This window comes from Oncorhynchus clarkii, chromosome 6 (assembly GCF_045791955.1).
Source record: "Oncorhynchus clarkii lewisi isolate Uvic-CL-2024 chromosome 6, UVic_Ocla_1.0, whole genome shotgun sequence".
Lineage (NCBI taxonomy): Eukaryota > Metazoa > Chordata > Actinopteri > Salmoniformes > Salmonidae > Oncorhynchus > Oncorhynchus clarkii.
The window spans coordinates 62,825,470-62,897,558 of record NC_092152.1 but is presented as its reverse complement, the minus strand read 5'-3'; the positions used below and the strand labels follow the sequence as shown (position 1 = coordinate 62,897,558).

The 72,089-nt window shown below is 43.8% G+C and overlaps 1 protein-coding gene across 1 annotated transcript; it reads right to left on the bottom strand.

Annotated features, from left to right (window-relative positions):
- Positions 1-16,219: 16,219 nt before the first annotated feature.
- LOC139412168 (inhibitory synaptic factor 1-like) lies at positions 16,220-69,864 on the bottom strand. The gene is made up of 2 exons (XM_071158986.1): positions 69,272-69,864; positions 16,220-17,112 (listed from the first exon to the last, which is right to left on the bottom strand). The coding sequence occupies exons 1-2, from the start codon at positions 69,419-69,421 to the stop codon at positions 16,261-16,263; spliced, it is 1,002 nt and encodes a 333-aa protein (XP_071015087.1). The 5' UTR covers positions 69,422-69,864; the 3' UTR covers positions 16,220-16,260.
- Positions 69,865-72,089: the final 2,225 nt, after the last annotated feature.

Here is a 72,089-nt window from a genome sequence, read left to right as displayed (position 1 = left end):
TGTGACCGTTGTTCTCTGAGGAACAACCTGACCCTGGGCCTGTGTGGAGTCACAATGCTGGCGGTGTAGATGAACAGCTGTGCTTGTTCAGAGAACAGAGAGCGTTATCAAAATCCTATATACACCTGGGCAGTGGGTGGCCCTCTCCATTTAAGTGGTCTTAATTTCCCTACGATTTGAATGAATGTCAGAAAAGCTTGCTGCATGACACTACTCTCCAGGAATGGAATGTCTGCCTAGCTGGAACAGCTGGCACAGAGTGCTTATCAATGTGCCACAGCTGATTACGCCGGGGCCTCCGTCGAGCTCCTCTTGCCTTTTTCAAAATTTTTGGAATGGACGATAGGCGGATGGTTCCCCCAACATCCTATCTCTGAAATATGCAGCACATTTGTCTCCCCAACATGCTATCAAATCAGGCAGCTAGCCTAGGTTGGGAGGCTGAGAGAAGAGGGCTATCAGGGAGTGTGTATCTGATCATGGAGCATGACATGGTGGTGGGGGGGGGGGGGGGGGGGGGGGTTAAGGGGGTTAGGGGGACTAAAGTCAGATTGTCAGTAGTGAGATGCCCCTCCAGGGAGCACCCCCCGCCCTGGACATATCCATAAAATGTATGAAAAATTATTGGGCTATGACTAATTGCCCATTTAGTGTCGCGGAAAGTTGTTAAACAGACCATTGGCTTTTAATACCTAAAATAAGGAATGGGATTAATTAAGCAGAAGTGTATTCTTCTAGCCTGCCAAGTACCTTTCTCTACACTCTCTAAAAACACTGTGCGATGGGACTCGGACCTTGGGGAAATAGCTGGAAATGTTCTGAGAATGGATTTCCACTCTCAATTCACCAGTCCAGTCAGAGTGAGGGGATGAATGAGGGCAATAAGTACATGAGCCACTGACACTAAAAAAGGTAGAGGAAGCAGAAAATGAAAGTGGAAGCAAAGGATGAAGGATATATTACAATCCAGTTCCTGTTCCTGTTCCCTGTAATCATAATCCATTCATTTTGATAGGAGACAAAAGAGACCATGCTACACAGAACTGCTTCAAAGAGACAGGCCTGAAATGAACAGTGACTTCTTAGAATAGCTTTTTTTACAGCATGTAAAAATGAACACTGGACAGCTAGGCTATTGTAGAGTATATGAGTGTTTTGAGGAAACAGATTAGTTGGCATTAAACCCAGGTCAGAACATAATGGTTAGAATTTTTCTTGGTGGGTATTTCAATACTTCAGCATAACGTTTTCTACAGGTTTCCTCATGGTTTTATTTCAAGTCATGTTCTCAGAACGTTCAGAGAACGTGAAGAAACAATGTTCCTGTGGGAATTTTAGTACTTCAGCATAATAAATTCTTCAGGTTTCCTCATGAAGGAGTGGGTATCTGATCATGAGGGAGTGGATATCTATTTAAAGTCATGTTCTCAGAACATTAAGAAAAATATCCTTAAAAACCACAAGAAAAAGTGTGTAACATTCAAAGAGTTATATTTTTTTTAAATAACATTCTTAGAACTATAAATTACATTCTCAGTATTAACAAAACTCTCTATCCTCTATCTTGTTAAGTGTGATCTTAATGAGTGCTTGTTCTTTGAAATCGGGTCTATTTGAATGGCCAAAAATTAATAGCTTTTTATGAGTTAAAAAAAATGACATGCTAGCACATTTCTTGTGACGTCGTGGACTAATTACATTATTAGGGACCAGAAAATCACAGGTTCGACTCTCACTTATGCTGTAAAAAGAAATATGCTTGCATGATTAATGACTAAGCAAACTAATTTCCATGTGTCCTATCTGTGCTTGGAGTGCAAAACAGTTATCGTAAGCTAGCAGTCTTATTGAAACATGTTCTCAGAAGGTTATTTAATTACGGTCACACTGGTATAAAGGATTTGGAGACAGGCGCAGGAATACACAATAAGTGTTTTTAATACTCCCAAAACAAACACGTATACAAAATCACTGGGCTGTACACAGACAAAAGAGCGAGGGTAAACCTCATTGAATGACACGGGACGAGACTCGTAATACACAATACATAAAGCACTCAGCGTAACAGCTGCACCAACGCGTAGGTACTCACATGACCAACGGACATGGGAACAATAACCGACAAAGACAGAGGGAACATGTACAGTATAACATACTAATCAGGGAAAATGGGAACCAGGTGTGTGTAATCAGACAAGACAGTCAGGGGTGATAATAATGAATCCCGTTCAGTGAAGCCTAGAAAGCTGGTGACGTAGACCTCCGGAACTAGTGAACAGAACAAGCAGCAGGTGGAGTGTGGAGAGCCAGACCCGGTCACCTGGGGAGAAAACTCCTCATCGCAGTTGCGGTCGGCCTGTTCCTTGTGCCGACGCAAGGCGCGCTGGAGACAAGTGTGCGCATTCGTTCGATGATGGTTGGGATGAGGGGTAAAGGATAGCTGAACTTGATGGTGGTCTTGTTCAGTGTTCGATAATCAATGCAGGGGCGCAGTCTTTATTGGACCCCATCTTTATTCTTGACAAAAAAAAAGCGGAGGCTGGTGACAGGAGACTCTCCTGTACTTAGGTCTCCATGGCCTCTGTCTCCACAGTGGAGAGGAGATAGACATGTCCTCTCGGGAGGGCTGTGTCAGACAACAGGTCAATGGCACAGTCCCAGGGGTGATGGGGAGGCAGGCGTGTAGCCTGGGTCTTTGAGAAAACCTGGTGCAGATCCTTATACTCCTCTGATAAATCCATTTGAGGAGCACAGTCCGGACTTTCCACCATAGTGGTGTTGACAGACACCGCGAGACACCTCCCCTGACACTCCTGCGACCAACCCAGCAGTCTCCTCTTGGACCAGGAAATAACCGGATTATGCAAACTCAACCAGGGGCGACCTAAAACAATGAGGTGCGTGGGGGTGTCTATAATCAAGAAAGTGATCTGTTCTGAATGAGAAACAGGAACAGTAATGTGATGTATGAACCCTGTCCCTACTGGACGATTATCCAGGGCTCGAACTGGAATGGGTGACTGTAGGGGAACCAAAGGAATGCGTAATGCAGTGGCCAGTGTGCTAAGAGATTCCCGGCAGCTCCAGAGTCAATCAGAGCTAATTGGAGTGAAGAGCTAGGATACTCAGGGAATTTAACGGGAAAACACACTGGTTGATTTGACAGACAAGGAGACCTTGCCTCCTACCTGGGTTGGCGCAGGGGAATTCCCTGGCTTGTCACCTCCTCGCCTCCTATTGGATAGAGAGCAAGTCGGGGAGAAATGACCCCTTTCTCTACAATAGAAGCAGAGGCTCAGATTCCTCCTTCTCCTATGCTCTGCCTCGGGCAAATGTGCCGAGCCCACCTCCATCGGCTTTGGCCACGGAGCAGGGATAGCCATGGGCTCCGAATTCCGCGCAGCTCTTCTTTGGGACTGCAGGAGGTTGTCCAACCAGATCACCATCGAATGTCAGATTATCATCACGACAGGCTAACTCCAGCTGTACCTCCTCCCGCAGTCCGCTGCGGAAAACGATGACCATTGCCAACTCGTTCCATCCGGTGGAGGCCGCAACGCAGAGGTGGTCCTAGATCCCTGGCGTAGTTGGAGTAGAGGCTCCCCTTTCTCTTGGCCCTCCACAGGATGATCAAACACTGAGCGGAAGAGGAGGGTGAAGCGCACATAGGACTCGATCTCAGGTCCTGTCCGGTCAGTGCCAAGATGACGGTGGCAACCTTGTCTCTTCAGGAAACAGCACCGGCGTAGCGAGTGAGGTATAGGTCGTATTGTAGAAGGAACCCCTTGCATCTTGCTGGTGCGCCGACAGGGGTATTCCATGGACCGGCTCGAATGGAATGGAGGTAGGTCAAGTCAAATCAATTTTATTTAGAATGCCCTTCTTACATCAGCGGATTTCACAAAGTGCTGTACAGAAACCCAGCCTAAAACCCCAAACAGCAAGCAATGCAGGAGTAGAAGCACGGTGGCTAGGAAAAACTCCCTAGAAAGGCCAGAACCTAGGATGAAACCTAGAGAGGAACCAGGCTATGAGGGTTGGCCAGTCCTCTTCGGGACGGGTGGAGATTATAACAGAACATGGCCAAGATGTTCAAATGTTCATAGATGACCAGCAGTGTAAAATAATAATAATCACAGTGGTTTTCGAGGGTGCAACAGGTCAGCACCTCAGGAGTAAATGTCAGTTGGTACTACTGTTCTATCTCTACTGCTCCTGCTGTCTCTAGAGAGTTGGAAACAACAGGTTTGGGACAGGTAGCACGTCCGGTGAACAGGTCAGGGTTCCATAGCCGCAGGCAGAACAGTTGAAACTGGAGCAGCAGCAAGGCCAGGTGGACTGGGGACAGCAAGGGGTCATCAGGCCAGTTAGCCCTGAGGCATGGTCCTAGGGCTTAGGTCCGAGAGAGAGAGAGAAAGAAAGAGAGAAAGAAAGAAAGAAAGAGAGAAAGAAAGAAAGAAATAGAGAACGAGAGAAAGAAAGAAAGAAATAGAGAACGAGAGAAAGAAAGAGAGAAAAAGAGAGAAAGAGAAAGAAAGAGGTCGTGGCGTGGGAGCTGGTACCGGGCTCGGTGCAGGAGACTGGAGGGACTGCACACTCCCCAACAAGCGCAGGATGGTTGCCAGCACACTGTCCATGGCGATACCGAGTCTGGAGAGACAGTCCTCGTGGTGCTGTACTGTCCCTACACTGGTCGCCAGCTCGGCCTTTCCTGCTGTTCTCTCACATTAACATCATTACATCATTTCCCAATACTTTCATCTTTACTTGTTCATTTTATACAGTAATTAGACGCAAACCTCATACTGGAGACACCTGTATAAACATAGTTATGGTAATGTTGCTGTATTGTCTTTCATGAGGTCACAAACATGAAACAAAACGGACCGGGTCGTAGCTGGCTTCTGTTGGAACTGTTTACACATTCTCCAAAACATGGATATTGTTCAGATCTCAAGTTATGTGATGTAGAAGAAGTTCCTTTGTTCTACTGTGAAAATCTCTCTCTATGCTACATGGCCAGGAGGAGAGAGTCTCCTCCAGGAATTTACAACCTGAGATAACAGAACCTGGGTTTAGGAGGGAGAGAGAGGGGGATGCCATGCTCTATACCCAGAAAGAGCCACGTCATGACAGTTCCCAGAACCAATGAGAAACCAAAAACGTGCGTTCCCACAACTTCCAAGGAACCAAATGTCCTTGCTGGGGAGAAAAAAAAGGACAGGGTCTGGACAGCACTTGTGCCAGTTGATTTAAATTGGGTATTTGTCATTACTCAAACTCAGAACTTCTTGCTAAAAGGCTAATTAAATTTTACTCTGCCTAAAGTTGCTGCCAGTCTTTCTTTCGTTTTGTGATTTGATTTTAGTCTATAGTCTTTATCCTTGCAGTGAAGCACTTTAGGAGAATTGTAGTGCAAGCTCTGTTTTTGTTCTTGTGGTGTTGTTGTTGACCTTGCAGTTTCTTCAGCCTCACACTCCTCGCCTTTGGTCTTTTTTCATACTTTATTTGTATATGTGGTAAACTCTGCCTTAAATATTCCCTTTTCTTCCCACAAACTGCCAGTGACAGTTTTGTGACACATTCACAGAGGAATAAAGCTTTAAATGGCACAGTAAACCATTACCAAAAGTGAATGTTCCCGTCGGTTTTCAAACCACTATATACAGACTTATGTAGAATTTGAAGGATTTGTAAGTCTTGTTTGAATGATCAATGCTTGATTGTTAAGTGTCTATTGCACGTAAAACAATTATTGATCTAATCACTCCGTGTTGCTTGGCATCTAGCGAGGTTGGCCTCTCACTGCTTCTCTCTGTGCAGCTGGTAAATCCTAGCTGGAGACATGGGAGATCAGTCAGCCTGGAGATTTACACCTGACATGCTCTTAAACCCCCTGGCCTAACACTGAGGGTGGCAGAGGGCTTGATGCCAAACACCAGGCCTACCCAGACCCACAGAGCAATTTAACTGCTGTGTTTGATAGGTTTTATAGGTGCATCAGGCTCAGGCTGAGACTGATGCTGGGACGCCGCACTGAGCGAGGACACAAGCAAAAGAGAGCATTGATTGACCAATTCACTAGAACACACTTTTGAAAGGGTGCCAAAACGCCATAACTTACAGCTGCTCTCTGAATGCCTTTCCCTAAGGTGACATTCAGGCTAAAGCACTATAGTACAGTGCTGGGAGTGGAGACCATGTTGATCGTATTAAAACCAGGGGCATTTCATAGTGTATTTTATGATACGATTAGCATGTCACTACTACTCTGAACTAGACGGGTATATGGCGGTATCAGTATTGTCTGGCTGCTGACTCAGGATAGGTCGATGCCTCTGAGTGTTCAAATGCCACTGGTGCTCAGTGGCTAATTATGAAAGAAACGTAGGAAATATTATCTATTTGTTTATTCGTTCCGTTCTATTGAAGCAAGATGACTTAATGACATCCCACAGCTATTCATCTTTAGACATACAGGGTACCTCTGAGCGACTTTGTCAGCAAGCCACCCAGAGAGTGCGAGCCGGAACCTGACATTTGACTAATTGCTCTCATTTGAGAATAATCACTGCTCTGATATATTGGTGATGCACAGCAGCGACAACACAACACACAGGATCCCCTGTCAGGCTTGTGACCTGCTTCACTCCCTGAATCCAGGAGAAATGACTAAAACCACCAAATTACACCAATAAAGAACTGCGCTAATTAGATAGGAAAAGAGCAGAAGAGGTTAATAGAATGGAAGGGGGCCCTGCTGGTGGCCCCCCAGGTTGGCAGTAATTATTGCAATCATTGGTTATTTCAGGGAGATTCTCATTGGAGCCCTGCATTGTCTCTATGTGTATCAATGAAGGGTGAGGCTAATCCATACAACAATCATTCATCTCCCTGTAACATCTGCTATTGCAGAATACTCAGCTATACCATCACCCTTCTTTCTCTCTCATTCTCTCCTCCTCTGTCCTACCCCTGTCCTAGCCCTGTTGCCCTGAGTGACTCTTACCTGTCCTTGGCCCCCTGTCGATCACTTTATGTTTGATGAAGACCTCAATGATGGGCCTCCAGAACTGGAATGGAGGACACATTAAAGTTAGAGGAGGCAATAAAATAAATGATGTACTACAGAGAAGGGTGTAGAGGAAAACATTTCAAGTAAGAGATGGGGAAAGCCCTCTCCTTGAAGGTGAACATAAGGGCAACTTGGGGAGTGCCTTGTACATAGCATCTGTCTTCATCATCACTTAACTGTTGTTTGCTGGTTTTACAAAACTGTCAACAACACTCTGGCCTCCTGGCCTTTACCTGTAAATGCCATGAAAATGCTGACAATCTGCCAAAGCAGAGCTCCCAGGAAAGAACTGCTGCCTGCGTCTTCTTAGAATTCTACAGTGCTTTGTCAGAATTAGAGTTGCCTACCTGCACTTACTATAGCTGCTGCAGCACTTAGCTGTTCTGGGCATTTATATTCTGGAGTCATCTATAACCATGGGCCTATTGAAAATTAATTTAGTAGTGGTTTTCTGTTAGTGAAATTGACTGTGTATTTAGGTCATCCAGGTTCCACTCTTTCTCATTCAAGCCTAATACAGGAAGTTACTGGAACACATTACCAGACCACCATATAGTTGTTTGAGTGTCATCCATTTCTCCATCTCCTTCAGTATGTTATTTAAAGTCAAGGACGTTCCATGGGGACTGTGTCTGTTCTTTGTTGCAGTTGTACAGTTTTTTTATGATGTCATCATGAAACTGTCGCCCGGCTGCTAAATATAACCTTATGCCTGATTTCTGAGCAATTTCATGCAATATATAACTTGTATGCATCTGTATGGCTGGATCATTTGAGCAGGTGCTGGGTTTTCATCAGTTGCAATCGTCTTTCTCCCACTACAGGAAATGGCTTCTGCAAATGACTCCCCACTTTTCTCTCTTACTTGCTCATCCTGAATCGTAAATGCACTGTATGTGATGTTTTTGAAATCGCCAGTCAGACAAGGTACTATTAACTTCCAACAAGAAAGAAGTTATACCGGTGCTGTAAATGTATTTATGACAAGCAATTGATTACTTGCAGATGAACTATTCAGAAAGAAACGGAAGTCAGTACCTAGTAGAAATGAATTGCATGTTGTGATTGCTTTGAGCCCATTTCCTTGGGTATTATACAGTACTAAGTTGATTTTGGGGTAACACTTTACTTGACACCTAGCGTCATAACATGCTATGACACGGTCATAATCATGTCATAATGTGTCATAACAGCTGACATGACTGTCATAACCTGTCATAATATGGTCACAACTTTGTCCTGACATATATGTATACTTGTTGTGACATATACTGCATTATTTTATGGCTGGTTATACAGTGACACCTACATAGTTCAGTTTCTGAAGTGTATTTGTTCGGTCCTTTGTTTTGTGGCTCTACTGCTCTACTGATGCAGTCCATCTGATTGAGTTCTGTTGGATGGGTTTTAGGTTCTGGGATCAACATACTGTAGTGATGAGGCTGAGAGAAGCATGGTTGGGGAACCTTGTTTTTTAGAGCTCAGTCTCTCCACTCCCCAATACCAACAATTTTTCTACCATTCCACCACTGAGCTGAAATGACACTTAGTAACCTTCTTCACTTATTTTTCTATTTTGTTGTTTGTTCTGCTTAAGTCACAATTTAAAATTGTATCATTTTTATATGGACAGAGTTTAAATGATTGTGTGCCAATTTAGTAGAATTGTAATCTCTCCCCCATCGCCACCACCTCTACCACCACAGCCCCGCCCCATGTCATTCATCACCTGTGAAGGTCTAATCTTATCTGTGGCTGCTCCATGGCTGTTCATTAATAACTTCGAGAGCCCGTGGCCTTATCCAGCTCCCCCTCCCCATATAAGCTCTGACTGGGCTGGTTGGAGGGAGGCCTCCATGTATGGATCCAGTGTCCCATTGTGCCTGTCAGACACATGCCCACCTCCACACCTGGTTGCTCCCCGAAATGGGTTCTCTGTATGCCAACCCTGTGCCCGTGGTTATCAATCCAAAGACATTTCCTTGGTTCCATTTAATGCGCTGCTGCAGACCTTATCCGATCAGTATGTAGTATTTTCCAAGATACGAGCCTATGCCACTTTATATAGGAAATTGACCTGCCACATGGGCAGCTGTCTGATAGTAAGAGGTCTTAATTTGAAAGCTTTTCCTCTTTCCAAGGCTTTTCTTGCAAACTGTAGGCAATATCATACAATGATATATGAATTGGATATAGTTAAGGGGCTCTGAATTTGATGGCTGCTCGCTGACACATTGCAGTGTCTTTGTTCTTGTTGGACCAACATTGCAGTCTCAATAATTGTCTTCTCACTGGTGAGGAGGGTAGATGTGAGTCATGCGGTGACTGAGTGCCAAATTCAAAGATGTCACAAATTGGAATGGGTGGGTGGCAGAGGAGGATGGCGGATGGAGGGAGGACGGAACATAAATAGTTTGTTCTGGAAGCAGCAGGAAAGTTATGACACAGAGATTAAACAAATCGACCCTCAGTATCCCCAGCCGTTAGCCAATCTATAGTAATCAGTGTGACTGTATTGAGTTCTCCACTTCATAGACCCTTACCAATCAGCAAAGAAAACACAGATCTGTCATCCATTTTCTTCAAGGGATCTTTAGAGAGAGAGAAAGTGTGTGTGTGTGTGTGTGAGTGTGTGCGTGCGTGCGTGTGTGTGTGTGTTTTTGTGTAATTTTACTAGGGTGGCAAGGTAGCCTAGCGGTTAGAGCATTGGGCCAGTAACGAAAAGGTCGCTAGTTTGAATCTCCGAGCTGACAAGGTGAAAACTCTGTCGATATGCCCTTCAGCAAGATACTTAACCCTAATTACTCCAGGGTTACTGTTGATAATGGCTGTCCCTACATTTTGAGGGTGTCTCAGGGCGAGTTAGGATATGAAAAAAACACCTTTCCAATTCACACATGTACAATACACACTTCTACGTGTGAAATCAAACAAATATAAGCACCCACTAAATTTGTATTTTTAAGATCTACAGTAATCACAGAAGTATCACAACCTATTCAGATTGTCGTAAAATGGTCACGTCAACTATTTGCATAGTGATACATGGAGTACATTTGTGTCAGTGTAACAGTGCTAATTTGTGAGCTTGTGGTGATCATTGAAACAGAAACAGTGCCCTCTGGGCAGTGATTAGAGCATTGATCAGGGTGCGGCCTGGCTCTAAGATTGATTTACTGGTGACGTCAAATCAAATGCTATGACTCACGCGCGCGCGCGCGCACGCACACACACACACACACACACACACACACACACACACACACACATAGTATTGCTATAACTCCTCACATTCATTAAACACCACCACAAAACAACCTCACCTGCTTGTCCAGTAAGCATTGGCATCTGTGTGCTTACATTCTTTAACCTTTGGATGCCTCTCCAGTTTGTCCTACAGCGGACCAGGGACGATGAAATGCCCTATTACAAATAAATAATGAGCCTACTGGCAAGAGAAACATTCCTAATGTTTTGTCCAAATATCTAGCATTCATCGTCAATGATAATGTATTCCGCTCCAGTGCCAAACGGCTATATACTTGCAGCCAGGGGTGATTTCATCATGGATATGATTATTAAAAGACTGGAAGTTCAAATTCCCTCCATATAAATTAAATGCCTTGGGGCTGTATAGGCATCACAATAAGGACTTAGTTTGTTTTGGTCTGATTGATGCTTTTTCTGCGTACTGCTCCAGCTTTGTTTGTTTATGCTAATGAGTGTGATGACCTGTTGGTGTTCCGTCTAGCAGTGAAATGGCAGCCAATGCTGCGGGAGTCGTCCATTGATCTCTGTTCAATGCATCGTACTCATAGACAGACACAGACTTCCTGGATTAACAGAGCGAGACGGAATGAGAATGTGAAAGCGTGCCACAAGACAAGTGCGTCCCTGCTGCTTCGATAATTTATATTCCATCCTCTCCATTTTGTCTCAGCATCACATTTGAAATGATCGTTTCATTAAAGAGGCTAATTTCCTTTCTCACTCATCACCAAGATGTCTATGCCCGTTGCCATGTGAGTTTGAAATGTATCCTGAACCAAAGGAGAGGTTTCCATTGAGAGTAACTGCTGTGTTAATACTGTATGCTGTGGTTATTACCTTCCTTTAGTGCAGTGCTTATCAGCTGATATTGGGTTTAGAGTAAAGACATTTTCTCAGTCAAAAGCCACAACCAAAATCTCTGTACGTGTGTGAGCTTGGACAACATATCTATGTATTCTTGCTGGACTCAGACTAACTGATAAATATTTTTACATTGCGTTATTCAATTGCTCATTTTTAACCTTACCTTGCAGTCACTCAAAGTATTCTCAGCTATTTCACCAAATACAGGGAGGGCACTTGTATGCAATATAATGAATTAATAGATAATTATTTAAATTTACTTTTTGTCAAAGAGTGTACTATAATGGGTAACCATTTTAAAATAGCATGATATTGTTTCCCTTATCTTTGAATATTACTCTGCATTACTCAGTCTGTTAGGTGTCACAAACTAAAATTCCACTTTCACTTCTTCACCAGCACACCACTGAGACTAGAGGCATGACCATGTTTCTCATATCAGGGTGTCATGACTTCCGCCGAAGTTGACGGTTGACGTCACCAGCTTTTTAGCCACCGCCGATCCACTTTTCATTTTCCATTTGTTTTGTCTTTGTTTCACACACCTGATTTCAATCCCACAATTACTTGTTCATTTTTTACCCAGTGTTCCCCCATGTTGTTTTGTGAGTGATTGTTTACTGTATTTTCGGTCTGTCATGGTGTGCGTGTATTTGTTACTTTGTATATTTGACATTTTGAGTAAAAGTACGTTGATTACTCATATCTGCTGTCCTGTGCCTGACTCTCTACACCAGCTACACACAGGACCCATTACACAGGGGACCAGTCAAGATACTATGCTTCACAGAGCAACATATTTGGTTTTGTCTCATGCTATGCTTCCTTTACTCCAGCCTACAGATCAATAATCTGCCTTTCTTTAGTAGGAAACCAAGATGGCGCCGATACAGATGGCAACTTCACTTCAAGTCCTTAGGAAACTGTGCAGTATTTTGTTTTTTATGTATTATTTCTTACGTTGATAGCCCAGAAAACCTTAAGTGTTATTACATACAGCCGGGAAGAACTATTGGATATCAGAGAAACATCAACTTGCCAGCACAACCAGCACGACGACCAGGAATACGACCTTTGTCTGCACCTCCCGGGGCATTTGAACTGATTCCAGAGGCCGACACAAAACAACGCCATTGGAGGAGGCGAAGGTGCAGTAGCGGTCTTCTAGTGAGGCTTTGGATGCGCGCACACCACCCACCGCTTCCGAGTATATTATTCGCTAATGTCCAGTCCCTAGTTTCCAAAGTTGACGAAACTAGGGCAAGAGATGCTTTCCAAAGAGATATTCGGGATTGTAGCATACTCATTTTCACGGAGACATGGCTAGCTTGGGACATGCTGTCGGAGTCCATACAGCCAACGGGATTTTCAGTACAATGGGAATTCCTCACAATCAAAGCCAACCATATTATCTCCCAAGAGAACTCTCCTTGGTTATCGTCACAGCCGTGTATATCCCCCCTGCAAGTGGAAACCAAGACGGCCATCAAGGAACTTCACTGGACTTTATGCAAACCTTGTTCTCAGATTAGCTTTGTTAAAATCCCCAGCTACAATAAATGCAGCCTCAGGACGAACATCTCTTTGAGGCTGCATTTATTGTAGCTGGGGATTTTAACAAAGCTAATCTGAGAACAAGGCGACCTAAACTCTATCAGCATATCAAATGCAGTACGCGAGCGATTAACACACTCGACCACTGCTGCTCTAACTTCCAGGATGCATACAAGGCCCTCCCCGCCCTCGTTTTGGCAAATCTGACCATGACTCCATCTTCCTGCTTCCCTCCTATAGGCAGAGACTAAAACAGGAAGCGCCCATGCTTAGGTCTATCCAACGCTGGTCTGACCAATCGGATTCCACGCTCCAAGATTGCTTCAATCACGTGGACTGGGATATGTTCTGGGTAGCCTCAGACAACAACATTGACGTATATGCTGACTTGGTGAGTGAGTTTATAAGGGAGTGTATAGTAAATGTTGTAACCCACTGTGACTATTATAACCTTCCCTAACCAGAAACCGTGGATTGATGGCAGCATTCGCGCAAAACTGAAAGCACGTACCACTGCATTTAATCATGGCAAGGCAACTGGAAACATGGCCGAATACAAACAGTGTAGTTATTCAATCAAACAAGCAAAGCATCAATATAGAGACAAAGTGGATTCGCAATTCAACGGCTCAAACACGAGATGTATGTGGCAGGGTCTACAGACAATCCCGGATAACAAAAAGAAAACCAGCCCAGTCGCAGACATCGGATTCTTGCTCCCAAACAAATTAAATAACTTCTTTGCACGCTTTGTGGACAGTACAGTGCCACTGACAAGGCCCGCTACCAAAGACTGTGGGCTCTCCTTCTCCGTGGCCAATGTGAGTAAAACATTTCAACTTTTTAATCCTCACAGGGCCTGCAGCCCAGACGGAATCATGAGCCACATCCTCAGAGCATGCGCAGACCAGCTGGCTGGTGTGTTTACAGACACATTCAATCAATCCCTATTCCAGTCTGCTGTCCCCATATTCTTCAAGATGGCTACCATTGTTCATGTTCCCAAGAAAGCTAAGGTAATTGAACTAAATGACTATCGCCCCGTAGCACTCACTTCTGTCATCATGAAATGCTTTGAGAGACTAGTCAAGGATCATGTCACCCTAGACCCACTCCAATTTGCTTACCGACCAAATAGGTCCACAGACGATGCAACCGCCATCACACTGAACACTGCCCTATCCCATCTGGACAAGTGGAATACCTATGTAAGAATGCTGTTCATTGACTACAGCTCAGCATTCAACACCATAGTACCCTCCAAGCTCATCATTAAGCTTGAGACCCTGGGTTTCGACACCGCCCTGTGCAACTGGATCCTGGACTTCCTGACGGGCCAACGCATTACCCGGGCCAAACTACCTGCCCTCCAGGACACCTACAACACCCGATGTCACAGGAAGGCAAAAAAGATCATCAAGGACAACAACCACCCGAGCCACTACCTGTTCTCCCCGCTTCCATCCAGAAGGCGAGGTCGGTAGAACTGCATCAAAGCTGGGACCGAGAGATTGAAAAACAGCTTCTATTTCAAGGCCATCAGATTGTTAACAGCCACCACTAGCACAGAGAGGCGGCTGCCTACCTACAGACTTGATATCATTGGCCACTTTAATAAATGGAACACCTGTCACTTTAATAATGCCACTTTAAGTATGTTTACATATCTCGCATTACTGATCTCATATGTCTATACAGTATACTGTATACTAACTACACTATCTATTCTATCCTATCTATTGCATCTTAGCCACTCTGTCACTGCTTTGTTGTGGAATTTGTTAGATATGAGTTCTTTTTGTGGAAATTTTAGATATTACCTGCTGCACTTCACTATACTCGCAATAACATCTGCTAACTGTGTGTATGTGACTAATAACATTTTATTTTATTTTATTTGAAAACATTATAGATGTGTTCATTATGTGTGTTTTAACAAAATCCCTTTACATAAGATATTGAGATGTTGAGATGTAAAATATGTGATAAATATCAAGGATAGTCCTTGAAAGAGTCCAATCCTGTCCAATCCTGATTATGTGTGTGTTCTCTTCTGCACTATAACCTGGGGCCCAGGGCAGTTGGGGGCCTATGGACAGTAATAGATCTGTATCTGGGAGAAGAGTTCTCTCTGGCCATCCTCAGAGACATGAGTCAGCTCCTGGTGATTAGAGGGGAAATGATTGTGTTCCGAGGGTTGATTAACAACAATCTAGCAGCACATTTTCTTTGTGAGGTCAGCCCTTTACCCTCTCCTGCATTCTCCAATGCATTCACTCTCCCACCTCTCTTTCTTCCTCTCTCTCCTCCCCCCCTTCTCTCTCTCTCCATCTCTCTCTGTCTGCACCCACTCTTTCACATCCGGACACACATTTCTTAAATGCCAATCTCTTTCTTGAAGGCTGCGTCTGTCCATGTCTGCCACTAATAGCAGAGGAAATAGATGGAGGTCTAACTGTGAGTTTTTGTTGTGGGCCCCCAGGAGCAGGGTCTGCCTGCTCAGCAGAGAGACCTCTCACAGCACTCTTTCAATCAGCCTTATTGATCAGCACTGCTATTGGCATAATCCCTGTGAATAAAATGCTGCTCTATTGAGTCCAAATCCCTACTGGGATTCAGAATGGAGAGACATAACCTTTTGCATCTTGACTTTGTGCACTTCTATTCAAGTCCTCACCCCTAACAACCTTGCTCCCTTGCAGAGAGGAACAGATAGATCAAGTGGAAATGTCACAATGTGGAGTTGGAGCACAGAATCTCGCAAAAATACCTGTTTTTCTTCTTGCTTTCCACAACTACAGTTTCAGCAGCAGATCAAGAGATAAATTAATGAATTGATTAATAAAATCAAGGGCAGGTCAAACCGTGTTTTTCTGGGCCTTGACTCACTTATGATGACATCAAAGAGAGAAGAAGGCTTGACTTGTGCATCTAGATACACTCCCTGTTGTTACACCAGGAACCCCCTTGACATTTGAAATAATTGGAAGATGAAAAAGACAATGTTTATACAGATTCTCAGTGTACAGAATGTGCAGTGTTTTTTAACCACATCTTAAAGAACAAGCATGATATTTTCTCGTGATTTATACTGGTGTACGAGGAGGGAAACGACCTCTTCACATTTACTTTCCGATTTCAGAACAATTTCAACTTCCTAGAAAAAAGATTGCTTTAGTAATCTCAATAAGTGTTGCAAATGGTTAGAAATAGGGAATCTTTTCGGTCCATTTCTTAACATTAGCAGGCACTAGCCTATTGGTCCGTCAATATCCCTTTTCTCTCTGTTACTGCCATAAGGAACTGCCTTTATCCTTTATTTCCCTGAGCCTCAGAATGACTTTAGGTAGTCGAGTAATTTCCCATATCATGTATTTATTTAGTAATTAATATGTATTTATTTATTTATTTGTGTATTAATCTATGATCTATGTATTTAATATTAAATAGTACACAGTCCTTTTTCATTAGTTCTGTTGTTGTAAAGTTACTGTTTCTCAGTGGTCCTTTGTTTTCTGTTTGGCTGGAATATAGGGCAGTACTGTTTGGGTGCTTTTATCTGAAACAGTCTGTGTGCTGCTGTTCCGTAGCAGTTTTTTCCGGCAGCTTGCGGGATTGAGAAGACCCTTTCTGGGCAGCGTGTGAGTCCCCGCTGCCACGTTCACTGGGAACGAGACATAAGAAGGGTCCAGACAGTTATGGAGGACGGAGTGCTCTGAGGAGGAGAGCGGTGGTGTGGGCGAGCCGGCTTGACTAGGACTGGGCTCACTGTCGTCAGTGTCTGGGGTCGCACAGCCGCCCTTCTCCTCATCTCCCTCCTCTTCATCCTCCTCGTCATCATCACAGCACAGGGCGTGGTATAGGATCTTGTCACTGAAGCGGACTCTCTCTCTGGTGCCGGACGTGCGAGAGGTCTTGTGGCTGTGTGTGGAGCTGGAAGCCTCTTCGCTGGCACTGGACGAGTCTGGGGTGACTATGAGAGGTCCGTTGGGGATGGGCAGCCCCCCATTCATTTGGGAGTAGGCTGAGGCGGTTGTGGGGGGTGGGGTTGGGGTCTGGGTCTGGGTAGGGATGCACCCACGCCCCGCCCCCGGCTCCAGCCCTGCATCCGTGGGCTGCTCTGTTGGCGCTGCTTTGTGGGCGGCGTTTGCTGCAGCGACGGAGGCCTCCAGATAGCTGCAGAACTCCCAGCTGTCTGAGAGCACGTCAGGATTGAGGAAGTCCAGCCTGAAGGCCTCTCCCAGGCCCCTCTCGCTGCTGGACGTGCTGCTCGCTGTGGCCACTGTCCAGTCATCCAGCTCCAGGTCAAAGTCAAAGTCTGACGTCAGCTTGTCGATCTGACCCACCACCTAGAAGAGTAGAGAGAGGGCAGAATAGATGTTTAGAAGATATGGTCTACATCATTATACATTATGTTTTTGACTTAATATGTTGTTAACTATACATGAATATCCTTTCCATTATCAAGACAAATACTTCACACACCATCTGGGATAGCAAGGAGGGAGGCGCGAGGGGGGGGCAGATGATTTGAAGGTATAGACATGTTTTTAAACACTACTTTACAATAATATGATGTTTTAACGTCCACTATGAAGACATACAGTGGGGTCTGAAATGATTGAAACCCTTGATGAAGATGAGCAAAAATGACATGTTTAAAAATCAATAATTAAAATACTGAGCTATATTGTATTGTAATTTCTAGTATTTTACTAGAAATGCTCAGAGAAAGAGATTTTGTTTAGTAAGTAATAAAACATATCTCAAAAAGGTAGGGTTGAAAATGATTGACAACCTTTCGATACTTCACCTTGCGAGGATAACGGCACTGAGCCTTTTTCTAAAATGTTTTATGAGTTTGTGAATGCAGTGGGAGGGATCCTACACCATTCCTCCATACAGAATCCTTCCAGATCCTTGATATCCTTCGTCTGCCCTTAAGGACTGCCAATTCAAACCATAGGTTTTCAATGGGGTTCAAGTCCGGAGACAGATGGCCATTGCAAAATGTTGATTTTGTGGCCAATTCACCAATTATTTATGGATTTTGTTGTGTGCTTGGTGTTATTGTCTTGCTGGAATATCCACTGGTGGCCAGGATACAGCCTCCTGGCAGAGACAACCAGGTTTTTTGCTAAAATGTCCTATACTGGGTAAATTTCGTGATGCCGTTGACCTTCACAATGGCCCTAGGAACAGTGGAAGCATAACATCAAAGATCTGCCCTGAAATGTAAGACACTGTCACTAGCTGGCTACCACCTGGTACTATACCCTGCACCTTAGAGGATGCTGCCATATGTACATAAAATCATTGAACAATGGTCACTTTAATAATGCTTACATACTGTTTTAACCACTTTATACTGTATTCTAGTCATGGTTCAGACTACATAACTACTGCTGTACATACCTTTTCGATTCATATACTGTCTACACTGTCTATACATACCATTCATATACAGTGCCTTGCGAAAGTATTCGGCCCCCTTGAACTTTGCGACCTTTTGCCACATTTCCGGCTTCAAACATAAAGATATAAAACTGTATTTTTTTGGAAAGAATCAACAACAAGTGGGACACAATCATGAAGTGGAACGACATTTATTGGATATTTCAAACTTTTTTAACAAATCAAAAACTGAAAAATTGGGCGTGCAAAATTATTCAGCCCCCTTAAGTTAATACTTTGTAGCGCCACCTTTTGCTGCGATTACAGCTGTAAGTCGCTTGGGGTATGTCTCTATCAGTTTTGCACATCGAGAGACTGAATTTTTTTCCCATTCCTCCTTGCAAAACAGCTCGAGCTCAGTGAGGTTGGATGGAGAGCATTTGTGAACAGCAGTTTTCAGTTCTTTCCACAGATTCTCGATTGGATTCTGGTCTGGACTTTGACTTGGCCATTCTAACACCTGGATATGTTTATTTTTGAACCATTCCATTGTAGATTTTGCTTCATGTTTTGGATCATTGTCTTGTTGGAAGACAAATCTCTGTCCCAGTCTCAGGTCTTTTGCAGACTCCATCAGGTTTTCTTCCAGAATGGTCCTGTATTTGGCTCCATCCATCTTCCCATCAATTTTAACCATCTTCCCTGTCCCTGCTGAAGAAAAGCAGGCCCAAACCATGATGCTGCCACCACCATGTTTGACAGTGGGGATAGTGTGTTCAGGGTGATGAGCTGTGTTGCTTTTACGCCAAACATAACGTTTTGCATTGTTGCCAAAAAGTTCAATTTTGGTTTCATCTGACCAGAGCACCTTCTTCCACATGTTTGGTGTGTCTCCCAGGTGGCTTGTGGCAAACTTTAAACGACACTTTTTATGGATATCTTTAAGAAATGGCTTTCTTCTTGCCACTCTTTCATAAAGGCCAGATTTGTGCAATATACGACTGATTGTTGTCCTATGGACAGAGTCTCCCACCTCAGCTGTAGATCTCTGCAGTTCATCCAGAGTGATCATGGGCATCTTGGCTGCATCTCTGATCAGTCTTCTCCTTGTATGAGCTGAAAGTTTAGAGGGACGGCCAGGTCTTGGTAGATTTGCAGTGGTCTGATGCTCCTTCCATTTCAATATTATCGCTTGCACAGTGCTCCTTGGGATGTTTAAAGCTTGGGAAATCTTTTTGTATCCAAATCCGGCTTTAAACTTCTTCACAACAGTATCTCGGACCTGCCTGGTGTGTTCCTTGTTCTTCATGATGCTCTCTGCGCTTTTGACGGACCTCTGAGACTATCACAGTGCAGGTGCATTTATACGGAGACTTGATTACACACAGGTGGTATTACACACAGTTGTATTTATCATCATTAGTCATTTAGGTCAACATTGGATCATTCAGAGATCCTCACTGAACTTCTGGAGAGAGTTTGCTGCACTGAAAGTAAAGGGGCTGAATAATTTTGCACGCCCAATTTTTCAGTTTTGATTTGTTAAAACTGTTTGAAATATCCAATAAATGTCGTTCCACTTCATTATTGTGTCCCACTTGTTGTTGATTCTTCACAAAAAAATACAGTTTTATATCTTTATGTTTGAAGCCTGAAATGTGGCAAAAGGTCGCAAAGTTCAAGGGGGCCGAATACTTTCGCAAGGCACTGTACATGCATGTACATATTTATTTATATTCCGGACTCTGACATTGCTCGTTTTGATAATGCTCATTTTGATGTCTTAATTTATTGTTCTTTTTTTCAAAATAAAAAAAATGGTGATAAGGTGTGTATTGTTATTGTATTGCTAGATATTGATGCATTGTTTGAGCAAGAAACATAATCCTTTCGCTGCACCTGCGATAACAACAATAAAACTGTGTCCGCGACCAATAAACTTTGAATCGATTAAGATTTGATCTAACGCCATATTTTACAGTAGGTAAAATAGAAAATACGGTGGTGGATCTTTGATGTTATGTGGCTATTTGCTTCCACTGGTCCTAGGGCCATTGTTAACAGCATCATGAACTTTACTCAGTACCAGGAGGCTACCAGGAGGCTGAAATTTGGCCACAAGTAGATCTTTTAGTAAGACAATAATCTAAAACACACATCGAAATCCACAAATAAATGTTTAATTGGCCACAAAATCAACATTTTGCAATGGCCATCTCAGTCTCCGGACTTGAACCCCATTGAAAACCTGTGGTTTGAACTGAAGAGGGCAGTCCATAAGAGCAGTAAAATGATGTCAAAGATCTGGAAGGATTCTGTATGGAGGAATGGTCTAAGATCCCTCCCAATGTGTTCTCCAACCTTTTTTAAAGGCTCAATGCCGTTAACCTCGTGTGGTGAGGTATTCAAAGATATTAAAAACAGGGGTGCCAATAATTTTGACCCCTACCTTTTTTGAGAAAGAAAATTATCATTTGAATTATCATTCTCTTTCTCTGAGAAATTGTATTAGTTTAAAATAACGTAATTTCCCTTTTTTTTTTAAAGCACTGGTCTACAATATAATTCCGTATTTGAATTATTTATTTTATGCAGTCATTTTCACTCTTTACACGATTCGATTTAAGATACCTATACATTCTACTAGTATGAAGAAAATGTACTTCACACTAAATCAAGCCGTAATGAAGCTTGACTTTCACCCACTGTACAGGGAGTCAAACTAGCAGGGTAGTTTATCAACCTGGCTTGGCAAAATCAACCTCAATACTCCTCATCAGCATCCACCCATGCTGTATGAGTGTTTATGGTCTCATGAATAGAAAGCACTTGAGCCCACAACACCATTGATTTTGTTGATTTGCTGATAGCACATAAAATTCGAGCCTCAAACACTTGACATTTGAGCACCTTAATCAACACATCGCGCTCCCGTAAGCAATCTATTGTAAAATGGAAAAATGCTCAGCATTCATGTAGTTTGTAAGTGATACATTTCTCTAAACCATTCCACAATTAATACTAGTGTTTCTCAGAACATGTGCATATGGAATTGGAGCAACATTTTTGTTGAAGAGCTGAGATATGCTGATCTTTTTTCCACCTAAATCTGCTATTTGCTATTTGCCTCTGTGCTTTCAACTGCTCATTGTGACATCAAATGAGCAATATCAGAAAAACAATCCCCTGTCTGCATGAGGGATTAAAACCCTAATTAATTATTTTAGCACAATGACTTTAAAGGAGCAATTAACAGTCCCAAAGACCTGACTACACAAATACCCTGATTAAAAACCCAGTATCATTCAGCTGATGTGCTAACTGATTGCTCAGGTGATATCTAGTGCAAACACAGCCATTTGGCATCAAAGAGCTTCATAATCTCTGACAGATCACGACAGGACAGAATCTTACATAAATACAGTGGGGCAAAAACGTATTTAGTCAGCCACCAATTGTGCAAGTTCTCCCACTTAAAAAGATGAGAGAGGCCTGTAATTTTCATCATAAGTACACTTCAACTATGACAGACAAAATGAGAAAAATCCAGAAAATCACATTGTAGGATTTTTAATGAATTTATTTGCAAATTATGGTGAAAATAAGTATTTGGTCACCTACAAACAAGCAAGATTTCTGGCTCTCACAGACCTGTAACTTCTTCTTTAAGAGGCTCCTCTGTCCTCCACTCGTTACCTGTATTATTGGCACCTGTTTGAACTTGTTATCAATATAAAAGACACCTGTCCACAACCTCAAACAGTCACACTCCAAACTCCACTATTGCCAAGACCAAAGAGCTGTCAAAGGACACCAGAAACAAAATTGTAGACCTGCACCAGGCTGGGAAGACTGAATCTGCAATAGGTAAGAAGCTTGGTTTGAAGAAATCAACTGTGGGAGCAATTATTAGGAAATGGAAGACACACAAGACCACTGATAATCTCCCTCGATCTGGGGCTCCACGCAAGATCTCACCCCGTAGGGTCAAAATGATCACAAGAACGGTGAGCAAAAATCCCAGAACCACACTGGGGGACCTAGTGAGTGACCTGCAGAGAGCTGGGATCAAAGTAACAAAGCCTACCATCAGTAACACACTACGCTGCCAAGGACTCAAATCCTGCAGTACCAGACGTGTCCCCCTGCTTAAGCCAGTACATGTCCAGGCCCGTCTGAAGTTTGCTAGAGAGCATTTGGATGATCCAGAAGAAGATTGCGAGAATGTCAGATGAAACCAAAATATAACTTTTTGGTAAAAACTCAACTCGTCGTGTTTGGAGGACAAAGAATGCTGAGTTGCATCCAAAGAACACCATACCTACTGTGAAGCATGGGGGTGGAAACATCATGCTTTGGGGCTGTTTTTCTGCAAAGGGACCAGGACGACTGATCCGTGTAAAGGAAAGATTGAATGGGGCCATGTATCGTGAGATTTTGAGTGAAAACCTCCTTTCATCAGCAAGGGCATTGAAGATGAAAGGCGGCTGGGTCTTTCAGCATGACAATGATCCCAAATACACCGCCCGGGCAACGAAGGAGTGGCTTCGTAAGAAGCATTTCAAGGTCCTGGAGTGGCCTAGCCAGTCTCCAGATCTCAACCCCATAGAAAATCTTTGGAGGGAGTTGAAAGTCTGTGTTGCCCAGCAACAGCCCCAAAACAGCACTGCTCTAGAGGAGATCTGCATGGAGGAATGGGCCAAAATACCAGCAACAGTGTGTGAAAACCTTGTCAAGACTTACAGAAAACGTTTGACCTCTGTCATTGCCAACAAAGGGTATATAACAAAGTATTGAGATAAACTTGTTTTACTGTCCAAATACTTATTTTCCACCATAATTTGCAAATAAATTCATAAAAAATCCTACAATGTGATTTTCTGGATTTTTTTTTTCTCATTTTGTCTGTCATAGTTGAAGTGTACCTATAATGAAAATTACAGGCCTCTCTCATCTTTTTAAGTGGGAGAACTTGCACAATTGGTGACTGACTAAATACTTTTTTGCCCCACTGTATGTAGAGTGTCTATTTAGAAAATAGAAAAATAACAAAGCCTTGCATTGCCCACCAACAACTGTTCACAGATGGAGGAAAACATTTTTGAAGTTCTCACAGGGACTATAGGGAGGCTACAGTACATCATACAACAGAGGAGCGATGGAGGGTATTATCATGCAATATTTGTCCAAAACGTACCGATTTGTATTATTTACAAACCCAAAGCGTCCTGTTCTTATCATAGTCCATATCATGGTAGTGAATTCAACCATCTGCATTTGAACCAGTCTTGGAACAGCCCATCCTCATATTCCTAATTTCAATCATTCTGTTTCTTTGTAGTATATCTAATGCAGGCATGTGACGTGTGTATCTGTATAGGGCTTTGGGTAAACAGATTGTCAGGTTTGTGTATGGCGTGCATAGGTTTCTGTGTGGGTGTGCCAGGCCTGGCTGAGCAGCTTTGCATGCCACAGGAGCTTCAGTACCAGGGCTATGTTTTTCCTCCATTGACAGTCAGCCCTGTGGGAGCAGATCCTCTGTGGGGGCACTAAGCGGCGAGCTGAATGGGTAAACCAACCTGTCTGTTGAATGATTTGCAGACTTTAAACTAATGCGGGATGATTCTCACACCCAGAGGGAATGGAATGGCTTTGTTTAGTTGATTACTCATCCTGGAAAAAAAGGGATGTAATTGAATCAATGTGTTTAGAAAAGTATGGTCTGTCAGAATCATTTCACCAGTCCGCCTGAACGCCTGACACTGACCTAATTTAACTGCCTTAATTGGATATCAATTAATAAAGAACAGAGGCATATAATTTCCAGTCATAATATGTTAGACAAATCCCTTTTGTAAAAAACAAAATGGATTTGAATACAAAAGAATGGCAAACACTGACTACCAGCCAAAGCCTTTTTGACTGACACATCTGCTAAGATAAGATATTTAAATGCTACAAATTATGATTATAGTCGTTAAACATCATTGGTGGCCCAGCTCACATCCTATCATGAGATATTCTCCCCAGGATTAACCCACCGTGAGCCCTCTCTCCCAGGCACTGTTACACCGTCATCAGCTTCCAGCATGTACGCTAATTTAGCTTGATAACAGTCTAGGTCACATATTTTTTTTATTTTTTTTATTTATTTAACTAGGCAAGTCAGTTAAGAACAAATTCTTATTTTCAATGACGGCCTAGGAACAGTGGGTTAACTGCCTGTTCAGGGGCAGAACAACAGATTTTGTACCTTGTCAGCTCGGGGATTTGAACTTGCAAGAACAACATATGGGCTCAATGCAGCAACAGTGATCAGTAATCTCAGTCCTTTCTTCCAGGAAGAAAGAAAAATGTGGCATGAGTGAGCTATAGAGTGAATTATTGGGTAAACAGATTGCCTAAGCGTAAAGGATGAATGAACACATCAGGAACAAGTCATTAGTGAGGGACACACTGTGTTTGGAATGGAGAGAGCACAATGAGGACCAGCAACAGTAATTACAAGCTTTAGAGTAAAATCACATCCTTTTGTTGGGTTCCATAGCTCATGATGTCACAGCAGATTGCAGCTGGACCACGACACAGAATCGGCTTTGAAACATTGTTTGGCTTAACACCTGACTTGTAAAAGAGCACTTTTTCTTTTGAATAGAGCTAAACACTCTTCATATTTACAAATGCTGACAAGTAGAATATAACAGGAAACCTTGTGGCACAATTGTTGGACCTCAGGATGCAAGGCCACTGGTTTCCATCCACCCCTCGTCATTTTCTATGGAATTGTTATTTGGTCCTTTGTAGCTCAACTGCAATACAGTTGTAGCTACAGTGACCTATCCAGTCCACTTATTACTGTTTCAGTAACAACATCAAGGTTTTACTGCTAACCTACAAAGCATTACATGGGCTTGCTCCTACCTATCTTTCCGATTTGGTCCTGCCGTACACACCTACACGTACGCTACGGTCACAAGAGCAGGCCTCCTAATTGTCCCTATAATTTCTAAGCAAACAGCTGGAGGCAGGACTTTTTCCTATAGAGCTCCATTTTTATGGAATGGTCTGTCTACCCATGTGAGAGACGCAGACTCGGTCTCAACCTTTAAGTCTTTATTGAAGACTCATCTCTTCAGTAGGTCTGATGATTGAGTGTAGTCTGGCCCAGGAGTGTGAAGGTGAACGGAAAGGCACTGGAGCAACGAACCACCCTTGCTTTTTCTGCCTGGCTGGTTCCCCTCTCTCCACTGGGATTCTCTGCCTCTAACCCTATTACAGGGGCTGAGTAACTGGCTTACTGATGCTCTTCCATGCCGTCCCTAGGAGGGATGCGTCACTTGAGTGGGTTGAGTCACTGACGTGGTCTTCCTGTCCGGGTTGGCGCCCCCCCTTGGTTTGTGCCGTGGCGAAGATCTTTGTGGGCTATACTCGGCCTTGTCTCAGGATGGTAAGTTGGTGGTTGAAGATATCCCTCTAGTGGTGTGGGGGCTGTGCTTTGGCAAAGTGGGTGGGGTTATATCCTGCCTGTTTGGCCCTGCACGGGGTTATCATCGGATGGGGCCACAGTGTCTCCTGACCCCTCCTGTCTCAGCCTCCAGTATTTATGCTGCAGTAGTTTATGTGTCGGGGGGTCAGTCTGTTATATCTGGAATATTTGTCCTGTCTTATCCGGTATCCTGTGTGAATTTAAGTATGCTCTCTCTAATTCGCTCTTTCTCTCTTTCCATCTTTCTCTCTCTCGGAAGACCTGAGTCCTAGGACCATGCCCCAGGACTACCTGACATGATGACTCCTTGCTGTCCCCAGTCCACCTGGCCGTGCTGCTGCTCCAGTTTCAACTGTTCTGCCTGTGGCTATGGAACCCTGACCTGTTCACTGGACGTGCTACCTGTCCCAGACCTGCTGTTTTCAACTCTCTAGAGACAGCAGGAGCGGTAGAGATACTCTCAATGATCGGCTATGAAAAGCCAACTGACATTTACTCCTGAGGTGCTGAACTGTTGCACCCTCAACAACTACTGTGATTATTATTATTTTACCATGCTGGTCATTTATGAACATTTGAACATCTTGGCCATGTTCTGTTATAATCTCCACCCGACACAGCCAGAAGAGGACTGGCCACCCCCCATAGCCTTGTTCCTCTCTAGGTTTCTTCCTAGGTTTTGGCCTTTCTACTGAGTTTTTCCTAGCCATCGTGCTTCTACACCTGCATTGCTTGCTGTTTGGGGGTTTTGGCTGGGTTGCTGTACAACACTTTGAGATATCAGCTGATGTAAGAAGGGCTATAAAAATAAATTTGATTGAATTTGATTGATAATGACTACAGAGAAGATAGATGAGTTGTTTTCTTTCTTTTTCGGGAGATACATCCACACTCTCTATTTATCCATTGTCTGTGCCGGCATGATTGTGGCAGCTTGTGACTGTGACAGACTCAAAACAATCCCAGCTCGGCTCGAAGCACATGATCATAATTGGGCCAAGTACTCAAAACTGAGCCTCGTCATTTTGGAGTGCTCAAAGGTGGCTTTGTGAGAAAGGCTGTGTGTGAATGTCAGCTGAGGTTTACCACCCCCAACTCTCCATCTGCCATGATTGGCCTGCTGGGTAATTGATGGTCAGGCTGAAGAAGGGCACTTGGAGCACAGCCTGTGACAGAGCCTTACAGTGAGGAGGGGAACCAGGAGGGAAGTATTTGGACATGGAGTGATGGTTGAAGCTGTGATTCTCTGTTAAAGCCTTAGCTCTGCTCTGTTCTGCAGAGAGCTGTCTGAGATAGTGCAGTGGTGATCTCTGAATTCGATTCAGTAGTGTCCTCTATGAAAGGGCCATTCTTCAGTTGAAACAATGAACAAAGTGGACACCCCGCCTCTGTTTTGGTAAACAGCTGATGGATTTATAGACATAACTATGGAAGCAAGGACCAACCAGCCATGATATCAAAATTATAGTTTTAACCATGTTTTAAATCTATGCAGTGTTTGTTGACATTTACAATTTTTTACAAACATTTGAGTAAAACAAGCTTATATTTTGGGTTTTAACTGGGTGCGACAGGAACTAAGTTTATGAGGCATTTATAAGTTATATTCTTCAAGAATCAATGTGTATATATCATTGATTTCTAAGCCAAAAAATGGATGTAGCTACTGCAGATTGCTTATTTAACCCCCCCCCCGCCCCCCCCCCTGCTTTCCTAACGTTCCCCGCTACATAAAATGGTAATGTAGCCAATTATATACCAGGGGTGTTGAAGATTTATTACTACTACCTGTCTGTGTGTAATGTCCTGTCTCGTAGTTGTGCTCCTTTTATGCAGTTTGTCTTGTTGTTCCGGTCGTTGTATTTGAAGCAGCAACATGACCAAGCTGTTGAGGTCAAAACCAGCAAATGTGATAATGAGTGTTTGAATTGCCTGTTGACAAGGAGGCCGATATTTACCGCATGCTCTTATCACTCCATTGATGTATAAACGGATGTTTAATGTGGTACGTTTGCTTCGGTATGCATTGGTGGTTTTGATGTAGGAAAACATTCCAGCCAGCTGTCTGTCTAGTAAACAAAGGAAATCCCTCATCTCTTGAAAATACTTTGCATACATGTATTCTAAATAGGTTATATGTATTAGTTTTGTAATTCACAGACCAATATGAATCATTCCAACCTAATGGCTACAGACCATTTTGTATATTTGTTGGTAGTAGCAGTGTAGAATGACTTACAGAGGTCGGAGTCTGGAAAAAAAAGAATAGTGGCTGCCAGCTACTGCCATGCTTTTAACCACTGTCATCATTCCTCTATTCGTTTATCACTACCCTACCACTTCTATAATCTACTACTACTACTACTACTACTACTATTACTACAACTACTTCAAGTGCCAGTTTTATTGCAACTACTGTACTACAATTGCTGCTATGCAATCAATGCAGCATTATTTTAACGAGACATGCAAAACACATTAAATGTAATAACCATCTCTGAGTTTTCATGAGATAGATACACATGCTGTATTAGTGAATCCTTCCTCTGTGATGCAGACTATCTGATGTAAAACCATTACACAATATTTATGTGACCCTCCATCTGTTCCCGTGTCTCTCTCTCTCTCTGCATTTCCCCCTGTCATTTTTCAAGTTTACTTCGAAAAGTTTGCAGCGCTAACTCATTAATTATGTTACATCAAGCGTCTGGCATCGATTTTATTTTTCAGAGCGAAAATGTGAAATGTGTTCAATAGCGCAATTAAAACGTCTCAATGTCATTTTATTCTCAACATGTCACAATGGATTCCCAGCCTGTCGTTGTGCAGCACTTCTAGTGTTGGGGAGCAGTTCATGCCAATTAGAAAGCCTCAGCAATTACCAAAATAGCCTAGCATGCTGACTCTGAAGTGAAACGTTTGCAAATATAGTTTTAATGTATTTGGTTCCTGCAGCTTCCCAGCTCCTCCTCACCCAGTGCCCCATGCCTGTTTCCACAATAATTTAGCTCTCCTCAGTACAAGGATAGCGGAGCGTCCTGTTGTTGGAGTATCTCTGAGATACTGTTTATCACATCCCACTGAAACTAATTCATCATCCTAGCTCCAATCTGAAAGGACATGTTTACTGAATTCCCTTGAAAAATTGCTTTTTATTGTCCAATGAAAATTGTAGGTCTGCTGTGCTTCTGAAACATAAATAGTTCTGTATTTCATTTTTTTTACTCCTAAAGGGCACCTTACTCACAGTCTATTCAATCTAAATATTCCCTTTTCTCTGGTAAAGTTTTCAGTCAGGAACATTCCATAATTGACCCTGCAAAGTGTGAGGTTTGATAAGGGAGGAGGAAGAAGTCACAACAGCCATGTTAGAAAGACCTGCCTGATTTAGGTCAACCTGATTGGTGAGACTGTGATGTTTCTCGGTGTTGGCACCGGCGGGATAAACGATGTCTTTGAAATGCTCCCTGCAAGCTGTAATTATCCTGTCATGAGAGAGGACTATAAGCCTGGAGGTTCACGTGCATCCCTCCCTCCCTCCCTCATTACACTTTTTAATCTTTCCCTCCAAAACACTCATCTTTATGGAAGCCTTAAAGGGGCTGTGCATATTCACAAACAACACGGTCGCCGTGATGAGGATGAGAGCAGAGCCGGCGACACTCCCTGACAACTCGCTAATCAAAAGCAGAATCACAATCTCACTGCATAATGGACATCAATCAAGACAGGACAGAACCAAGTTTAGGATTCCGACTGCAGCCAGAGTGCAGTCCTGGAGGGCTGATACATCACATTAACCACTCTTTTTACTCCACTGCTCTCAATAACTCAATCCAGGTCATTATTTTGGCCGACTGACTCCCCCAACCTGCCATTTGGTATATACTGTAACTAATTGGTATGTTTCTGTATAAACATAGAGGGAGATTGTAGGGACCAGAGATGTACGGCGTAAATACTGAAACACTCTGTGGAGGAACAGACCATGCTTTTAGTAGTACCACAGAGTGTGTTCCACCAACCAAGGCATGGCTGTTTACTGTAGCAATGCATGCTGGACATTTATGGAGGTTCTCCTTCATTGGTTCTATCTTTGAGGATCCCCAGCGCTTGTAATGACCTGAAATAGATGGAGGCGCCACGCTACTGGGCTTCTCACTGTGTCTGCTTCCCAGAGATAGCGCTTGGATTAAGCACCAGGCAGCTCGTGTGGCATCAGGTCACGCTGGGAGCAGCCTAGGAAATGAGTGTGTTGTGAGAAGCAGTCAGGCCAAGCTGACTCTTTTAATGACTTGGTTGCCGAGCAGTTTCTACTGTACCAGGCAGACACATCATAGACACTGTCTTTCTGTGGGAGGGACAGTAAAGGCCTGGCTGCCAGTGATAGTTTGGGGTGTGTTGGACTAGGGAGGGGGAGAGTAGGGACATAGGGATCGGGCTGGGTGTTGTTGGTAGAGAGGACGTTGCACCACAGGAAGAAGCTCAGCCCAATCCAGCGGTAAATCTTCCAACCTCGCTGACAGAGAGATTGGAAGTCTCACTGAAAGCAACAACCCAGTGAGCAGACAATTCCCCCAGTCAAGATTATCTCAAAACCAGCTCAGTTTAATGAAGTATTTGGATGAGAGAGAGTGCCTGTGTGGTTTGTGTGCGTGTCCACGAATAGGTGTTTGAGTGTCTGTGGTGGTGGGTATTGGGCAATATTTTTACATGATCGTTTCTGTTTACAGTACAACAGTGTCAACATAAGAAAACATCTGATCCATAAATTGAGCTGCCCTAACCCTATTCCTCAATGAGACCATGGTCTGTGTGTGTTCTCATTGTTCTGGGGGCACAGGGGGCTCTAGGAGCCATGCCCAGGAGAAAGAAAAGCAGTATGCACTTTACTCTAAATACAGGGCACACGATCAATATGCTACTGGCATTTCCAGGTTTCCTTGGCCCGCTACACTTATCTTAATGGGAGTGCGGCCCTATTTTATTTTATTGTGTGAACCCCATATATCATTACCCAACAAATGTAGCCTGCTCGACCATACCGAAGTAGAAATATTGAAGCCTAGAGAAATACTACTTATGCAATTTATTTTTTGTTTCACTGTGCACTACTACATATCTGTGGCGAATCCATTTCTATTCCATCTTGTTTGTCTTTGTTGTGTTCACTCAAGTAAAGGTCTCTGTAGTCATTTCCACGGAAACACTTACAGGAACATCCTACAATCAATGATATGTTACTAGGCATGGTTTCCATACTAATCAGATATGAGTTTCCATCTAGGCAAATCCGCTTATGTTTACAATGCCCCGGTGCCTTTTCCCTCAGTTCAGAAAGTTCTTTACCAGCCTATGAACATGAGTATCCCTGCATGGACAGCAATTGACTTATTGGTGGATAGATTTGATAGGTAGATTTGAACGTTCAACAAAGTGTACTGTCGATAACAGGATGTCCAAGAGGTCATGAAACCAGAAAATGGGGCATGATGGGTACTCTGCATAGGTGAATTCAGTGCTTTGCTAGATGGTGCACTCCTCACCATAGTGAAGTAGAAAATGGATATATTGAAATGACTAAACAATTTGTCTTTGCTTCCATTTTTTCCGCCATTTCTATATGTGACAATCTGTAGGGCGTTCTTCTCAACTGGTGACAAAACCTGTCACAACGCGTCTCCTTCACACTCTCTCTCCTACAAGCAGTAGGATGTCTTTGAAGCTGCAACACCTTTATCAGACATGGCAGTTCCTAAAACTCTCCCTCCCTATAAAACAGGGTTAAACTGGAGGGGAGAAGCGGGACATTTTACAGAGGGCTATTTGCAAACAAAATCAGTAGGAGACATCCTGCTGTCCCCTGCGAGGCACCATCTGGCCACCACATACCTGTCTCACCTCCACACAATAACTGACTTCTACTATACAGGGAGCCTGTCACTCCCCACTCACACCCCACACTGCGCCTGGATTAAATGACGTCCTATAGCCACATACTGTACGTAGGTAGGATCTCATTTGAACAATGAGACTTCATGACGACCAATTTTAACATGTCAGGTGAAACACTCAAACAGCTGATTTCCAATACCACACGGTGTGTCATTACCAGCTTTAGACAACTCTTCCCCAATCAACTCCTTGGGGAGGTAGAGGACCTGTCAGCCAATCAACAACCTACTTGGGCCTTTCTAAATGTTCTCATGTGTTCTCAGGAACCTTTCCCAAAGGAGGTACCGCAAACAAATGAACATTGAGATAGATTAATGACTCTCCGCATCAGAACAACAAGGGTGCTCTTGCTTTATGCGTACTCAAAAAGGTTGGCGGTGTAGGTGAGGTGTCACAGTGAAAGAAGTTGTGTAAGCCATCAGCGGGATGTCAGAAATATCAATATGCACTCAATGTATCATCTCCAGGGGGTTTAACTAGGTTATTAGGGATTATGTTGTAGAACAAGATAACCTTTGCCATCAAGGAAATTTTGACAATACAAAAAAGTGGGGCAAAATAGACTGCATCACTCCAAATAATTATAGCGACATTTATTTAATTGTATGCCAACCTACAGAGGGTGAATTTATTGTGTCTGGGGTTAAAATTAAACTGGAGATTCATGATGCGTGATGGACTCAATGTAGCCATTTATGTTGTCTGTGACATTTCAAATATGTTTTGAAATACGAGCTACGCCGAGAATTCCAAGAGTTGCATTCTTGCTTGACAACAGCATTACTTTAATTGCACTGTCAAAACATCACCCATGAACTGCATTGAAGTATATGGAAAGTCACATGTGAATGTGAGTACTACCACGACAGCAGCCGATATCATCACAGCCAGTCAGAACCAGATGTCTATTTCAGTTTGTGTTAGCACCATTGAAACGTTTTCCCATTTCTCTTTGTGTCTCTCTCTGTATCCAAGGTTTTACACTTGGAACAAGAAAAAACATTTATTTCAACAAATATTTGCTGGATGTAAAACGTTAGTCTTCCAATTTGAGAATGAGTCGTTAGTGATGCCCAGGTGTGCTGGCACAGGGCTCCGCTGTGGGCCGTTTATTTCTCCCCTGCTTTGTATGTATTTTATTGGAGACCTCTCCTGGTGGGAGTCATTAGTCAATGTGTATGGATCCAGTCATACTCCTTTAATTACGTGTTGAAATATGTGGATGCTCTGACCTGATACATATTAATTGCTTGCAGACTTAAAATAGTTTGAGGATATATACATGCTCATTCACAGAGAAAACATCTTAATTACATAGCTCCCTTTTGGCATTTTTCTCCCAACAATCCTCCTGATTTGTTTTGTTCAGTGTGTATGTGTATGTTTTGTGTGTGAAATGTGTGTGTGTGTGTGTGTGTGTGTGTGTGTGTGTGTGTGTGTGCATGTGTGGGCATGTGTGTGTATGTGTGTCCCTTGGTAATTACAGGTTGCAGCGGTTGGCATGGAGTTATAATAGAATAGAGTGGGTGAAGGGGGAGGGAGAAGTGGTTGTGATGTCTGCTTGCTAGAGTGTGTGGGAAGGACACCAGCACATTGACTTCTTCTCCAGTGCACATCAATAACTCTGGTCTGATATGACAGAGTGGACCAGGCAACCCTGGCTCTATGGTGAGTAAAGTCGCCTAGCTAGCAGTCTAAAACACATGAACACATCAACTTATAGTGAGGCAACCTTGTGTGCATTCATCAGATTCGCTGTCTTAAGCCTGCTACATTGTATGTTTCTCTCCCCTCATTACAGATAAGGAGTCCTCCGCCCTTAGCCTGTATGTGTATTCTGTAGGAATGTATTTAAAGTGGGCAATTAACAGAGAGAGATAAGCAACATACAGTACTGTGGGCGGAGAAAAGACAGGAAAAGTCCTTTTCTGTCTCTTCTCTCTCACTCCATCTTTTCTCTTTCTTTCTCTTTAAATTGCCAGTACAGTCCATAAACAGTGGGGCTATTGTTGCCGTGCTGTTGACCCAAATTGGATGGAATGGAGATGTATTGTTCCACGTAAAAGCGTATTCAGCTTTTCAATAAAGTCAGTGTTGGCCCGGGGAAAAGTGTGAAGCTGGGCCTGCAGCTAATTAGCAGGTAGAAGCTAGCTAGCTACGAGGCTTCACCATGCCATCTGCGTGTTGGAGGTTTCTGTGAGTCACTCTTGGATGAGCCTTCCTTACATTCTTTCTGATGAAGTTATCTCTTTATCATCTCTCCTTTCTCCCTGACCCTGGCCTGTTCTCAGCCTGCCAATGAAAACACCTCTCTCTAAACCCGTGCCGCTCCACTACCAGTCCAGGTGATGCAACGCCTACCTTTCTCTAAGGAAACACTGATGCAACCTCCTCACTCACTTATCGTACACTGTTCTGCAGAATGTTTCTAGAAATATTTGAAAAGGCTGCATTAATAACCAATGGACTCCATGTCCATGCTTTATGTAGAATGGAGAGTAACCAGACCTCCCCAATGTTGCATGGTTCTGCAGTCGTCCAGTTGTTTTGACTCCTCTTAGTGTGTGGAGCTCTCATCTCCCACTCTGGCAGCCTTGTCTCCGATTGATGACAACTATTGAGGGGAGCATTCTGGGGTCTGGATGGATAAATTACTAACGCACGCATGTACGCACACCATACACCCAGGCACTCAAAATCAAATCAAATTTTATTGGTCACATACACATGTTTAGAAGACGTTATTGCGAGTGTAGCGAAATTATTGTGCTTCTAGTTCCGACAGTGCAGCAATATCAACAAGTAATCTAACAATTCCACAACAAATACCTAATACTCACAAATCTAAGTAAAGAGATGGAATAAGAATATGTACACTACCGTTCAAAAGTTTGGGGTCACTTAGAAATGTCCTTGTTTTTGAAAGAAAATCAATTTTTTTGTCAATTAAAAAATAACATCAAATTGATCTGAAATACAGAGTAGACATTGTAGACAGCAGACAGCAGACATCAGACTGGAATAGGGAGAGATTGAATATGTCTGTAAACACACCAGCCAGCTTGTCTGCGCATGCTCTGAGGACGTGGTTAGGGATGCCGCCTGGGCCAGCAGCCTTGCGAGGGTTAACACGTTTAAATGTCTTACTCATGTCGGCCATGGAGAATTTTAGAGTCCACAGTCTTTGATAGCGGGCCGCGTCGGTGGCACTCTATTATCCTCAAAGCGGGCAAAGAAGGTGTTATGTTTGTCTGGAAGCAATACGTCAGTGTACTGTGACGTGGCTGATTTTCTTTTTTGTAGTCAGTGATTGTCTGTAGACCATGCCACATACGTCTTTTGTCTGAGCCGTTGAATTGCAACTCCACTTTGTGCATATAATTACATTTTGCTTGTTTGATTGCCTTGCGGAGGGAATAACCACACTGTTTGTATTCGGCCATATTCCAGGTCATCTTTCCATGGTTAAATGCGGTGGTGCGTGCTTTCAGTTTTGCGCAAACTGAAAAACGATACTTTGCGGAGCCACCTTTTGCAGCAATTACAGCTGCAAGTATCTTGGAGTATGTCTCTATAAGCTTGGCATATCTAGCCACTGAGATTTTTGCCCATTCTTCAAGGCAAAACAGCTCCTTCAAGTTGGATGGGTTCCGCTGGTGTACAGCAATCTTTAAGTCATACCACAGATTCTCAATTGGATTGAGGTCTGGGCTTTGACTAGGCCATTCCAAGACATTTAAATGTTTCCCCTTAATAAACCACTCGAGTGTTGCTTTAACAGTATGCTTAGGGTTATTGTCCTGCTGGAAGGTGCACCTCCGTCCCAGTCTCAAATCTCTTGAAGACTGAAACAGGTTTCCCTCAAGAATTTCCCTGTATTTAGCGCCATCCATCATTCCTTCAATTCTGACCAGTTTCCCAGTCCCTGCCAATGAAAAACATACCCACAGCATGATGCTGCCACCACCATGATTCACTGTGGGGATGGTGTTCTCTGGGTGATGTGAGGTGTTGGGTTTGCGCCAGACATAGTGTTTTCCTTGATGGCCAAAAAGCTCAGTTTTAGTCTCATCTAACCAGAGTACCTTCTTCCATATGTTTAGGGAGTCTCCCACATGCATTTTGGCGAACACCAAATGTGTTTGCTATATTTTTCATTAAGCAATTGCTTTTTTCTGGCCACTCTTCCATGAAGCTAAGCTCTGTGGAGTGTACGGCTTAAAATGGTCTTGTGGACAGATACTCCAATCTCCATTGTGGAGCTTTGAAGCTCCTTCAGGGTTATCTTTGGTCTCTTTGTTGCCTCTGTGATTAATGTCCTCCTTGCCTGGTCTGTGAGTTTTGGTGGGTGGCCCTCTCTTGGCAGATTTGTTGTGGTGCCATATTCTTTCAATTATTTTATAATGCATTTAATGGTGCTCTGTGGGATGTTCAAAGTTTCTGATATTTTTCATAACCCAACCCTGATCTGTACTTCCCCACAACTTTGTCCCTGACCTGTTTGGAGAGCTCCTTGGTTTTCAAGGTTGCTTGGTGGTGCCCCTTGCTTAGTGGTGTTGCAGACTCTGGGGCCTTTCAGAACAGGTGTATATATACTGAGATCATGTGACAGATCATGTGACACTTAGATTGCACGCAGGTGGACTTAATTTAACTAATGATGTGATTTCTGAAGGTAATTGGCTGCACCAGACCTTATTTAGGGGCTTCATAGCAAAGGGAGTGAATACATACAGTATGCCCGCACCATTTTCGTTATTTTACATTTTTTGAAACAAGTAATTTTTTTCATTTCACTTCACCAATTTGGACTATTTTGTGTATGTCCGTTACATGAAATCCATTACATGCAACAAAATCCATTACATGCAACAAAATAGGAAAAATGCCAAAATACCTCTTTTGCAAGGCACTATAAACCATGAGTCGTTAATCATGAAACATACACCCCCACCCTTCTTCTTCCCTGAGAGATGTTTATGCCTGTCGGCGCGATGCACAAAGAATTCCGGTGTCTGTACTGACTCCGACAGCATGTCCCCAGAGAGCCATGTTTCTGTGAAACAAGAGTATGTTACAATCCCGGATGTCTCTCTTGAAAGCAACCCTTGTCCTAATTTTGTCCTCCTTGTTATCTAGAGACTGGACATTAGCTAGTAACATACTCTGAAGCGGTGGGTGGTATGCGTGCCTCCGAAGTCTGACCAGAAGACCAATCCGTCTACCTCTTCTGTGGCGACGTTGTTTTGGGTCAGCCTATGGAATCAGTTTGAATTCCTTGGGTGCTTCGAACAAAGGATCCACTCCAGGAAAGTCGTATTCCTGGTCGTAGTACTGGTAAATGAACTCTGATATCCAATAGTTCTTCCCTGCTGTATGTAATAACACTTAAGATTTTCTGGGCAAAAAATGTAAGAAATAATACATTAAAAAAAAATACTGCATAGTTTCCTAAGGACTTGAAGCGAGGCGACCCTCTCTGTTGGCGCCACTCTCCCACTCTGGCTGGTACACATACACCCACACATCTCAATCATCAATCAACTTGCTCTCTTTTTCTCACACATATAAACACACATGTGCACTGTCATGAACACACACAATATGGATACACATGTCTGCCTGCCTACCTGCTTGTATGCCTGTTTATCTGCCTCCCTTCCTGTTTGCCAACCTGCCTCCCTCACGGCCTCCTTGCCTGGCTGCTTGGCTATCCCTGGTCTAATCCTGGTGTGAGGTAGAGATTATTCTAGTGTCAATAAATTCCAGCTATTAATAAGTCAACAAAAGTCAACAAATATGTCAACAAAACCCTTTTGTCCTGCCCATTGAAAATGCACATGTGCAGTTCTTCTCTGCTCTGCTCCATCTCAGTCACCAGCCAAACCCACACCTTGACCTTGGCTTTTATCCACTGACTGTACACAGCAGACATTGATGCATCATGCCATGCAATGTGATCAGGTTACTCATGCCAGTGGTGGAATTATTCCCCCTCACTTCCCTTCCAGTCATTTATGCCTCAATCAAAAGCTGATGGCCACTGATGATGTCATGATGTAGGAGGGGTTGTGGTGTGTGTGTGTGGACAGTGGTCGTCGGTGTATGGCGTTGTACGTTGGGCTTGGCGTGCTCTCCCTCTTTAAATAGCCCCAGATCTAATCTGCAGACAGCAGCAGAGTTCTGACAGCTTCTGCCTCCGCTCAGTGCCTCCTCCCACTAGGTGACACATTCTTTATTTATTTTCTCTCTCTCCTCTGCTCTGGTATTCACTCCATCGAGCTCTGGCCCCTGAAGCTGTTGTCAGTTCCATTCTCCCTCCATGTCGGAAAAACCCAATGGAATTACAGGGTTTACTGTCAACCCTTCTTCCCGTTGCGTGGCTCTATGAATCTAGCGTGCCTCATCTATTTCCTCTCTTTATTTCCACGCCACTTCCTCCTCATGGTGACATTGTCGTTATTATCATATGGGGCTCTGCCATGGTGGCTGTGTCTCTGTCTAAAGTGTGTGTGTGTGTGTGCATGCAACAACTGCATGGCACTATACTGCTGGTGTGTGTTGGATGGTCATGCTGCATTGTGTTAAGAGACAGAAAGCAGAATTGAACAGCTTGAACATACTGTCTGATCTTCCTCTGAGCTGAACTGAGCTCTATGGAGCTGCTTCAGACAGGCTCGGGCAGCTCCTCCAGAGACTAACTGTGATCCACCACTCAACCGTACTGATTCCTCAAAGTAAGCTGGCTCACTAACACCCCGTGACTCATATTCACCTGCTGGAGAGCTCACTTAGTTAAGACTTCATTTGTTTATTGTCAAACCAACAAGTTACTGATTTACAGATACATGTCTCTGCTCACTAGAGTTAAAAAGCAGAACAGCAGAGTGTGCCATATCTCAGTTCCGTAATAGAACTAAGGGAATGTGTTGGTGTTCTACATCCTCCAACGTGTGGAGATGATGCCTCCACCCGGAGATGCAAGGCCTCCTATAAAGAAATGACCACGTAGGCTATTGAAAAGATGCATCAGCGCCTCCCGGGTGGCGCAGTGGTTAAGGGCGCTGTACTGCAGCGCCAGCTGTGCTATCAGAGTCCCTGGGTTCGCGCCCAGGCTCTGTCGTAACCGGCCGCGACCGGGAGGTCCGTGGGGCGACGCACAATTGGCCTAGCGTCGTCCGGGTTAGGGAGGGCTTGGTCGGTAGGGATGTCCTTGTCTCATCGCGCACCAGCGACTCCTGTGGCGGGCCGGGCGCAGTGCGCGCTAGCCAAGGTTGCCAGGTGCACGGTGTAGCCTCCGACACATTGGTGCGGCTGGCTTCCGGGTTGGATGTGCGCTGTGTTAAGAAGCAGTGCGGCTGGTTGGGTTGTGTATCGGAGGACGCATGACTTTCAACCTTCGTCTCTCCCGAGCCCGTACGGGAGTTGTAGCGATGAGACAAGATAGTAGCTACTACAACAATTGGATACCACGAAATTGGGGAGAAAAAGGGGTAAAATTCAGAAAAGAAAAAAAAAGAAAAGAAAAGATGCATCAGCCTGAAATTCAGTGTGTAGCATGTGGTTCTCTCTACAGTTCAATTGTGCAGATATGGCTGTGTGTTTTCATTGTTCTGTAGCACAAGGACAGCTGTACAGTAACCATCAATACAACCCTCAAACTAATGGTACAGTGGTCTATGAAATGTGACATGCCATTCCCCGTCCCCACGGAGGTGACTTCCAAGCCATAGACACACACACACACACACACACACACACACACTAAGAAACTTTCACTCACATACTGTGCACTACATCGCTGTACACATCACACACTGTACACACACACCGTACACATCACACACTGTACACACACACCGTACAAACACACACTGTACACACACACCGTACAAACACACACTGTACACACACACCGTACAACCACATAGAGTTATCTGCAAAAAGGCAGCAGGAACACTCATGGAATTTCAGTTAGTTGTGCATTCATTTGCACTTAAAAACCAACAGAACCCAAAGCAGGTTAACATTAACAATGCAGGAACATCTCACAAAAGTCATATTTTGGAAAAACACAAAGGTAATTGCAGAGCTTTTTGATATGACACTCAGGGAAGGTTGTGTGTTTCAACCGAGGTACCTACAATTCCACAAAAGGAATTGTCAATACTGCAAAGTAAAAAATGATATTTGACAACTGAAAAGAGGAAAGTTGTGTAAACCAAATAGCAACAGGGGTTTCCCCATGTAAAATAGGGTAAATGTGACGCATTAATAGGCAGGTTGACTTGATTGGCATTGCTTCTACATTATTTGCTGAATCTTTAGTCAAGGAAAACATGGGGAAACATGACAGCTCTGTATATGGTAGCTGATTACACCTTCATGTAGGCAACGCAAAGCATTATTCTGTAGAGGATTTCAGTTCTTACTGTTGAACCCTGCAAGAAAACATCAGGTCAATGCTGCAGGTGCACATCAATTCCCAAAAACAGTATGGCCGACTTACACAATTACCCATCTACTGCACTGTGTTCTGAACACTGTCCACATCAATGACATGTGATCATTACCCATCTACTGCACTGTGTTCTGAACACTGTCCACATCAATGACATATGATCATTACCCATCTACTGCACTGTGTTCTGAACACTGTCCACATCAATGACATGTGATCATTACCCATCTACTGCACTGTGTTCTGAACACTGTCCACATCAATGACATGTGATCATTACCCATCTACTGCACTGGGTTCTGAACACTGTCCACATCAATGACATGTGATAATTTCCCATGTACAGCTATGCTGTGGAATTCAGGTTGATAAGTCAATGTAATATTAACCCACACTATATTTCTGCATTTCTTTCACATTTTATTTCACTGTGGTCTATCTGCTGAGAGGAAGTGAAAAAAAAAACAGAGTGAGACAATTTTTATTTTAAAGCAATTTTATGATGACAAGGTGAAATCCATTTCTATGAGATATTGGCTTGACCCTCCCCTCTCTACGCACAATTAGTTTGATACAAGCTGGGGGCATAAATCCTAGATGATTATTCTGTGTTCAGGAGGAGAGCATTGAGCATTTTCGTCCTCTCTGGAACAGCAGGCGACAAGGAAATTATTTTTGTTGTATTATGCAGAGGTTGATACATTTTGCACCATCGCCAAGATCCTGCGAGGAGCAGGGAGCGAGAGGAGGGAGTGTGGGGGGATAAGATATTCAATTAGAAAGTGGATGACATAATATATATTACTTGGTTTTTGATGAAACCTCGAAAAGGCAATCCATTTATGTTTTGCATTGTTGCTTTCACTTAGAATTACGATGCCCTCACGACGGTGGGCTTTTCACCACCAAGGTTGCAGTGGTTGTTATTTATCAACAATAACTCTGGAGCTTCTCCTCTCTCTGGAGATGAGGCTCTTCACTCATGATCAAAATGTAAATGTAATCGAAGCAGCCCCTCCAGAACACAAATGCAATTAAAAGTGCCGTAGCCTCCCCTGGATGTGGGCCAGCAGCTGTTGGTGGGATAGAGTACAGGATAGATGGTCTTGGCCAGACGTCTGAGTGGAGCGAGGTGACCGCTGGCAGCCTGGCAGCCTGGCAGCCTGCTGCTTGCTGTATGAGGGTGCAGATTGCACATGGACATGTGCTCCGCTTCCCACTCTGTGTGCTATGCTTGTCACTGGGGATGATGAAGCACCTTGACACTCCCCTTGCTCTCTCTCTCTCTCTCTCTCTCTCCCTCTCTCTCTCTCTCTCTCTCTCTCTCTGTCTCTCTCTCTCTCACTCCCTCTGTCCCTCTCTATCTTTTGCTTCCTCTCTCGTCCTCTCTCTAACCCTCCTCTCCCCATGGCCAGTGTAATGGTAGTGTTGAAATGTAGGGAGGGCGCATCTCTGCTGACTCCGGAGGAGAGTGCCTGTTTATTAAATGGAGTCAAGGGAATTCAAGGACTGTGAGACAGTGGAAGAGGCCGGGATGTGCTCTCTTATGATAACTTCTTCTACCTGCCTACCATATGTCTGAATCCCCCCGGCAGGCAGGCAGACAGGGGAAGGTGCACAATTGCCAACAACACATCCTGTCACTACTACACTGCACCTCTCACTCCAGCACTAAGCCTTCTTCTTCACTGGAACCAGGAGACATTCTCCTCTGTAATAATAAACTATGACTTGGAATGACATGATAAAATGCGTAAGTTGCCCTAAAAAATCACTCAGAATGTCCCTGATGCAGCCTCGTTCTTAATTCAGCACTGCTCTGCCTAGTGCTTTCATTTGGCATCTGGATTCATTTTGAGAGGGAGAGGGAGAGAGAGAGAGGGTGTTAGATTTAAGAAGAGAGGGATAGAGATAGGGAGATGGTGAGAGAGAGAGAGAGAGAGAGAGAGAGAGAGACAGGGGAGAGAATGAAGAAGATAGAGAGAGTTGGCCAGCACTGTAAGCTGAGAGAGAAACTGTGTTATCCCTGTTCAACGGTGGTCAGAAGGCAGGAGAGCCAGGCGCTAAAGATGCAACCCATTTCACCCTGCCTGCCGTTTGAGTTCACATTCCCCCTGCAAGCTGCTCAAGATACCATGAATTATCCATTTGACGTGTTATTAAAGTATTTACTCACTCTAATACATAATGGAGAGTAATGTTGACAGTATGATAATAAATAATAGGCAATGCTTGCAGAGGAGGCTTGTATTATTAATTATAGATAATATTATAGATCCATCCTGTTTGGAGGCCATCACTTTAAGTGATTTCATTGGTATGCATATTGAATAATTGTTTCATGCTCTATACTTTATGCTCCTTGTCTGTGATATCACTGCATCCATATTGTCTTCCTTCATAGCATTATATGTGAAGAGCAGTACTGCGTTAGATATCAAATATATCTCAAATACAGGTGTGAGAAACGGCAGAATAACGTATCAGAGAGAGATGGCCAGGAACTCCCCCCCCTCTCTCTCTCTATCTCTCTCTCGCTCTCTCTCTCTCTCTTTCTCTGCTCTCCTCTCTCTTTCCTCTCTCATTTCTCTCTCCTCTCCCTCTCTCTCTCACTCACTCTCTCCTTCTTTCTCTCTCTCTCCCTCTCTCTCTCTCTCTCCTCTCTCTCTGGTGTTGCAGTGGCCTGATTAGCACTCTATCTGCAGGGAAGCAGACTAGTCTAAATATAGCCAATAAAAACATAGAACCAGCCTCACCATCCAGCCTGCCCATGATGGAGAAGGGGGAGGCCGTGCAGACTGGACCCTAAAGTGGGCCTACCTGCTAGGGGATCATGTTTTTGTTTCATGCCTCTGGCGGGCAGCTAGCTAGCTTGGCACTTAGACAGAGTGGACCGTGACTGTTCTGTGCTGTTTTGTCTGGCCTTGATTAGACCCTCCTAATGATGTGCCTCAGTGCTGCCGGCAGGGGGCTAGAAACCCACACTCATACACAGACACTAGAACAGCCTCCCTACTGCTAGGCTGCTGGGGTGGGGACACAGGCTCATCTCAGGCCATCCTCCTTGTGAAGGACACTTCTCCCTCTAGTTCACTATGACAATAAGTAGCACTTTAATCAGTAAGGTAAAATGGACTCCACACCCGGGGAACAATGAGATTATGTAAAGGACTCTTACGCTGGGTGCAGAAGCCTCTTGATTGATTCAACATGGTCCCTATAAACTACTAGGATGTGCATCAAATCGTGCCCTTCAGTCTAGAACAAAAAGTTGGTTAATCAGACACTTAGAGGTGCCTTGGAAATGGTTCCACGAGAGTAAACAACAACAAAAGGGAGAACAAACTTTGCTGCTAGCAGTCCCTGGGCTGTGGAGAGCAAGGAGAGGATGGCAGGCAGGCAGCCTGTCTATCTGGGATTAGTAATACATGACCAGGAGGTGGAAGGTGCAGTCCATCATCGCTCTGTTTTCAGTGTGGAAGGTGATGATGATGTGGTAGAAGTTCAGGGGTACAGTAGCAGGCAGATGCTCCTACACACTAGAAGCCAACCAATACATTTACTCGCCTCAAGATACTCATCCACCACATATCACAGCAGACAACAGCAACACTCTGTTCCTACTAATGAAGTGGAGACAAATGGATAGCTATTTCAGAAACAACCCCCCCCCCCCCCCCCCAATGAAAACAAGTAGAATAGTTACAATGCATTCAGAAAGTATCCAGACCCCTTGACTTTTTTCACATCTTGTTACGTTACAGCCTTATTCTATTATTCTTATTCTTATTTTCATCAATCTACACACAATACCCCATAATGACAAAGCCAACACAGGTTTTCAGACATTTCTGCAAATGTATTTAAAAAAACATAAATACCTTATTTGCATAAGTATTTGCTATGAGACTCTAAATTGAGCTCAGGTGCATCCTGTTTTCATTGATGAAACTTGATTGGAGTCCACCTGTGGTAAATTCAATTGATTGGACATGATTTGGAAAGACACCTGTATATATAAGGTGCCACAGTTGACAGTGCATGTCAGAGCAAAAACAAAGTCATGAGGTCTGTAGAGCTCCGAGACAGGATTGTGTCGAGGCACAGATCTGGGGAAGGGTAGAAATAAATTCTGCAGCATTGAAGGTCCCCAAGGACACGGTGGCCTCCATCATTCTTAAATGGAAGAAGTTTGGAACCACCAAGATCTTCCTGGCCATATTAAGCATTCGGGGGAGAAGGGCCTTGGTCAAGGACGTGACCAAGAACCAGATGGTAACTCTGACAGAGATCCACAGTTCCTCTGTGGAGATGGTAGAACCTTCCAGAAGGACAAGCATCTCTGCAGCACTCCACCAGTTAGGTGTTTATGGTAGAGTGGCCAGACAGAAGCCACTCCTCAGTAAATGGCACATGACAGCCCGCTTGGAGTTGCCAAAAGGCACCTAAAGGACTCAGTCAATGAGAAACAAGATGCTCTGGTCTGATGAAACCAAGATGGAACTCTTTAGCCTGAGTGTCAGGCGTCACGTCTGGAGGAAAAGCATGGTGAAGCATGGTGGTGGCAGCATCATACTGAGGGGATATTTTTCAGCTGCAGGGACTGGGAGACTAGTCAGGATCGAGGGAAATATGAATGAAGCAAAGTACAGAGAGATTCTTGATGAAAACCTGCTCCAGAGCGCTCATGACCTCAGACTGGGCCAAAGGATAATGACCCCAAGCACACAGCCAAAACAAGGCATGAGTTGCTTTGGGACAAGTCTCTGAATGTCCTTGAGTGGCCCAGCCAGAGCCCGGACTTGAATCCGATCAAACATCTCTGGAGAGACCTGAAAATAGCTGTGCAGTGACGCTCCCCATCCAACCTGACAGAGCATGAGAGAATCTGCAGAGAAGATTCTCTGTATTTGGCACCCCAAATACAGGTGCGCCAAGCTTGTAGCTTGCAGCCTCATACCCAAAAAGACTCAAGGCTCTATCCGCTGCCAAAGGTGCTTCAGCAAAGTACTGAGTAAAGGGTCTGAATACTTATGTAAATGTGATATTTAAGTTTGTTTTGTGTTATAAATTTGCAAACATTTCTAAAACCTGTTTTTGCTTTGTCATTATGGGGTATTGTGTGTAGATTGATAAGGGGGAAAAAAACAATTTCATCCATTTTAGATTAAGGCTGTAACCTAACAGAATGTTTTTAAAAAGTCAACGGGTCTGAATACTTTCCGAATGCACTGTTCTTCTCTCATTGCAGATCATTGAGGGATGGGCCTGGATAAATGTAACAACTCTCAAATGATAGACAGAGCTATGGATGAAACCTCGAAGATATCAAATGTAGAGTTTTCAGGCTATACAGTGTGTGTTTACATTTACAATGTTTATCAATCCTTGGAGTAAAGCAAGCTCATATGTTGGGTTCTGATGGGGTACAACAGTTGAACTAAGCTCATGAGACTTTTACTGTATAAGTAATATTATTCAAAAATCAATGGGCAAATAGAATTCCAAAAAGAGATAGCAACTGCAGATTGCCCTTTTAAAGCTGGCTTAATGGCTTAATGCCCCTTCCAGAGATGTTGCCTGGGGCAGTGTCCCCACTCTGTCCTGGCTGATGTTTGCTCTGACATCTGTTGGCTGTTGGTTTGTTTGTCAATTCAAACCAAATCAAATAAGGAAAGATAAATATTTGCCTTGTGATATAAACAGAACACAATCCCAATTTTGAAGCTGTTTGGATAGGTCTTTGTCAACAAAACGTCACAATACAGTGCAGAGTGTTCGATTTGGCTGCTGGGGGGCAAGAAAACCCACAGCTCAGATAAAACCATTGATAATGTGCCATTTTCAGGGGATTGTTAAATAAATGTTGGTACTATTTGGTTTTAATATCATCACATCTTGAAGAGCATAGTCAGAACAACACATTTTCAATTTATAGGGACCAAGTAACTGCATGCTTTTCACAATTAGTAAACATCAATTGATCACATATTTTCAGATAGGTGAGCGTAGGCTATCCATTTGGCATGTAGCAAACAACATGTGTCATTTAGATTGCTTCATCAGAGATTAGACTTCAAGAAATAGATTGATATCGGCAAGTCCTCATCCTGGTAAAGTTGTCAGTCAGACAACTGTCATCACCACTATAGATGGCAAGCAAATCAAACAATATTTGATAAACTAGCCTTCTAGTTTATCCCTTGAAAGTTATCTTATTAGCGAGATGCAAAATGGCGGCTTGGCTTCAAGTCCTTAGGAAACTGTGCAGTATTTTGTTTTTCGAAGTATTATTTCTTACGTTGTTAGCCGAGAAAACCTTAAGTGTTATTACATACAGCCGGGAAGAACTATTGGATATCAGAGAGACATCAACTTACCAGCACAACCAGCACTACGACCAGGAATACGACCTTCCCAAAGCGGATCCTTTGTCTGCACCTCCCAGGGCATTTGAACTGATTCCAGAGGCCGACCCAAAACAACGCCATTGGAGGAGGAGAGGGTGCAGTAGCGGTCTTCTAGTGAGGCTTCGGATGCGAACACACCACCCACCGCTTCCGAGTATATTACTCGCTAATGTCCAGTCCCTAGTTAACAAAGTCAACGAAAATAGGGCAAGAGTTGCTTTCATACTCTGTTTCATGGATACATGGCTAGCTGGGGACATGCTGTCAGAGTTTGTACAGCCAACGGGATTTTCAGTGTTTTGCACCGACAGAAACAAACATCTCTCTGGTAAGAAGAAGAGCGGGGGGTGTATGATTCATGATTAACTGGAAACAATATATCCTGAGGCTGCATTTATTGTAGCTGGGGATTTTAACAAAGCTAATCTGAGAACAAGGCTACATAAATTATATCAGCATATCGATTGCAGTACATGACTGAGTAAAACACTCGACCACTGCTATTCTAACTTCTGTGATGCATACAAGGCCCTCCCCTGCCCTCCTTTTGGCAAATCTGACCATGAATTCATTAGTTGCTCCCCTCCTATAGGCAGATACTAAAATAGGAAGCACCCTTGCTTAGGTCTATCCAACGCTGGTCTGACCAATCGTATTCCACACTTCAAGATTGCTTCGATCACGTGGACTGGGATATGTTCTGGGTAGCCTCAGACAATAACGTTGACGTATACACTGACTTGGTGTGCAAGTTTATAAGGAAGTGTATAGGAGATGTTGTACCCACTGTGACTATTAAAACCTTCCCTAACTAGAAACCGTGAATTGATGGCAGTATTCGAGCAAAACTGAAAGCACGTACCACCGCATTTAATCATGGCAAGGTGACTGGAAACATGGCCAAATACAAACAGTGTAGTTATTCCCTCCGCAAGGCAAACAAACAAGCAAAGTGTCAGTATAGAGACGAAGTGGAGTCGCAATTCAACAGTGGGGTCTACAAACAATCACGGATTACAAAAAGAAAACCAGCGGCCATCGACGTCTTGCTCCCAGACATATTAAATAACTTCTTTGCACACTTTGAGGACAATGCAGTGCAACCAACACAGTTCATTGACCACAGCTCAGCATTTAACACCATAGTACCCTCCAAACTCATCATTAAGCTTGAGATCCTGTGCAACTGGATGTCCTGACGGACTGCCCTCAGGTGGCGAAGGAAGGAAACAACATCTCCACTCCACTGATCCTCAACACTGGGGTCCCACAAGGGTGTGTTCTCAGCCCTCTCCTGTACTCTCTCGTCACCCACGACAGTGTGGCCATGCACGTCTCCAAGTTTGCAGACGACACTACAATGGCAGGCTTGATTACCAATAACGACGCAACAGCCTACAGGGAAGAGTGAAGGCCCTCGGAGTGTGGTGTCAAGAAAATACCCTCTCACTCTATGTCAGCAAAACAAAAGAGATGATTGTGAACTTCAGGAAACAGCCATGTGAGCACCCCCCTATCCACATCGATGGGACAGCAGTGGAGAAGGTGGAAAGTACATATCACAGACAAATTGAAATGGTCCACGCACACATACAGTGTGGTGAACCTCAGGAGGCTGAAAAAATTTGGTTTGTCACCAAAAACCCTCACTAACTTTTACATGTGCACAATTGAGTGGATCCTGTCAGTCTGTATCACCGCCTGGTACGGCAAGCCTTCTGGATGGAAGCGGGGTGAAAAGGTAGTGCCTCGGGTGGTTATTGTCCTTGATGATCTGTTTTGCCTTCCTGTGTCATTGGGTGTTGTAGGTGTCCTGGAGGGCAGGTAGTTTGCCCCCAGTGATGCGTTGTGCAGACTGCACCACCCTCTGGAGAGCCCTGCGGTTGTGGGCGGTGCTGTTGCCGTACCAGGCGGTGATGTAGACAATTTTAGAAAATTTGCACATTTCTGTAATATAAAAAAATGAAATATCACATTTACATAAGTGTTCAGACCCTTTACTGAGGACTTTGTTGAAGCATCTTTAGCAACAATTACAGCCTTGAGTCTTCTTGGGTACGACGCCAGTTTGGCACTCCTGTAATTTGGAGAGTTTCTCCCATTCTTTTTCTGCAGATCCTCTCATGCTCTGTCAGGTTGAATGGAGAGAGTTGCTCCACAGATATTTTAAGGTCTCTCCAGAGATGTTCGATTGGGTTCAAGACCGGGCTCTGGCTGGGCCACTCAAGGACACTCAGAGACTTGTCCCGAAGCCACTCCTGCCTTCTCTTGGCTGTGTGCTTAGGGTTGTTTACCTTTTGGATGGTGAACCTTTGCCCAAGTCTGAGGTCCTGAGCGCTCTGGAGCAGGTTTTCATTAAGGATCTCCCTGTACTTTGCTCCGTTCATCTTTCCCTCGATCCTGCCAAGTCTCCCAGTCCCTGCCACTGAAAAGACCCCGTAGGGACCGTGCCAGGTTTCCTCCAGACGTGACGCTTGGCAATCAGGCCAAAGAGTTGCATCTTGGTTTCATCAGACCAGAGCATCTTGTTTCTCATGGTCAGGGAGTCTTTAGGTGCCTTTAGGTGCCTCACTCCAACATAAAGGCACTGATTGGTGGAGTGCTGCAGACATTGTTTCCCTTCTGGAAGGTTCTGCTATCTCCACAGAGGAACTCTAGAGCACTATCAGAGTGACCACCGGGTTCTTGGTCACCTCCCTGACCAAGGCCCTTCTCCCCCGATTGCTCAATTTGGCCGGACTGACAACTCTAGGAAGAGTCTAGGTGGTGGCAAACTTCTTCCATTTAAGATTGATGGAAGCCACTGTGTACTTGAGGACCTTCAATGCTGAATCATTTTTTTGGTGATCTTCCCCAGATCGGTGCCTTGACACAATCCTGTCTCGGAGCTCTACGGATAATTATTTTGACCTAATGGCTTGGTTTTTCCTCTGACATGCATTGTCAACTGTGGGACCTTATATAGACAGGTGTGTGCCTTTCCAAATAATGTCCAATCAATGGAATCTACCACAGGTGGACTAAAAATCAAGTTGTGGAAACATCTCCAGGATGATCAATGGAAGCAAGATGCACCTGAACTCAATTTTGAGTCTCATAGCAAAGGGTCTGAATACTTATGTAAATGTGATATTTCAGTTTTAAATTTTTAATAAAAGGATTGCCTCACGTATCTGAAAATACATGATCCGTTGATGTGTACTGATCACGAAAAGAATACAACCTTCCCACAACTTTCTTGGAATGGTGCAGGATAGTTGCTTGGCTTTGGAACATTTGCAGCACATTTAATAACTCTCTCTATCCTCTATTTTGTCAAATGTGTTCAATCTAATTGACCACACCTGATGTTAAGGAGTGCTTGCTTCCTTTGAAATGGGGTCTGTTTAAATAGACAAAATTGAACAGCTTTGTATGCATAAAAAAACAATGCACGCTAGATCCCTCGTGGTGGCGCACGGTGAACTCATTTCATGGATAGAAAACAGAAGATTATAGTTTTGAATCTCACTGATGCCATGCCACAATAAAAATGTGTTTGCATGATTAGTGCCTAAGGACATTAATTTCCCTACGCCCTATCTGTGCTTTTGGAGTTTGGTGTTCAAAAAAGTTAACCCTAAATGGGCTAGCAGCTTTATTAAAAGTCAAAATCAAATCAAATCAAATTTTATTTGTCACATACACATGGTTAGCAGATGTTAATGCGAGTGTAGCGAAATGCTTGTGCTTCAAGTTCCGACAATGCAGTAATAACCAACAAGTAATCTAACTAACAATTCCAAAACTACTGTCTTGTACACAGTGTAAGGGGATAAAGAATATGTACATAAGGATTTTTGAATGAGTGATGGTACAGAGCAGCATAGGCAAGATACAGTAGATGGTATCGAGTACAGTATATACATATGAGATGAGTATGTAAACAACATACTGAAACATTCAGGGAATTTTTGAAGGGAGTTATTAAAACAACTCAAAATTACCTATAATTTCCATCCTCAGAGCAGTAAAACCTCCCAGAGTAAAACCTCCCTGCAACCTAAAAATAAACCTTCCCAGAACAGGCAAAATGTTCACTTCCGTTCTCAGAACGTTAAAAAAAAACGTTACATTTTACCGGTCAGGAAACATATGGCTTCGTTCCCAGAACCAATGGGAAACCCAAAACGTACGTTCCCACAACTTCCAAGGAATCAAATGTGCTAGCAGTGTTTATTGTAGAGTTAAATACTGTCTGTGGTCTGTGTAAAGTTTCATTGCATGTTTTTAAAGGCTTCACACAGCGGGTGGATGCTGTCTGGTCTTGATTTGCAATTCAATGATCCACTACTGTTTCCAAACATGCTTGTTAGACTATTAGACAGTGTGCAAAGTTAAGGGTTGAATGTAACTAACTAAGTTTGTTATTCTTCAAGGATACTAGGTGGTGTCCTGGAGTCAGAGATCAATAAAGTTTATTCTGTCTGAACTAGCCTCCCAGATAAAAAAGAACATCTTTGTGAATAGAAAAGTAGGGTATATTGATCTTGTTATCCTTTTTTATATGTTAAGATTGGCTCTAAATGCATCACCCATAAAGCTATGACTATTCCAAAGGTTAGTTCAGATCAGTGTGTGTGTGTGTGTGTGTGTGTGTGTGTGTGTGTGTGTGTGTGTGTGTGTGTATGTGTGTGTGTGTGTGTGTGTGTATGTGTGTGTGTGTGTGTGTGTGTGTGTGTGTGTGTGTGTGTGTGTGTGTGTGTGTGTGTGTATGTGTGTGTGCGTGCGTGTGTGTGTGTTTGACATTGCCTGGACATCAGAAGAGCTAGTACAGCATCAGAATAAAACAAGCTTGCTGAGAGCCATTGAGTCATTAAAAAGTCAAGCTGAAGATGGAAGATTGGTATGCAGAGTGATTTTGGATAGAGGCTCAGGGGCACTCAAGTTATAAACATCCTCTGTTGTACATTATAACCCATTAGGCCAGTTTTATCACAAAAGAGTGACTCCGCAGCAACAGGTATGGGTATGACAATTGTTTGGCATTTGGATGGTTTATTTAGTCCCTCCCTACATTTCAGCTTTAACTCATACATATTTATTGTGCTGAGGCAGGCAGGCAGGCATGCAGCAATGGATTGAGAACAGCGTGAGGTAGTGTTTCACACAGTGCCTATCTAATTGCCTGACCAACTGTAGCTACAGTATAGCCTCGTTCTAACCAGATACAGTCTCCACACTAGGCCTAGTTGTAACCAGATACTCTGTGTCTCCACACTAGGCTCCATTCTACCCAGCTAGCACAAAACATTCTGAGAACCATATGTTTCTTAGAGCTTGGTGAGTGTTTGGTTGTATTATGGTTGTTTTGCATGCAACCTTCCTATAATGTTTCCAACAGGTTTCCTCATGGTAATATTTCAAGTAATGTCCTCAAATTGTTCAGAGAACGTTAAGAAACAACGTTTTTCTGTGGGAATTTCAGTACTTCATCATACCGTTTTCTACAGGTTTCTTCATGATTCTATTCAAAGTCATGTTCTCAGAACATTCAGAGAACTTTAAGAAAAAAACACTTTCTAAGGGAATTTTAGTCCCTAAGCGTAAGGTTTTCTACAGGTTTCCTCGTGGTTCTATTTAAAGTCATATTCTCAGAACGTTCAGAGAACATTAATCCCTAGAGTCGATGTCGAATTAGAATTAGTATAAAAGAACAACAAAATCTGTCTGTAGATATCTCTATTTGCTGGGCTGTGTCTCAATCCACTGCATCCGCCAATGCCGGCCTTCCGATTCTGCGGTGAAAGCTGGCAGAGCTACAACGGTGAATGTCAAACATTGAGGCATCCCGAACACCGGTCTTCTCACAAAACCATCTGTAACGTTGGAACCGTTTGGGCCACAAACTAATAATACCCCTCTGTGGAAAGAGGAGACTCTCCGTTTTGCTCTACGACCCCCACAAGCATCACGGGACTCGTCTAAAGTCGGTACCGCCGATCTGCCAGCTTCTGTCTGTAGCGTCCGAACTGTTTGGGCTACACATTAATATGAGCCCACTATCGAAAGGTGAGACTCACAAACACATATGTACATGTTGGTTGTTTTGCTCTAGGATTCCCACAAGTCTCATAATTCTCATCTGATGGTAGTCGGTACAAGTTAAAGACATTTGTTTTTAATTTTACCTTTATTTAACTAGGCAAGTCATTTAAGAACACATTCTTATTTTCAATGACGGCCCAGGGACAGTGGGTTAACTGCATTGTTCAGGGGCAGAACAACATTGTCAGCTTTCGGTTACAAGTCCAACACTCTAACCACTAAGCTATCTGCCACCCCAATGGATGGAAGAATGTATGGAAGTAATTTAGTGCCCCAAAAAAGGAGTTCAATATGGGTAAAAATAATGAAAATAATTTCCTGATCTCTCAGATATAGGACAGACACTTCAAAACAAACTTTTGACTCTCTGTTTTGCCGTGTATGAATATGTTATTAAATGTGTTTGTATGGGATAATAGCAGTGAGGCCAAATTCAATGTTTAAACAAATCATTTTTAAATATATATATTTTTTTATATCTACAGGGGTCTTTTTACAAAATGCAGTTTAACACTGCATTGTTCTCAGCCCCGGGTTAGACTGGCGCCGGGCTAGCTTTGCCTGTGTTCACACAATAATTTGTTAACAATGGGATAAGCTTTAGCCCTGGGATAAGGATTCACACTGGTATTCCAAAGCCTTGGGCTAACGGACAAACACAACATGCGACCAACATTCTGTCTCTGACACGCGACCAATGTTATAAGCAATTTAACACATTGTTTCTTCTTGCTTCTAGCCTAGCATATTATTTCCAACAGTGATGGTTTGTATAAACCTTGCTGTCTGCTTGTCAGACCCCGGAAACAATGTTTCACTTTTAAAATTCGATCTCACCCTTGTACGGAAAATGCTGTGCATGAACGAGACATTAACATTTCTGATCCAGGCAAAAACATGCAACAATATTGTTATCATGGATAAATCGAATTGAATAACAATAGAAAGTTATGAAAAATTACAAAAATGGAGGGTTTGCTGCCCTTCCAACTATAAAGTTTGTAACTTTAGTTGGCTAGGTGAGAAGACATGAGCCAGCCTGCATAGCAACCATTTTTGTAAGGCATAGCAACCAATATGTGTACGCATGAAAGTTTTTGATTATGTCTTCAGGATGAAATAATAAGAATGTATTTATCAAAATGCATTACAGGCATCACGAGCATATGTAAATTAAGTGATAGTGCAGCTTTTGTGATTGGACAGTGAGCTTTATAGGTATTGTTCTTGACCCTGTTTCACGCTGGCTATTTTGGCACTGTGTTCTGGGGCTAACCACAAAGTCGGTGCTAACCCTCCTCCGGAGCAGGGCCCGCTAGAGCTGAGCTAAGGTTGGTGCTAGCCCACTTTAGAATGTGTAAATGTGAACACTCGCTTAGCCCTGGGCTAAGGAGGCTCTTTGCCCTGTGCTAACGTGCAGTGTTAATGCGCCTAAATAACTTTTGCAAGAATGTTATTTAAAAACATATACATTCCATTCTCAGCATCAACAAAACTCTCTCTATCCTTTCATTGTCACGACTTCCGCCGAAGTTGGTGCCTCTCCTTGTCTGGGCGGCGTTCGGCGGTCGTCGTCACCTGCTTTCTAGCTGCCACCGATCCACGTTTCTTTTTCCATTTGTTATGTCTTGAGTGTACACACCTGGTTCCCATTACGTTATAATTATTTCCCTATTTAACCCTCTGGTTCTCATTATGTTTTGTGCGTGATTGTTCCTGTTTTGTGTTAGTCTTGTGTGTTAGGGTTTGTTATCCCTACATGGATTTATTGTACTGTTTATTTTTCCCGAAGTAAAGTACGTTATTTTTACTCAGTTCTGTTTCCTGCGCTTGACTCCATCCTCACCTATACACCACTGACGCTGACACTCATGTTAAGTTTGTTCAGGTGTGTTGGCCGCACCAACTAACTGGTCACACCTGATCTCAATGAGTGCTTGTTTCCTTTGAAATAGGGTCTGTTTGAATAGTCTAAAATGACCAGCTTTGTAAATTCTTATTGAAACATGAACGTTATGTAATTACCTTCAAATAACCTATAATTTTTGTTCTCATAAAGTTAATAAAACATCCCAGGAAATCTTTCAAGGAACCACAGGAAAACGTTATCAGACCCTCCCTGCAACCTAAAAATGTACATTCCTAGAACAGACCAAAATTTCACTTCCGTTCTCAGAACGTTTAAAAACTTTCCGTTTTAACCATCAGGTAACTTATGGCTTCGTTCCCAGAACCAATGGGAAACCAAAAATGTACATTCCCACAACTTTCAAGAAACCAAATGTGCTAGCTGGGCAACTAGATGCTCTGTGTCGCCACACTAGGCCTCATTCTACCCAGACTTTAAACCAGAACCCAGAGCTCTTAACCTCGGGAGCCCTGGGGAGGGAAAGCCCCACACGGCCCCTTCATCCCTCCCTTCTGCAGCTAGGAGAGGCCAGAGTGAGACCGTATACAGTATCATCTAGTCAATCATCCAGAGATATGCCCTTCACTTGAACAAGTCTGAGAGCATGGCTGCCATAGTCTCTCTGCCACTTTCTCTGCAGAATTTAGGTTAAGAACAGTTTGCGTTGAACTGGGCTGAGATTTAGAGAGTCTTAAGACACTTCCTGCCATAGTCTCTCTGCCACCTTTTCTGCAGCATTTGGGGCTCAGGACACTTTTGAAAGGAGGCAAAGTTCTGTCCCAGCAATCAGCAGTCAGAAGAAGTAATGGTGTCAACCTGGTCTAGTTGTCTGGCTGGCCGTCCTGCCTTCTGCCGCTGGTCCAGGCAGTTGGGGAAGGTTTTTGACGGTGTGTGAATTTCCCACAGGTGCATGCATCTTTGAGTGCCAGTGAAAACCTTCTGCAAAGGTGTCATAGCCTACAACGCTGAAGATTATTTTTGCCACAGGCATCAATTACTGTTGCTGGAAAGGAGAGTGTGAGACATTTACAGAGACATTTACAGCTAGCATGCGTGCAAAGGGCACTGTCTCCTGTTGGTGTCAAGCCTTGTCAAACAAGCTTTTAAAACAGACACCACTCCTGACTGTCTCTCACGTTGTGTTTTTGTGTGCAGATTTACATCATCCCTACATCAGCACCACTGTTCTGTGTTCTTCACACACCATGTTCTTCTAAGTCCTAACCAAAGACCAACGCCTTTATCAAAATACCCCAAATACTGCTCTGCACTGCACCACAATTCTTAAAAAGGCTATATGTAATTTTAACTCTCTCAACAACTCTTCTTCACCTAATAACTTGATTCAATTAAAAGAAAGAACATGAACATATTTGATGCACTTTACAGATGGCATCCTTTTGCCTTTTTGGACGAATCAAAGACGCGAGACCAAAATGGCAGCTTTGCTGTTCATTCATCACTCTGCAGGACTGAGCTCCCAAGAAATCTCTCATTGATCTTACCAACATGGTATGATAAGTAGAAAGATGAGGACGTCATTTACATAGCAAATGGGAAAAGATAACATTGCTGCTCACATCAAGGCTCGTTAAGGAACGCTTTAATTAATTGGGGAATGTGGGCTCTTCACTGAATGCATAATGCTCCATGAGTTGAGCATGCAGGACAAGTCAACAACCCAAACTAACCTGCAGTTCATGACCACGTCCGGATTTACCTGATTAGCATGACTACGGACGCAGATTGATTGTTGATTGGGTAACTCGCATTTATGTCACCACTCGATTGTTCCCTCACAAATCAATTAACCTGCTTTCCTTATGGTCCATGGCAGATGGGAAAGGATCGAGTTAAGCTATTTTTACAAAGTCAACCATGGCACACACAAGTGAGGTTGAGACTAAATGGATGGGTGGATATGGATTTGGTGCGCTGTAAAAGTGAATGTAACGTGTGCATGTTAAAGGCATAAAAAAGTATATCTGCCCTCAATACTTGAATAGCTCTACTTAACATGAAAAACAATCATGCTTTTGCAGTTTCAGATACGTGAGTACATTCATACAGACCTTAGTTTTGTCAACATCAACAGTGAGATTATTTTTGTCTACTCAATCCTGTATCAGGAAGGCAGCGACTGCTGTGAATTCCCAGTGTGGATGCAGGAATAACAGGTGTTTAATAGTCAGGCCCAGTTTTTATTGTCATGCATCAGCCACTGACTCACATCCATAGAACTGTAGACTGAAACATGCTGACCCTCCCTCCTGGTCCCAGGCATGGTTCTGGGTGTAACTGCTGCCTGTAGCCAGAGATAAGCTCCTCTCTCTCTCTCTCTCTCTCTCTCTCTCTCTCTCTCTCTCTCTCTCTCTCTCTCTCTCTCTCTCTCTCACACACACACACACACTATCTTGTCCTTTCTCAGTTTTTAACAGTTTTCTGCAACATACACATGTATACTGTCTGCACACTTGCAGCCTCGTTCAGTACAGGAGATCTGATGCTGTGCCATTGTCCCCATGTAGCCTGCTCTTTGTTTTTTGTGCTGATACAAACCGACCCCCAAACACAACAATGTGTTGACCTGGGTGTCTTCATCCAAGCCAAAAATCCTGACTTTGGGCAAAGCACTTCATCACCCTGGACTTTCTGCTCTGGCAACAGTAACAGCTGATTCTGGGGTTTATAATTCAACCCATGACATTAGCACAGTGGAGATGTCCATTGCATTGTTGTGGCCCGCCCCAACCCCCATCCCTCGTTCCTTTATTTCATCCCATGTCAATTGCAGCAGCTCTCAGCCAAACAAGGACAGCTAGACTTTAAACGCTCTGCCAATGAGTCATGTAGTTTGCCTTTTGGCAAGTGACAAGAGCACACAGAATGAATAATCAAGTGAAAGCTCTGGGTCAGGGGCTGAGATTTATTTGACAGGGGGATAAGATTTAGCTCTGTGAGGGTCATTGTAGTCATGATACCCCTAAACTCCATCATCCCTCACCCTCGCCACGGTGTTCTTCTACATCTATCCATATCCCTCTCTACTCCCACTGTATTGATTAAAGACTCAGGTGAGCTAATGCCACGGATGGACGTTGATCACATGATCAGTGGTACCACAGGAAGAATGGGAAGCGGTTGACTCGCTAAAAATATTAATGTACCTCCACTTGACTTGCTGATACGGCTGCAAAGTGAGCGACTTATTATTTGTTTCGCCCCCAAAATCAGAACACATGAAGTCATTCTTGCAATATCTCCATCAGCTAGCTATATAGTTTCCACTGAATATTCTCTGCACCAGAACCAAGAGCAAGGCAAGGGAGACGTGAGTCATAGTTGAAATGAGGACAGTGGAGCTGCTTCTCTTGTCAGCCTCTGTAGCTTTACATATAAAAAGGGATGTCACTTCAGCAGGGGGTGTGTATGCACCCCCTAGAGATCCTGCATAAACTCTGCCATGCCACCTGGAAGTAAGCTCAACTCACCCTAGACTATTAACAACACAGGTACAATATAACCAAATATTCACTTCCAGCCTGCAGATGTAAGAGTATAGGCAGAGAGGGACTTGGTAGGATGGCTGTACTCGTGGCCCTGTCGCAGGTTGGGGTGAGTCTAGGTTCACTGAAGGTCGAGGTGAGCAGGTGACTGTTAGAGGGTGACTGAGTACACATGCAACCCTAATGCCCTTTCATACCCTCACCACCACTGTCAAATGACCCGGGACAAAAATATTAATCATCAAAACAGTTTGTTGACACATCCTTTCCCCGCTGTCTGCTCTTACCTGTGTCCCTGAATAATTAATCTGTCCCCTCGTCTGTCTGTGCATCTTTCATCACCCTCCCCACCGCCTGCCTGGTCTCCTGCCTGCCCGCCCGCAGCTGACGCCTGCATCTGAACACTATTGACAATGACAGTGGTGGCAGTCATCCATGCGGAGCCAGGTGGCAGGCGGAGTGTGACTGCTACCACAAGGTTACAGCAGCATATAAATAGTTAGAGAGAGAGGAGGTTTGGATCTCTCTCTCTCTCTGGGTGGAAGGAAATGTCTGTCTGAAGTTCCAGGCCCATGGTCCTGCAGTCAGTCACCAATTGTACACCTATCTCTATCAACTGATCTGAGGTGGGTTTCTCAAAACGTTTGTGCACTAAGATCGATTGCCTACCAATAGATTTCAGATGATTTTAGTGCTTCAGAGGTTTTGGGAAACTCACCCCTGCCTTCTAAGATCCTACTTAGATTAAATATGCACACAGGCTAGTCAAGAATATAAATTAGGTAATGAATGACATTTAAGTTTGCGGATTCTGGGAATAATGTTGCGTTCATAACCAACTGTGATAAATGACAGTTGTGAAGTCATAATTACTGAGTAGGGTACATTCACGTGTTTGAGCTGGGAAATGCCATCAAACATGGAGGTCATTGAAATGATTGTGACTTTAAAAAATATTTTTGGGTCCATAAAAAGCTGCTTTCACTTTCTAAATCAATAGGTTGAAGGCTGAAGATGCTGCCATGCTTGCTGTCTTATTGACAAATGACGTCAGAGGTTACTAATAATCCCCAGTTGGAGGGACGTTCAAGGGGATTTTACGAGATGTTGTGAACAACATTATAAAAAGGTACACCAGTATTGTTGGCCTGCTAAAATGTTACTGAAACGTTGTAGAATAGTGGACCATATGGTGTTGTCAGGAGGGTGTGAAGCATTAGGATTCAGGTGCAAAATGGTGGTATACAGTCAGGTCCATAATTATTGGCACCCTTGATGAAGATGAGCAAAAGATACTGTGTAAAATAAATAACACATAATTATTGGCGCGCCTGTTTTCAGTACACCAGCACCCTACCCTTGTGAGGATAACGACACAGAGCCACACAAGAATCGTTAGAAGGTAAGCGGTTCGTCTACATAGAAGATCATAGGAAATCCCAGGACAAATTGTCTATAATACTGTAATACGCTCATGTAGAAGCTGTCACAAACTCCAAACTCTACACAGCTGTCACTGACTAGTTGGAGATCATTTTAAGCTCGGCGGACCTGATTTGTTTATTGACATTTTTCAATATAACTCATGAATGCAACTGTTTATGTCAAATAGTTTTGTGTTCTGCTTGTAGCCCCTAAAATAAAATATTATTCTTCACTCAAAAAGGGACCAATGGAGTTAAGATCAATGGCATCATGAACTTTACAAAGTACTAGGACATTTTATACAAAAACCTGGTTGCCTCTGCCAGGAGGCAGTTAGCCACAAGTGGATCTTCCAGCAAGACAATAACCCCAAGCATGAATCAAAATCACAAAGAAATGGTTAATTGACCACAATATCAACATTTTGCAGTGGCCATCTCAGTCTCCTGATGAACCCCATTGAAAACCTAAGGTTTGAATTGAAGAAAGCAGCCCATAAGAACAGATGAAGGATATCAAGGATCTGGAAAGATTCAGTAAGGAGGATTGGTCTAAGATCCCTCCCAATGTCTTCTCCAATCTCATAAAACATTTAAGACTCAGTGTCCTTATCCTCGAAAGGGGGAGGGTGCTAGAGTATTGAAAAAAGGGGTGGCAATAATTTTGACCTCTATTTTTATTTCTTTAAATTACTTTATTAGCAAAATCATTCTTTACATACCAATTTTATTAGTTCAAAATCCTGTGTGATCAATATGATAATTTCTCTGTATGTATTTCTTAACTTTGTATTATTTAATGTGGCAGCCTATGAGTACATATGGTATAAAGTGTGTAAATTGACATGAATACAGTACCTGTAACCCCCCCAACAACAAAAAATAACAAAGAAAAAAGAACATTAAAAAGGGAAGTATGATTTGAAGTGTCTGTCCTATATCTGAGAGATTTAAAAAAGGAAGTATGATTTGAAGTGTCTGTCCTATATCTGAGAGATTTAAAAAAGGAAGTATGATTTGAAGTGTCTGTCCTATATCTGAGAGATTTAAAAAAGGAAGTATGATTTGAAGTGTCTGTCCTATATCTGAGAGATTTAAAAAAGGAAGTATGATTTGAAGTGTCTGTCCTATATCTGAGAGATTTAAAAAAGCTTTTCTTATATATTTTTTTGCGTGGAATGACCCATATACCGTTGATGTGGAAATGCCCTATCCAATTCATCCAATTGTTTGGACGCCATGTGCGTGTTTCGTAAGGGGCTCAACTTCCGATGGTGGGGTCACATTAGTTTGTAGCCCAAACCGTTCGGACACTGCAGACAGAAGTTGGCACATCGGCAGAACCAACTTCAGACGAGTCCCGTGAAGCTTGTGGGGGTCCTAGAGCAAAACAGAGAATACCATCACGTTTGTAACAGTCTCAACTTTCAAGCCCAAACCGTTCAGACTCTGCATAAGTTTTTGTGAGAAGACCGATTTTCGGGATGTGTCCTGGTCTGGCGAAAAGCGCTGTAGCCCTGCCACCTTCCACCACGGAAGCGGAAGGCCGACATTGGCGAATGGGGTGGATTGAGACGCAGCTCATGCAAAAAAGATATCTCTAGCTTAAACAGACAGAGTTTGATGTGGATTTTTTTATTATGCTAATTTGATTTCCATGCTGACCAACTCTAGGGGGTTGAAAATTAGCACCTGAACATGTTAAAAGCCCTAAACAGGTATTTAATCAATGAACAATTCCCTTCACAATGAATACTTCTCAATAGTTGTCATATTAATGACCAATACATAATACATTACAACATACAGCTGAAGTCGGAAATGAACATACACCTTAGCCAAATACATTTAAACTCAATTTTTCACAATTCCTGACGCTTAATCCTAGTAAAAGTTCCCTGTCTTAGGTCAGTTAGGATCACCACTTTATTTTAAGAATGTGAAATGTCAGAATAATAGTAGAGAGAATGATTTATTTCAGCTTTTATTTCTTTCATCACATTCCCAGTGGGTCAGACGTTTACATACACTCAATTAGTATTTGGTAGCATTACCTTTAAATTGTTTAACTTGGGTCAAACGTTACGGGTAATCTTCCACAAGCTTCCCACAATAACTTGGGTGAATTTTGGCCCATTCCTCCTGACAGAGCTGGTGTAACTGAGTCAGGTTTGTAGGCCTCCTTGCTCGCACACGCTTTTTCAGTTCTTCCCACACATTTTCTATAGGATTGAGGTCAGTGCGTTGTGATGGCCACTCCAATACCTTGACTTTGTTGTCCTTAAGCCATTTTGCTACAACTTTGGAAGTATGCTTGGGGTCATTGTCCATTTGGAAGACCCATTTGCGACCAAGCTTTAACTTCCTGACTGATGTCTTGAGATGTTGCTTCAATATATCCACATAATTCTCCTATCTCATGAAGCCATCTATTTTGTGACGTGCACCAGTCCCTCCTGTAGCAAAGCACCATCACAACATGATGCTGCCATCCCCATGCTTCATGGTTGGGATGGTGTTCTTCGGCTTGCAAGCCTCCCCCTTATTCCTCCAAACATAACGATGGTCATTATGGCCAAACAGTTCTATTTTTGTTTCATCAGACCAGAGGACATTTCTCCAAAAAGTACGATCTTTGTCCCTATGTGCAGTTGCAAACCTTAGTCTGGCTTTTTTATGCCGGTTTTGTACCAGTGGCTTCTTCCTTGCTGAGTGGCCTTTCAGGTTATGTCGATATAGGACTCGTTTTACTGTTGATATAGATACTTCTGTACCTGTTTCCTCCAGAATCTTCACTAGGTCCTTTGCTGTTGTTCTGGGATTGATTTGCACTTTTCGCACCAAAGTACATTCATCTCTAGGAGACAGAACACGTCTCCTTCCTGAGCGATATGGCGGCTGCGTGTTTCCATGGTGTTTATACTTGAGTACTATTGTTTGTACAGATGAACATGGTACCTTCAGGCGTTTGGAAATTGCTCCCAAGGATGAACCAGATTTGTGGAGGTCTACAATTGTTTTTCTGAGGTCTTGGCTGATTTCTTTTGATTTTCCCATGATGTCAAGCAGAGAGGCATTGGGTTTGAAGGTAGGCCTTGAACTACATCCACAGGTACACCTCCAATTGACTCAAATCATGTAAATTAGCCTATCAGAAGCTTCTAAAGCCATTACATAATTTTCTTCAATTTTCCAAGCTGTTTAAAGGCACAGTCAACTTAGTGTATGGGAACTTATGACCCACTGGAATTGTGATACAGTGAATTATAAGTGAAATAATCTGTCTGTAAACAATTGTTGGAAAAATGACTTGTGTCATGCATAAAGTAGATGTCCTAACCGACTTGCCAAAACTATAGTTTGTTAACAAGAAATTTGTGGGGTGGTTGAGAAACAAGTTCTAATGGCTCCAACCTGAGTGTATGTAAACTTCCGACTTCAACTGTATCAGGACACAATATATTCTGTATAATAACTGCAATGCATATTCGTCTACAAACATTTTTGCAAAAGCAATATGCTGAGTTTGGCACCAAATGAGAGGACATGAATGGAGTGGAATGTCTCACTTAAAGGGCACTCCAGTGTGATTCATCAAAAACATTCATAAAACCGTAAAATAACCAGACAATGCATGCCCTGTCAGGTAGGCCTATAACAGAATTGCCAGAACTGATCAAATGAATCAAATGCCTTATTGAAAGATTTTTAAAATGTTTGAGGCTGCAGATGCTTGGTTCCCTGCTGTTAAAGCTTTTGATATGACGTTGGGATTCTCAGAACAATCACATTATAGGCTCATTCTAAACTGGGTCGACGCATGATACCCAATCATAGCAAAGCAGTTATTAATAGTTTGGCCAAAACCACGTGAATACTGTAGGTTCCTCAGTGTGTCACAACGAACCATAATGTAATAGGGATCTAGCTGTCCTGAGCGTTTCCCTGGTACAGCCGACAGAGAGAAAAATTGGTCTCTTGAGAAGTAGCTCACCTACTGTATTAATTTGGGTTGCTATTCATACTTTTAGACACATTCATAACCTACATGTCTCCAATTTCTTCTTGGGTATTTGTGCCCTTTCAGTGCAGTGACATTCAATCTTGCAGACATTTCACTGGAAGTCCAATGAAAAAGGTTTTGTCAGCGTATGTACAATATGCTCAGAGACAATCAAGTAATGTAGCTATTCTATTCCTGGGGCTTGCTTGTGCACTTCAAATGGATGCCATTTTTCACACCATTAACTACAGCCCACTGGTTTTATTCACAGCTCAAAGATAGGCCAAAAACAATCCTAAAAACGCCCACAAGCACAATTGCAACAATTGATATAAGCTGTTTCAACCGGTCTGTCGCCAGCCTGTACAGCAGGAGGAACCATTATCTCTCTCTCCCTCCCCTCTCTCTCCTTTATCCTCCCCTGGAGGAAGGGGAAGGGTTGCAGCTTCACATTATGTACAAAGATGCATAGCAAGCCCCCTCAATCCTCTACCTCATGTAATGGTATCTAGTCACAGATAGCTGGCGTTGTAGAAAAGATACGTGGCTTACCAGGTTGATTTGGTATGATGACTGCTTTGATATAAGGGCCAATTTTGTACCTCGCCTGGGCTCTAACCAGGAACTTTCATTATCATCTATGCTGAGTGCAAGGTCCACAGAGAAGGAGAGTTCAAAGGGCCTGCTAATCCACTGGGTTTTACAGGCATGCTGGGCTGGTCAACACACTGGCCCTGCATCTTAAAGTAGCTGTAGCTCCACAGCGGTGCTTGGTAAAAGAGGCTCAGGGGAAAGGTATGCCAGCCTGGTGCAGTTTTATTTTCTCTCTCCTCTCCACAGCTCCCTCTCAAGGTTAGAAGCCACTAAAGCTTTAACTCTTTATGTCCCACTGCTAAAGTGTCTCTCTGTTTTATTATAGGAGTGTTACGGGTCATTCTGAGGAGGAACTAGCCTGGCTGGTGGTCAATGAGGTCCATCCAAAGGTCACTTCCAGGTCACGTGACACTGGGGGGGGGGGGGGGGGGGTGTTGCTGACTGAAGTCAATACAGATGAAATTGAAGTGGCTCTGTCGTGTTGTTCATGTGTGGAATTTAAGGAGAATTTAATTTCAGCACACAAAGGAGGTCAAACAAGGAGGAACAAATGTACCTAGTATTGCATCCCTGCTGTTTTATCTCTGGTTGGACGTGAAGCTATAGGAAACCCTTTGGCCCAGTTGTGGCAGGTTTAATGATCCTATTCCCTCTCAGAGGTGACGGTAAGCCTTCAGCATTGCCCAGTGAACTCCACGTGCCCGCAGGCCTCTTAGCTTGGCCAAATCCTGCTGTTAATCTGCAGTAAATTGCCTCGCTAGTCGCTACCAGGGTGCTGGGCTGGGGCACCCTCACTGGAGAGCACTAGAGCAGGCCAGGGTAGACTGGGCAGTCAACCTACAGTAGGGAACTGGCAGGGAAATGGAAACAGTTGCTTTCTGGGAAACGGTCCACCAGGGCACAGAGACTGATTGTAATTTGTGATAAGTGGGCTCAGGTAAACTAAAGGAAACCTGCATCACCACCTGCAGCGCTAACACATGATTAGTTTGTGGCCACAGGGGCATCTTTTTAACATATACACTGTATATTTTATTTTTTATTCAACAAAGACCTTTCCAATTAAGGCACCTGTTCTCACACGGATCATCTTTTTTTCCAGACCTGAGAGGTTGGGTTGGTGCACCAATTTACAATTGTCATAATTGTGCTGCTAGGCAAGGAGTGTCACTGTGACTGCACACCTAGTGTCCAACCTTTGACACTACAGCTGTCAGGTGGCCTCGTCCCTGGCTGGCCTGCAATGGTGGCACCGTCGGTGCAAACAGAGGAGAGGAAAGAAGTCCCATGCAGAAACAGCATCCTTTGATTTGGATTTAGGTCCCTCCTGTGACTACCTGACCAAATTTGAGCGGTGCTGAGCTCTGTGGCAGTTAGCCGAGTGTGCCGACTCCCTTGCTGTCCCCCACCGTGGTGCTGGGGCCCAGTCCAGACTGGATCAGGACGGAGGCTCAGTGGCTCTCTGACTGATCATCAGCCAGCTGTTTATGTGTTGTATTCCTCCCACCACATCATACTGGGCGCAAACAATGCACCGTTTATAGTACGCCACAAAACATAAAAGTGCTCCCCTGGAAACTGCTTTCTAATCAGATCATTTTCCTTTGTCCGTTTTCATTTTTGCAATGATCCCTTGATTGTTAATAATGAATCAGAGGGGGCCCTAGCTGCTCGGGGATCATTGAGCCACAGTGAGAATCGGTAGCTTCTTTCACCAGCCTGTATAATGCAATATTTATATTCAGACCCAGTGCATGTGAATGGGCATAGTCCAATATAGCCCAGCTTAGCTTAACTGTCCATTTGTTAGAGAAACAGACACAGCTTGGGGGAGAAGATGGATAGTGACGCTGCTGATGCAATCATGCCTCGTCTCTGGAACAAACTGGAACTGCACAGTAACAGCCAATCTCCACAGCCACGCTTATGAAATGGATCTGCTGTTAGGCGAGCTAGCTACCCTACCATGGACCCTCTGCTTATCACTGATAGAGACGGCTGTCCTGCTCTCCCAGATCAATGATTTGGCAGTCAGACTCAGAGTTCTTGGAAATGGTGCACACTGCTCTGCCAGTGATAATTGCTCCCGGTCTTTCTTTCTTCACCCCTCTCATTAGCTACGTTAATTCTCGCTACTGGTTTTCATGGCCGCCCTATTTGCATTTTCCTCTCACTGACTTCCGTCCTCTGCTCTTTGTATGATTCTACATAATGACTAGTTCCACATAATAACAGTTCCCTATTCCCTTTTGGTTCCATCTAAAGACGTGCCTACCACTCGTCTCTCTCTGTATTGCAGCGTGACTGCTCTTCCCCGCCACTCTCCAATTTTTCTGTCCTTACCGCCTCATTTAATGCTTTCAATTTACCAGTCTTGTATCTCTCTAATGCCCAATATGGATGTTTTCTTACATTTGCTATTCCTCAGCTATTTGAAATAGCTTTTTATTCTTTGGGATTCAGTTTTAGCAAAAATTATATTTCATACTGAAAATAGCAGAGGATGCTGTGATTTTCATTTGGTTCCATTTTTTTTTGTCTGTCAGAGATTGTAAGGATAATGTTGACATGATTTTAAACATTCCTCTACAGCTGCTATTGCTGTTGATGTGTGGAGAGTATATTATCAGTGTATTTCGTTTTGGAGACTTCATTTAGATTCTGTTTTATTCTTTCTGTGAAATTGCATAATGGGATTCAAAAATGTGACACAATTGAATGGTAATGCTGGAAACATCACATCTTGAAGCGCGGCGAGTATATAGCCGCTGTAATACATTTCTCAATGGGATGTAAATAAGATCAATGGCATCTCTCTATGTGATTGCGCTGCCTTCTAAACTGACAGTTGTTATGATGACTTCTTCTCTATGGCTTGGTTTCGCTTTATGTATAGTATGTAACGTTGTTGTATCATGCCTCCATCTCCTCTCCTGTCGTCACACCTCCAGCACAGACCAATGGCTGAAGTGAGATGAGGAAAGGCTGTGGGTCTAGCTATACTATAATTGCCAGTTTTAGATCCACTTCCAAAAACACTCCCTGTTGGCTCTGCCATGGTGCCGCTACCTTAACCCCCTTCTTCTAAACTCTGTGAAGGCATGGGGTGACTGTACGTTAGCCTCCCCTGCTGTGGCCATGGAGCATGTCTGAGTTAACTCACATACTGAATGCAGGTCTGGGCCCAGGGCCACATACTGTCCAGGTCCTTTATGACCAGGGTTCAGGCCTGGCTGTGGAGACAGTCACTTATGAGCTGTTGGTACAGTATGTGGACTGACGGGAGCTCTGCTTGGCTATAACCCTGAGAGCTCTGAAATCAGCCCAGCTCCCTACGGACCTCTAGAGATAATCCGATCTTTACATCTACTGCCATAAGCCATCAAGCTTCTCCAAACACCATCCTCCAACATGGAGTGATGATCCACCACCCAGTCAGTCCAGTTCACTTTCACTCACCATGTCACCCTGACTTCCGTTATTTGTTCATTTTTTTTTAACAGATCCAGTAATTCATAATTTATTTATGTGACAGATGTTATCTATTATGTTATTCATTTTATGTGGCCAAGAATGAGAGATTTTCCGGAACATTAGGCAGCCATGCATCTGCCGGTACATTGAGCACTAATACATTTTTTAAAACATTTTTAACGTTTTGCTTTTAATACAGTCCACAATGGAATAAATTAGCAAATGACAAAATATTGATACTACCGCCACTACTGGTGTTGTGGCTAATGCAATCTCTTGCTACCGATTTCAAAATGTCTCATTGTGTTCCCTTCAGAACGGATGATACATTGCTGTATTGAAGCCTTTTCGGGGCTCTGAAATAAGAACCGTAAGACTGTATATGTTAGTGCTGGCAGAGCTAGACAGAGGTAGCTAGTGTTTTTGTTTATAAATAGCTCCAGCCAGCATTATTCCACTTGCAGGCGTCCCATAATCATCAATCACTAGAGCACCCGTTGTGTTTTTCTGGGCTCAGAGGGAAGCGTGAGCTGTGTGTGAGCGGTGCGGAGCGATGTGTGCCGTGCCTTTGCACCTCTCCCCATGTGAGTACATGAAGGAGGGAGAGGTGAGGTGAGTGGGCGAAAGACTGGGGAAGTCAGTGGAAGGTGGTGGTGATGGAGTGAGTTATGACCCCTCGCCCTCCCACCCTCCCCTTGGTCTGGTCGGACTCTATCCTCCCCTGGGTCTCCAGGTCACTGGCTGTGCCCCCGGCCCCCCGCTCCTGGCCCCCTGATCAGATGGAGGTTGGGAGGCAGCTGATAACAGACAGGGTGGGGTTGGAGTGGGGATGTGTCAGGGAGCCAATATTTAGTCTTGAGAGAGAGAGAGATAGAGAGATGGGGAGGGAGAGGGAGGGAGAGAGGGAGAGGGGGTTGGACATCCTATGGAGGAGGGGTTTAATAAGAACCCTTCGCTCTTTTTCCTTTTTTGACGAGATTTACAGGAACCTATTGAACCTACTGTACCAGTCCCAGTGATGGGCTGGTACAGATTAATTTAATTTACACGTGTATGCACGTTGCACACACAGGTACATACACACGGACACGCGCAAAAATATACACACACATACACACACATCTACCCTGCATTCTAATATTAATGGATTTGAAATCGAAAATACAGTAGGCATTCTATAGAGACCCACACACTGTCATCCACTACATGTTCCACACACATATTCTTCCTGTTTGTTCATCCCTTTTTGATGCAGACACGCACTGATCTTTTCATCGCGTTACCATGGCAGTTGTGAAAATACAGTAGAAACCCAGCTGACAACAAAATGGTTACATAACTAGTGCAGTGCCAAGTCCTGTGTCTTACCTAAGCACACCTCTTCTCTCCCCTGTGTTTCTGTTGCAGCCCTATTCCTGGCTCTGCCCTGCTTCTTCTGCAGCCACTATTTAAAGAGGGTTTCATAGGACGCCGAGTACATCTCAACGACACGTATTGTTGTGTACTTGATGATATTGGAATTAGCCCTTGTATGCCAAAAGGAAGATGGTATTTCTAATTACGGAAGCAGAAACCGACGTTCTCCTGCCACCTGCACCAAAGCCAAAGTGATGTCATCTCGTTCAAATCCTAATTAAAAGCATATCTATTCCGTGAAATGCATTCTATACACTTCATTCAATGCAATCCTCTCAAGGAGTAACTACCCCATCTACCTTACTCCTCCAACCCCCCACCACCACCCCCGGAACCTTGTCTCCAGTAAGGTGAGACAGTGGCGCATGCTGCCCGCTATAGTGCCTCACCTCCCGGAGTTCCTTGGCCACATCCTTGAGCTCTTTGAGAATGCCGTCCAGCTGGTTGATCACCATCTTCATGTGGCTGCGGATCCGTTCTCTGGGGGTCTGGCTGGGGGTCTCAGAGGTGTCCCGGGCCGGAGCTCTGCTGAGGGACATCCTTCACAGGGCGACTTGGGGCCAGGGGCTGGTGGGCTGAGGCTGAGGGCAGGGGCGGGGGGGAGCCGAGTCGGGGTCCATGTCTCTGGCCGCAAGGAGCCTCAGTGCTACTGATCCGAACAGGGGCCCCGGCCACGCAGGGAGACCTCAACATCTTAAAAGCCCCTGGACAGCCAAAAGACCTTGCCTGGCCTGAGCGCTCAACCCCCTTGCGTTACCCTCCTCCATCCATGACTCCAGGATGGATCGTACCAAAAATGAAGCCAAAAGAAACATGAAAAACTCAAGTTAAATCCACGGAACAGGAGGAAAAAGAGAAGAACAGGAGCTAAGATGGTGTGTGTGAAAACACCTTATATAATAGTGTTGATCCAGAGAGCCTACTCATCTCATGTGTCAGTGTATACGTTTGCATCGGTCTCTGAGGAGGATATTTATTTAGATCGTCTGTATGAGAAAGTTGCTCTTTTCCCCTCCCACTCACCTCCCTTTACAATCTTATTTAGCGGGTACGATGCAGTGACTTGGTGTCAGCCAGGTTACTGTAAAAGAGTGCATCCCAGGTTGTCAAGCTGAACAAGGGGTTCATGTTCAACCTCCCCTGTAGATCAGAATATCCAAGCGTAACAGAAAAGTAGAACTCCCAGCAGTTGCTATTTTTTTGATAATGATCTTGGTCTACATTATTGGTAGGCAGTAGGGACAAGCTTCGCCTTCTACGTATACTCCCTCAGTTTGGCTTCTGTCTTTTTTAGGGAGAGAGGAGGACAAATCCTTTTGAAAACAAGAGATATTCCTCCTGTGTCCTCTGCTGTGCAGTGTTCCTTTTCTCTCAGAAGTGACAGGAGAATAAACTAATCTTGAAGGAATAAAGAAATAGCCCACATCAAAAGCAACTTCTGCACACATCCATTTCATGCTCAGATGATGACCGACATGTGTTGTTCATTTCTCGTCAAAGAGAGGAGGAAGGAAGGTAGGAGGAGGGTGAGAGTCTCTCTGTGGTTGTTTGTGTGTGTGTGAAGAATGTCCAATATTTTCTTCAGTGGCAGGGCTTATTCCAGTTGGCAGGAATGAGGATAAACGGATGTCTTAGCGAGTAAAATGTGACAAATTAATAGAATGTGCAGGGGAAGAATGACAAACCAACATGGTGATGAACAGGAGGAGGTGGAAGAGGAGGGTCCTTCCCCTGGTGTTAGGGTGACTTGCGTGTCCTTCGTGCCCTTGCAGTGCCCCTTGTCCTGCTCTTTCAGATCCGACTGTTGGTCCACTCTGGTCTGCAGGGTTGCGCCCAGAAACCCGACACCAGAGAAGATAGGAAGAGACAATTCACTTCTCTCTTATTCTCCCTGAGTTGTTGCTAAGGGAATCCAGTAGTCTGCCTGGTTGTGCTGCTGATTGATTCATTATATTTCCTTATTCTGTTTATCTGTGTATTTCTCCTTCTGTGAACAGTTTTCAAAAAGGCAGAAAGCCCTGCGCCATCTCCATCCAGCAGTAAGAGGTAAATCCCAGTAGCGCGTCCCCAGGGACAGCCGGAGCCCAGGCACAGGCAGGGGGGTGAGACACACACTGAATCCAGGCTGATGCTACTGCCAGAGGGCAAGCTGGCCAATCACACATGACACCTGGAGAGACAGAAAGGAAAGCAGTTGTTTTTTTCTTCCTCTCTCTCTTTTTCTGTCTCGTTCCCTCTCTCTTTTCTCCTCTCTAGACTCAGCAGCACTGCAAATAGAACACAACAGCAATAGAGCAAGGAAGAGAGAAGAGAGAGGAAGAGGGAGGAAGGCAGGGAGATAGACATGAATTAACTGCGGTGCTGGAACTTGACGATTTTTTTAGCTGCTGTGAAAATGCACATCTAGTCTCAGCAGGACTCTCCCACCTTCCTCTCATTAACACACACACACACACACACACACACACACACACACACACACACACACACACACACACACACACACACACACACACACACACACACACACGCACGCACGCACACGCACGCACACACACACACACACACACACACACACACACACACACACACACACACACACACACACACACACACACACACACACACACACACACACACTTACCTTCACTCTACATCAGCAGCTGTAGCTGTGTCCAGGGCTTACAGTCTATGCTCCACGGTGATACTGACTAATTAAATGCACAGGAGGATCATCCAAGCCACACACATCCTGCTAGTTCTCTTGCAGTCTCAATCTCTCTATCAAAACACACACTGACACCCTCCTCTCTCTCTCTTCCAGTCACACACGCATATTATACTCCCCCACTTGTTCTCTTTGTATCTTTCGCTCTCCCTACATCACTTACTGTCTTCCCAGAGAAAGCAGCTCCAGTCAGAGGGCGAAGAATTCATTCAGTGCCGTGTCTCAGCGGAAGGAAGGAGGGAGAGCATGTGGAGGATGGAGATGTGGAGGAAGAGGCGGGATGGAGGAGGAGGCAGGCTGGAGGAGGAGGCAGGAGGAGTCGGAAGAGGAGGTGGGCTGAACGGCCCTGACAGCAGCACTCTTAGACACCAGAGAGAGGAGGCGGCTGAAGAATAGGGACCAGCAGCAGAGTATAGATCCGGCTGCTGCTGCTACTGATGATGCTGAGGCTGAAACTGTTGCTGCTGTAGATGCTGATG

Excerpts from the sequence above, each read along its gene's own strand:
- LOC139412168 (XM_071158986.1), bottom strand. The coding sequence starts at position 69,421 with ATGTCCCTCAGCAGAGCTCCGGCCCGGGACACCTCTGAGACCCCCAGC. Across the intron at positions 17,113-69,271 it reads TGGCCAAGGAACTCCGGGAG|GTGGTGGGTCAGATCGACAA; the intron begins GTGAGGCACTAT and ends CTACTCTTCTAG.